We start from the raw sequence: 70365 nt of genomic DNA, 5'->3' as shown, positions 1-70365 counted from the left end.
AAACTACAATTAAAGTACGAGACATAAAAGAAATTGATAAAACCCAAGGTTGAATCTTCAATCTTCAGTCTTCTCTTGCCTGGATCTGCAAAGCTCCGCTCCAATGGAAGATGGATGAATTATGTGTGGATTATGGAATGGAAAGAGGTGTAGAGATGGAGAAGGATTGGAGGCTCTGAGATGAAGATTATGAATTAGGTTCAGAGGTATTTATAGGCTGAAAAAGGTTTATTTTTGATAATTTTCGTGCCCTACAAGAAATAGGAGAGATTTGGCTTCATAATATAATAATTTCTTTTCTTCCGTAAATTTCCGCCTAATTTCCGCCAGCTTTGACTGCAATGCGCAATGTTCGTAGAATTGTCATAACTTTCTCCACAGAACTCCGATTGAGACATGCAAGATATCCACGCGAAGCTCTTTCGAAGACGAAGAGAATGGCATATAGTAAGCACTGACTGGACTTCAAAATCGCTGGAAGAATGGGCTCGAACAGAGGCTGCTGCACTTTGGCCTTTTTTTCACCTTTTTCTATCTTTTTCTATCATTTATCAACAAACACGTCAAAAATACCAAATGTATAACATATGCAATTTAAGAACATAATTTGCATGATTGACATTTAAAACAAGTCAAATCTAGTCCTTAAAAACATGCAAAATCCGTGTTTGTCAACTCCCCCAAACTTTAATTATTTGTTTGTCCTCAAACAAAACAAGAGAAAAACTACTAAAGAAACACGGATGCTAAGAACTAGACTTCATAGTTGCCTCAAAAATTGTAACAAGAAATGAAGAGTTTGACAAGAATACAAATCAAATCAAGCAAAGCTTATTAGTGCATTTTCATTACTAGCTCGTTGATCACCTTGAAGTACATGCGCTCACAAGTGTTTAGAATGTGTTTATCACTCACTCTCAAAGTGTATAAGGTAAAGAATATATGCTCTCAGATCATGCAACATGCAAAGTTTACCATAGGCTTGCTCGATGTCTAATCCCTCCTCTACTTTATGTGATTAAAATCAAAAATCCGAAAGGTCTTTATTTTCGGTTATAATGTAGGCTTTTTGGTAAGGTGAGGAAATATGGCTAAAAAGTGACTAATCCCAAACATAGCAAAAGTGATCAATTTCTACTACATCAAACTTAGCACCCCACCAACAATTCAAATCTCAGTAAATTCCAGACTTTGTCTAAATTCCTTCTCACTTCCCAAATTCCTTTGATTTTTTTTTCTTTTCATTTTTTTCTTTGGTACATCCTTTCTTTTTTTTTTATGCACAACCAAATATCTCATTCAAACTGCAGGTGTCTATGCACTTTTCACAAGTAAGCACACTACTTTTCTTTCTACCTTATCTCTCCAACTCTTTTCACAAAATATAAACTAAAATTCACCAAAGAGCGTATGGATATTCCCCTTTATTTAGCTTCCAACGAAAAAGGCTTTAAAGGCTCAAAATGGCTAGTTAGGGAAAAATATTTTGAGTAAGGTCAATAATTTGGATATATAAAGTAGCTAAGAAGGATGGCCTAACGTCCTCTTTTATCATTTAAACACTTTGCAGACTTAAGCAGACAAGGAGCAAGTTCTAGAAACAAATACATGAATATAGATAAATCACACAAGAAAGAAATTTATGGCTCAAGTCTCACAAGGTATAAGCAAGATTCAAGGCAAACAAGCAATTCATTATTTATGCACATTTTCACTAAACCTTCAAATCAATGCATCAAGTCAACTCAATCAACACATAAACGAACTTTTAATCATAGGCAACTCAGTCTGATGTTCCTAAACATGAGTATTTCTAAATTTTCTATGTTATGGTCATGACAAGATTCACCTCGGGATTATTAAAAAAAACTAACAAAAATAAGCAAAAACAACTAAACTCACGGTCCACCACTTCATCCCCCCAAACTTATTCAAAACTACGTTAAGAATAAGTTTGCAAAGTCTGTGGAGATGTGAGTAAACTAAGAAAACAAATCAAACTTAATAAAAAAATACCAATGTTGGGTTGCCTCCCAACAAGCGCTTGGTTAACGTCTTTAGCTTGACGTTCTTTGAAGCTCATAGATTATCCCCCATTCTTGGGATTTTCTTTGGGATGCCTTATGTACCCACGCTCTACGGAGTATATCAAATGTTGTAGCAGATAATTGCATCTTCCATAGGAGCGCAGAGTAATCCATTGTTGTGCTTCGTGCTCCTTGCAAAACAAATAAAATAAAAATAATTAAAACAAAACTATACAAAATATTACACTCCAAATTAGTATTATCAACCGTTCTACAATATCAGCTTAAAGCAATAATATTCCCCGGCAACGGCGCCAAAAACTTGATGCACTATTTATTAGCACTAAAAATACTTGCAAGCATACAGGGTAGATCTAGTATAGCTAAAGGTCAGTACCGGATATCGAACACAGGGAATAAGATTGCAACTGACTACCATATACTAAGTGTCATATACTATCTAGAGACACGTGATTTTTGGGTTGATTAATTAAACTAGACTGAAAGAAATAAACAAAAAAATGGAAAACATAAAAAGAAATAATACAAAGCAGGCTTAAGAATGTAGAATTTTAGGATCCAAAAACACAATCGACTTCCTTGAATTACGGTCTCCAGAGCTACTAAGTCGATCACAATTATAGATTAAACCCCCTCCCGAGGTGAGAAACCTGTAGATTAGGTGATAGGATTGAAGTCCCCTTCTAACCCTTAAACCCCTAACTCCTAAAATCATATAAGATCAAAGACCTCACTCAAAACCTCAACTCTCCCGAATTCTATTGAATTAAGGTGTGAATTATCCCTTTTTCCAAGTCAATTATTTCGTCTCCCGAGTACTCTAATCAACTCTAACATGTATTCAAGAGGTAGCTAATCAATTGAACATAGAAAGCACCAGATAAATCAAATAACTGCAAGAGCTAACAAGGAAAATCAATCGAATATCTATACCAAAAATTCTACAAAAGATGTTCTACTCATAGACAAGTAAAAACTACAATTAAAGTACGAGACATGAAAGAAATTGATAAAACCCAAGGTTGAATCTTCAATCTTCAGTCTTCTCTTGCCTGGATCTGCAAAGCTCCGCTCCAATGGAAGATGGATGAATTATGTGTGGATTATGGAATGGAAAGAGGTGTAGAGATGGAGAATGATTGGAGGCTCTGAGATGAAGATTATGAATTAGGTTCAGAGGTATTTATAGGCTGAAAAAGGTTTATTTTTGATAATTTTCGTGCCCTACAAGAAATAGGAGAGATTTGGCTTCATAATATAATAATTTCTTTTCTTCCGTAAATTTCCGCCTAATTTCCGCCAGCTTTGACTGCAATGCGCAATGTTCGTAGAATTGTCATAACTTTCTCCACAGAACTCCGATTGAGACATGCAAGATATCCACGCGAAGCTCTTTCGAAGACGAAGAGAATGGCATATAGTAAGCACTGACTGGACTTCAAAATCGCTGGAAGAATGGGCTCGAACAGAGGCTGCTGCACTTTGGCCTTTTTTTCACCTTTTTCTATCTTTTTCTATCATTTATCAACAAACACGTCAAAAATACCAAATGTATAACATATGCAATTTAAGAACATAATTTGCATGATTGACATTTAAAACAAGTCAAATCTAGTCCTTAAAAACATGCAAAATCCGTGTTTGTCAAAGATACTTACTGTCTTGTAACCCTTGAAAATAGGAAATAAATGAGAGTACTAAAACACCTGCAATTCCGGTGATGATCGTCACAGGAAGGCTTACCCCTGCAATTATGAAAACTGAAATTTCTTTCACAAAATTAGATCTATTATTGATATATGTGATAAAATTGATGAAGAAGATAAGTGGGCACCTAGAATGGCCAGAGGAATTAGGAGATACCCTGCATATATAGATGATATATAATCATTCATTAGCTAGTTATGTAGAGAATTATAATACTCCCTCCGTCCAAGAAATTTTGTCCAAGTTTGACTCGACGCGAGTCTTAATAAATGTAAATAAAAGTTAGCGGAATGAGAGTCTCACATTTATATATTAGTTTTTTATAGTCAGTGGAAAGTGGGATCCATTTACCAAAATAGTAAAAAAAAAACAAAGTGGACAGCTTTTCACGGACGAACTAAAATGGCAAAACTGGATAATATTTCACTGACGGATGGAGTAGTATTTAGTAGTTAGTTAGAATTCATCCTTACGAGTAGGTCCGAATAAGTTATATCTGAATTTATCTGCATTTTTAAGAATCAAAAGCATTAGAATATGTAGAACTGTATAATTCTCGGTTATTTCATTCACAATGAATTGATACATCATATATAGACCTAGGGATTTTATACATGGTAAGATTTTCCTCAATCAAATCTCCCTAATTATTGTCTAAATATTTCGTTCAATCTTCTTCCTGATTTGATGCAATCTTCTCTGTTTCTTGCATGATACTCTCCAATCTCCAACACTCCCCCTCAAGTTAAGTTACGGGATTCCCGAAACTTAACTTGCCCAGAACTTCGTGAAAGTTCTTTGCAGATACGGCCTTGGTTAAGATGTCTACCAGTTGATCTTCGGACTTTACATACGGAATCTCGACGATCTTCTCTTCAAGGTTTTCCTTTATGAAATGTCGGTCAATCTCGACGTGTTTGGTTCTGTCGTGCTGTACTGGATTTTCTGAAATACTGATTGCTGCCTTATTGTCGCAGAGAAGTTTACAAGTCTTCTGTGATTTAAGGTTCAATTCTTTCATCACTCTCCTAAGCCAAAGAATTTCAGTGAGACCACTTTTTATACCTCGGAATTCGGCTTCTGCGCTTGACAGGGCCACAACCTTCTGCTTTTTACTCCTCCAAGTGACCAAATTTCCTCCTACAAAAGTGAAATATCCTCCTGTCGATCGCCTATCAATTGGATTTCCTGCCCAATCTGCGTCAGTGTATCCATGGATGTCGAGATGTCCATTCTTCCGGAACAGTAATCCGTGTCCGGTGGTTCCCTTCAGATATCGCACTACTCGGAGTGCTGCCTCCCAATGCTCCTCCTGTGGATCATGCATAAACTGACTAAGCACTCCAACTGCATATGCAATATCAGGCCGAGTGTGAGAGAGATAGATAAGCTTTCCCACTAGTCTCTGATATCTTCCCCGATCAGTCGATGCTGCTCCTTTGATTATTTGAAGGCCGTGATTCTGCACCATGGGAGTATCTGCTGGTTTGCACTCAAGCATCCCGATTTCTGTCAAGAGGTCGAGAACATACTTCCGTTGACTGATGAAGATTCCTTTTCCAGATCTAAGTACCTCGATCCCAAGAAAGTATTTGAGGTCTCCAAGGTTTTTCATCTCGAACTCTGTAGCCAAGTGCCTCTTGAGGTCGCTTATCTCTTCCATATCATCCCCTGTAATGATCATATCATCGACGTAAATGATTAGACATGTGATCTTTTCCCATCTTCGCTTGATGAACAGTGTGTGATCCGAGTTACTTTGTTGATAGCCGTATCGTTTCATCACATCTGTGAATCTCCCAAACCACGCTCTCGGAGATTGTTTCAGCCCGTATAAGGTTTTCTTTAACCTGCACACCTTGTTTTGCCCAAATTCCTGTTCAAAGCCCGGCGGGGCCTACATATAGATCGGATCTTTCAATTCACCATGAAGGAAGGCGTTGGTGACGTCATACTGATGAAGTGGCCAGTCTCTGTTTGCTGCGACTGATAACAAAACTCTTACTGTGTTCATCTTTGCGACTGGGGAGAATGTCTCTGAATAATCCACTCCTTGAGTTTGCGTATACCCTTTCGCCACTAATCGAGCCTTATATCGCTCAATACTCCCATCTGGTCTTCGTTTAATTGTAAAGACCCACCTGCACCCCACCGTATGTTTCCCATCGGGTAACGGGCTCACTTCCCAAGTTCCATTTCGCTTTAGAGCTTTCATCTCGACAAGCATTGCATCTCTCCATTCCTTGCTTTTGGAGGCTTCTTCAAAGGTTCTTGGAATTTCTTCTTCACATAGCGCTGTATGAAACGCTCTTGCCATTTTGGACATGTTGGCTTCAGCAAAGTTGGCTACCGAATATCTGTTCTTCCTCCCTATTCGTTCTGGGGAGTACCTCTTGGGCGGAATTCCTCTTGTACTTCTTGGAGGGAGTACGTACTGTCCTGTGTCCTGATCAATAGAGGTGTCTTCTTCCTCTTCTACTTCTGCACTTGGTGAGTTAGGGGTAAAATCTGAATTTTCATGATTCGGACCAGATATTACCTCGGATTCCGTTACGGTTGGATCAGAGAAGCGCGGCGGAAGTGTCGGAACTATGGCCTCAGCAGACGGGATCGGCTCAGGAACAGTGCCAGCTTGTTCTGTTGGGTCCGAATCAAGGTTACTTGGCACATACCACCGAAGGGAGTCATTTTCTTGGGTCTCCCCCTGTCTCACACTCTCCCCCTGAGTCCCAAGGTGGTAGAAGAATTCGGTTTCAAGGAAGTTACAATTCATGGTGGTAATAACTCGTTTGGTTGTGGGGTCATAACACCTATAGCCTTTCTGGTTAATCCCATACCCCATAAACACGCACTTAATTGCACACGGGGAAAATTTATTTCGTTCATGTTTGGGAATATGGACATAGACCGAACAGCCAAAGGTTTTGGGTGGTAAGGATAAGGCTGAGGGAATTTTGGTTAAGGTGGAAAGGTGATCAAGGGGAGTTTTCCGATTTAGTGTTTTTGTGGGTAGTCGATTAAGAAGGTAGACTGAGGTAGCAACTGCTTCAGGCCAAAAAGTAGGGGGAACTTTCGAGTCGAAAAGGAGGGCTCGGGTCATTTCGAGGATTATCCTATTTTTCCGTTCGGCTACCCCATTCTGCTCTGGCGTGTGAGAACACGAGGTTTGGTGAACTAACCCATTTTCGGCAAAAAAGTTTGTCATATAGTTGTTTAGGAATTCCCCCCCATTATCGGATCTTAAAATTTTAATAGACGTCTGAAACTGAGTTTGAACCATTTTATAAAACAGGACGAATTTATCATATACTTCAGATTTATGTTTCATGAAATAAACCCAAGTAGTTCTACTGCAATCATCAACCAATATCACAAAGTATTTAAAACCAAAACTAGTTCCTATAGGCGCAGGGCCCCACACATCAGAATGAATCAAGGAAAAAACAGTGTCAACACGTGTATCATTTGGTTTAAACGAGTTTCGGTGGCTCTTGGCCAAAACACATGCTTCACAAGAGAAATTCTTTGGAACAAAAAGTTTAGGAAATAGGGATTTTAAATAACCCGGAGAGGTATGACCCATCCTACGGTGCCAGAGCCAAGTATCTTGATTAGTGGTCCCGTGAGCAAGCATCGCCGCACCATCTCGTCGAGCAATCTCATCCACAAAGTACAGTCCGCGACGCTCAGTGCCACGTCCAATAATCTTCCCCGTCCGGATATCCTGTAACATACAGAAGTTTGGGTGCATTAGCAAGGAGCAATTCAAATTTCTTGTCACATGACTAATCGACATCAATTTCTGAGATAGTTCAGGCACATAGAGACAATTAGGAATAAGAACGTTGGGAAAAATTTCTATAGTTCCCGCCCCTTCTATTGGTGTTACTCCTCCACTTGCCGTTTTTATGTGTGACTTCGGAGTCTTATGAATTTCTAAAAAATCATTCCTGTCATACGACATAGTGTCGGTTGCCCCACAGTCAAAAATCCATCCCGTATCATTAACAATATCACAATCCTGGGCCTCAAATGCATATGATAAATTTTCTAGGGGGGCAAATGAGTTTCTGCAAATAATGGGGTCGATTCTGCAATTATCAATAACTTGGGGGCTGATTTGTCTACACTTATCCGGATGGGGTCTTTTTTCTGAATATCCAAAGTTGGTGGGTTTAATTGAAAGGCAAGGGTTATTAGGGTTAGGGCATTCCGTCCCCAACCCTTTACCTGTCTCGCCGCCTCCGTCGAGTCTGAGCGAAGCCACCATGGCTTCTGCCGTCTTCACCCCACTACCCCCGTCGCCTCGCCGGCCGCCGTCGGTTGAGAGACCGCCAGTAGCCGGTCCTTTCTCCTGGAACCCGGTTGTTTCTCGGCCTCCTTCGTTCTGGTTTCTTGCTCCGCTGTCGATTCCGATGGCGATCTTCGCCTTCCCGGTCTTCTCCTCCTCCCACCACTCCGGGTATCCCACCAATTGAAAGCACGTCTCCTTCGTGTGTTTGTGCATTCCACAATGTGAACACCATAGTTTGGACTTGTCTGGTTTGCCGTTTCCCCGGCGGTTGGCGGCGGAGCGCGGCGGAGGTGGATGACCTCTGTTCTGTGGTTGTGATGGACGGTATTCTCGAGCTCCAAAACCGAATCCGACTCCCCCCGATGATGGTTCATTTCCGACCGCGACGGAGGCTGAATCGGACGTCGGTGACATGACTTTAAGTCGAGCTGCCTCCCGTTTCACCCATCCGTACGCGACGTCGGCTGAGGGGTAAGGTTCTTCCTTAAGGATTTCTCGTCGGATCCAATCGTATTTCTCATTGAGCCCGGTGAGGAATTTGAATAACCTCAATTCTGCTTTAATTTCTCTGTATTGTTCCACTCCCTTATCGCAACAATTAACTGTTTTATGCGAGCACCGATCAATGTCGATCCAGAGGCCGTGTAATCGGCTCCAGTAGGCTTCCAGCGTTGAGTCCCCTTGTACTATTTTGTTCGCTTTGTCGCGCAGGTCGTATATCAAATACGAGTCCGATGAACTTGCGAATGTAACCGCGAGGGTATCCCATAGTGACTTCGCCGTCTGATGATGTGCGAAATCCGCTATGAGATTGGTCTCCATATTATCAATGATCCAGGAAAAGACGATTAAGTCTATTTCCTCCCAATCGGTGTATCCGATTTCGCCTGGTTTTGGTGGAGATGGAACTCCGGAAATGTGGCGGTAGACTCCTCGGCCGCCAATGGACACCTTCATCAGCCGTGCCCATAGTGAATAATTCGAGCCGTTCAACTTGAAGGCTATGGTAACACTCTTACTTGATCTAATCTTTTCGGCAATTTCGATTTGGGGTGGCTTGTCTTCTGCCATTTTTCCAGGTCGAGAGAGGTTTGGACAGTTGCTTTCTTCTCGCCGTTTCGGTCGAGAGAGGTATGTTTTGGGCTATGATGATATTTTTCTGAGCCTGCTCTTGATACCATGTAGAACTGTATAATTCTCGGTTATTTCATTCACAATGAATTGATACATCATATATAGACCTAGGGATTTTATACATGGTAAGATTTTCCTCAATCAAATCTCCCTAATTATTGTCTAAATATTTCGTTCAATCTTCTTCCTGATTTGATGCAATCTTCTCTGTTTCTTGCATGATACTCTCCAATCTCCAACATACAAAGAAAAGATTTGTTAATAAGTAATAAGTGCTTCTTACCCCATGCTGTGGTTATGAATCCGCAACTAGAACAGAAATTGAGATCAAGTCCATAGAAGAGAGATTGGTGGATTTGTGAGAGTGAAACATTCGACACATGCGTGAATCCCGGCCAAGTTGTCGCGATTATTAGATCTAATTTACACATATGTGGTAACTCTGAGGGCCTGAGCAGAAGCTTTGCATAACTAAATCTGGAAGGTGATGAATTATAGGCACAATATGGATTAATATCTGTGAAAAGGGTAGAATTGTTGATGGGATTGGGGTGAGAATTGTTGATGGGATTGGGGCAGCTAATCAATTTAACAAACCATACTTGAGCGGAGTAAAAGTAATCAGAATTGGAGGAAGAATAGATTTGATAGGGATATGAGGAGCGGATGGGGAAAGAGCAGATGTCATCGTTGTTTATGGAAGCATCAACCAGCCTAATGGTGTGGTGTTGGTAGTTGATTGCTTTGACATGGTATTTGATAGAGTTTTTAAGAAAGAGGAAGGTGACATTGTTTTCGCAGGTTAGTTCATATTTGGAGCTGCCGCAGTGGATGGGGTCGGTGTTGAGGCGGAAAGGGAAGCTGATATTGCGAATAGCACCACACGCAGGAGGAGGACTGCAGTTGTTTGCATCAGCGGAAGGGAAGAAATGGAGTGAGAGAATCAAAGTGGTGAGGAAGATTATGAGCTTCATCATGGCTGGATAATGTGATTCACCTACCAATAAGGCCAACTAATATTTGTAAGCTCACACTCACACACCCTTTAATTATATAACAAACCATTTACTTTTTCCAAATTTGTGATTACACAATTTTCCATTGTGGCTGTCCTTTTTAATGGGTGGAAGAATCATTCATTGTGGACACATTTAGTTGAAGTGAATGAGTGAGTCAATGGTGATAGTTGATTACGGAGAAATTACAAACTTGTTTCTAATTAAAAATAGATAACACAAATTCAAGCATTGCTAATAATTTCAATAATGCTGCTATCACTGTTATCATGCAACAATGATATGGAAGCATTTGAATTTGTAGACCAATTTTCTTCCTCATTTCTGCCCGTGTACGTTAGATAATCAAGAATCTGTAGATGTTCGACATCAAATTCTACCATCTTCTACACCTTATTCATTAATGGCCGATTGTCCAGACTCATTTGCATGCACCATAACGCAACAATGGTCATCTTCCAACCAATTTTTCTATCATTATTTTCATCAGAATTTCCAATGTCTGTCCCTACTTTGGTTCAAGTAGTCTTATATCCAGTTTGGAAATTACTTACTAGATTCATCCTTGTTTTGTGGCAAGTTTTTGTTTAAGCTTCACCATTTCCATTAACATCATCCCAAAACTATACACATCAGCTTGTAAGACACACTGCCAATACTTCGATTCAAGAGCAACATACCCTATAGTACATCTAGCCGCTTTCAGAGACATTGCCTCTTTCTTTGTGGCGCATAATTTTGCCAAACCAAAATCTGATATTTTTGGGACGAAGTTATCATCGAGAAGTATATTGTGAGATTTAATGTCAAAATGCAAGATTTGGATGTCATAACCATGGTGTAAATACTCCATCCCTTGAGCCACTCCAACTGCAATCTTAAATTTCATGTCCCAATCTCATGAAGAGTACTTTTCTCGGTGGAAGACAGAGTTGTCAACGGAACCATTTGGCATTAAATCAAAAATGAGGGCACGCTTAGATCTTTCAGCACAATATCCAACAAGCTGGACAATATTTACATTATGGATCCTTCCAATGGTTGCTATGTCATTAATGAAGTCTTGCCCATTTACTCCAGATTTTCCGAGCAATCTGACTGCAACAAAATGGTCACTTCGGAGCTTTCCTTTGTAAACAGAACCATAGCCTCCTTGGCCTAGTTTATCTTCAATGTTCTTAGTCATCTTCTTTAACTGCGAATAGGAATACCTGATTGGAGCGAGCTTGTTGTTATTTTGTAGGAATGACTCTATAAAACGCCTTCTTCGGAATTTGTATATCAAAAACCAGACTACCAAAGGACATATGAATATCCTTAGTGCCCAGATTAATTACCATGACATTGACAGTGATGACAGCTGGAAAAAGAAAGACGAATACATTTAGTATTAAGCCCAAAAAATTTGTGCTAAAACCGGACAAAGTTGAAGCAAATTCCTTCACATATTGAGAAGTGTAGTGTAATATTTCTACCAATACCAGCGAATACATATCCCAAAGGGGCATTCACACCCCGAGCGTGCACAGCATGTGAAGCTTCCTTAGACAGTGGGACCGCAGCCTACGCCGTGGCGTCTAAGTCTCCAGCCGGTGTGGCGTGGCGAAGGCGACACGCCACCTTCATACAAATTTTATGTTCCCTCCGTCTCCCATTCAGTTTCACTTTTGTCATTTTCGTTCTCATTAATAGTCATTTTTCATTTTTTATTATACTATTATAGAATTAATATTCAAGATGAAATAAATAATCTTAAAAAAATGAAAAAGTATCTCAAATAAATTAGTAAAACTTTAGTTAGGAGACCGACAGTGCAATATATTTTCCAAAATTACCACACATATACATATATAGACACAAAATTTATAGATGAACATCTCACATTCACCCGACACTAAATTTGCAGTTCACTTTAATATAGATAATCTGAATACTACAATGAGAATGACACTCATACCATAATCAGAGTGCAAGTAGTAAATTAGAGAAATATAAAGATGTAAATTATGGTAATGAGTTGTAAGTCTAAGAGCAATAAGCTTCAAAGTCTGATCATCTAAATAATTTATTCTCAAAAACAAAACGATAGTCATAGTGATGAAGAAATTCCTACAACACTGATGATTGATTACTGATAACCACAGAACAGACAACCTGTACATTATCGTTTATTTCATAAAAGCTTGGCATAATTTGCCAGCACTTAAAACACCAACAATAATACTTTCAAATTCATAAAACACTAGACCTAAAAATCCCACCTTCCCTCCAAAACCTCTATCCGTCGTTCCACGGCGTCGGTTCAGATCATCGGCGACCACTCCAAACTAACAGCTTTCTGGATATCACAAGCAGGCGGCTATGTCCTCACAGTTTGCCTCCAGTTATCCTGCTGCTGCTTTGCGAGTCCATTTCCATCAGTGCCGTCATTCTCGTCTTTGAGGAGATATTGGTCAACTCGTGCAGCTGCTTGCCTGCCTTCGTTGATAGCCCAGACCACCAGTGATTGCCCTCGCCGGCAATCCCCAGCAGCAAACACGCCTTCAACATTGGTTGAGAAGCGGCCGTAATCAGCTTTGAAGTTTGATCGGTTGTCTTTGTCCACTCCGAGTTTGTCCGCGACCGTCTGAGCAAAACCAAGAAATGTTGTTATAACAGAATTATTATAGGGGAATTTCAATACTTGGCGACATTATAAGACAATGCTAACCTCTTCAGGACCAAGGAATCCCATTGCTAGCAGGACTAGATCAGCTTCAATAATTTCTTCCGAACCTTCGACTTCCTTGAATTGGAACCTCCCACTGGCATCCTTCTCCCAACTGACGCGCACAACCTCGAGTCCTTTCAGTGTTCCATTCTCGTCTCCAATGAAACGTTTTGTCAGCACTTCATAAGACCTTGGGTCCTTACCAAACTTGGTAGCAGCTTCCTGATGCCCATAATCCACACGGAATATCCGTGGCCACTGCCAATTTTAAAGAGACGCAACTTTAATTTTGTTGTCCACAACAAATGAAGAAAGGGGAAAAAAAGCATAGATGAAGATGGAACTCAAGCCAGAACAAATGCCGGTGCAACTGTGTAAAATTGGACGACAGAACTCTTATGCAAAAGCGAAAGAAAGAGGTCCGAACCTGAGGCCAAGGGTTGCCTGGAGCTCTGGTAGCTGGTGGTTTAGGGAGAAGCTCAAGATTTACAATGTTGGTGCAACCGTGTCTGATTGATGTCCCAATACAGTCCGTGCCAGTGTCGCCTCCACCAATAACCACTACTTTCTTTCCCTTGGCAGAGATGTAGTTTCCATCCTGAAGTTTGCTATCAAGCAGGCTTTTTGTATTTGCATGAAGAAATTCCATTGCAAAATGGACTCCGGAAAGGTCTCTCCCAGGAACAGGAAGATCCCTGCAAGATTATCCAATTGGTTAAAAATATGTACTCAAGCTCTTTATATTATTGAGATACTACTCAATAAATTGCAGAAATCATTGTTCCGCACCTTGGTTTTGTGGCTCCCACAGCCAATACAATTGCATCGTGCTCTTCACGAAGCTGATCTATCGAGTATAATGGATCTTTTCCTACATTAGCATTAACTACAAACTTCACACCTTCCTTTTCCATAAGATTAACCCGTCTCTGAACTACATCTATTTTGTCAGTCTTCATGTTCGGCACGCCATACATCATTAAACCACCTATTCTGTCAGCACGCTCAAAAACTGTCACTGAGTGTCCCTTTTTATTTAACTGATCAGCAGCAGCCAAACCAGCAGGCCCACTTCCAACAATCGCAACTCTTTTTCTGAAATTGGTGAAAGACAGACAAATCAGGGTTAAATTCCAGAATTCAGAATAAAATCATCTTCATCAATGAGCTAAATATATTTTGGGCAGTATTCAAGTAACAAGATGTACCCTGTTCTCGTCTGAGGTGGCCGGGGAACCATCCACCCCTCCTCAAAAGCTTTATCTATGATAGAGCACTCAATTGATTTGATAGACACAGGATTTTCTATGATACCAAGTACACACGATCCTTCACAGGGAGCAGGGCATACACGACCTGTGAACTCCGGGAAGTTGTTAGTTTCCAAAAGCCTATCCAATGCTTCCCGCCACCGGTTCTGGTAAACCAACTCATTGAATTCTGGTATCTTATTTCCAAGAGGGCATCCAGAGTGCTCCTGCAAGATACAAACCCCATTTATAGTAGTTAGTCCTTAGCCCTCAAGATGATTCTTCTTAAAAGTACTACTGAACTTTTACTACCTGATGACAAAACGGAGTTCCACAATCCATACAGCGAGCTGACTGTGTTTTCAACAATGGTCCTGGTTTTGATTCTTCCATAACTTCATTCCAGTCATTCATCCTGACAGTCGGATCCCTGTACGAAACGCCCTCCCTCTCATAAGCAACAAAACCCCGATGTTTGACAGCATCAGGAACCCTAGTTGGCCTCTTTTCTGGTTCATCTTCCTCAACCTATCCAATGAGAAATTTGGGTCAAGTAATTGATTCAAACATTCCTTGACCAACAGCAGAAGATGAAGATTATCCTAAACAATAATCAATGAGCAGTAACTAAAAATGGATCTTCATGGTTGGTACCAAGTCTAAAGCACATAGGTTGTCAGACTAAGTCATTGCAGTTGATGATTGTACTAGTAAAAAAGTATAGGTCAACTATCAAAAGTTCTCTACAACTGTGGGGTCATTTGGGTGCGTAGAATGTAGGGCAGGATGAGGATGTTACATGTCACAAAATATACCTGGGGAGTTTCATGGATAGATGCAGCTGCCATCTTCTTAAGCTCTTCAAAAGCATCTTTCTCCTTCAACTCCACCTCTTCTTCCACCTCAGCCTCTTTGGCTGCAACTTCAGCTGTGTTCTCTGAAATTTCATCTACTTTCTTATTTGCTAGAATGCGTTTGTAGTCACGGGGGAAGACCTTGATGAACTTCGGGAGAAGGGAGTCAAAATCTGCAAGGACATCCCTAGCTAACTGGCTGCTTGTGTGACGCTGATGCTGTTGTATCATCATCCTAAGCATCAAAATATCATCCTCATCTTCCACAGGGTCAAGATCTACCAACTCTTGATTGCACCGAGATCTAAAAGTTGAATCAACATCAAGAACATAGGCAATGCCCCCACTCATGCCAGCAGCAAAATTTCTACCGGTCTTTCCTAGCACTACAACAGTGCCTCCAGTCATGTACTCACATCCATGATCACCTACACCTTCAACTACAGCTTTGACACCAGAATTACGAACAGCAAATCTTTCTGCTGCCATCCCGTTAAAATAAGCCTCCCCATTTGTGCCCCCATAAAGCGCTACGTTGCCAATGACAATATTTTCCTTCGGATCAAAGTTGCTACCTTTAGGGGGATATACAACAATTCTTCCTCCTGACAGTCCCTTCCCAACATAATCATTGCTATCTCCTTCAAGCTCCAGTGTGATGCCAGGACATAGAAAAGCTCCAAGACTCTGGCCTGCACTTCCCTTCAGTTTGATATGAATTGTATCTGAAGGAAGTCCTGCCATTTTGTAGCGTTTTGTCACTTCATGGCTTAGCATGGTTCCAACTGCTCGGTTTACATTGCATATAGGAGATTCAATGTATACGGCAACACTTTTATCCAAGGCAGGTTTTGCTAAAGCTATTAGTTTGTTATCTAAAGCCATGTCCAATCCATGGTCCTGTTTCTGCACACAATGCTGTGCAGCATCTGGTCTGATGTCAGCAGCTGGGCGAAGTAGAAGGGAAAGATCAATGTTCTTAAGCTTCTCATTGTTATTTGCCACATCTTTATCCAGTTCAAGCATGTCTGCACGTCCAACCATTTCATTCAGTGTTCGAAAACCAAGCTGAGACATAATCTCCCTTAATTCCTCTGCCAGCATGAAGAAGAAGTTGATGACATGTTCGGGTTCACCAGCAAACTTTTCCCTAAGAACTGGATCTTGAGTTGCGATACCAACAGGGCATGTGTTTTTGTGGCATTTCCGCATCATGATGCAGCCCAGTGTGATGAGGGGAGCGGTGCTGAAACCAAACTCCTCCGCACCAAGAAGTGCAGCGACAGCCACATCTCGCCCAGTCTTCAGTTGCCCATCAGTCTGAAGAACAGTTCGACCACGAAGATCATTAGCCACTAAGGTTTGGTGCGTCTCTGCTAGACCAAGTTCCCAAGGAACACCGGCACTTTTGATGCCCGTCCATCTTGAAGCCCCTGTACCTCCATCGTGACCGGAGATTAAGACATGATCAGCATGACCCTTAACAACCCCACTGGCAATCACTCCAACGCCAGCTTCAGAAACCAACTTGACACTTATGCGGGCATCAGGATTTGCATTCTACAATAAATATAACAGCAAATTTATGAGAATCAGATATAACCAATATATAAGTGGATAACCCCGATAGTCAATCATAGCTAACATATCCACTTTCAAGAAAATTATTAAAAGAGGTTGTAAAACTGATGGGGCATGGAAATATACCTTGAGGTCATGAATCAATTGTGCTAGATCTTCAATGGAGTAAATGTCATGATGGGGAGGAGGACTGATAAGTCCCACACCAGCTGTAGAATTCCTAGTTATAGCAATGTCACCAATTACCTTATGTCCTGGAAGTTCACCTCCTTCACCAGGCTTTGCTCCCTGCATCATGAAATCTCAAATGTTAAAAACTACTAATCATTTGCATATGAAACATGTGAAATGAACATTCTCACCAAATGCCAAATGCAGGTATCACTAAATGATGCAAAGACACCACAAGGTGCTTTGCTGACACGGCGTCATCTGTCCATGAACGCAAATTCATAAACAAAAGAAACCGTTGTTCCTACCCAAGCACAGGAGATAAAAGATAGGTATGACAAGGAAACAGAACAGACCATGGAAAACCCCCCTTAGATGAAAAGTATAACATATGACAGCATACCTGTGCCATTTTTATCTGTAACTCATCTGCATTTGTAAGATAATAGCTGGAAACTCCAAATCTTCCACTTGCAACCTGCTTTATGGCACTTCTCTTTGGATTCATTGAGCCATCAGCAAGAGGTTCCATACGAGATGGTTCTTCACCTCCCTCACCTGTTTGCAAAAGGTAAAAAAAATATCTTCAATGAAATTTTATGCATTGCAATACGACAATGAAAGTAATAGACGCATAAATCACCCATAGCTTACCAGTGTTCGACTTTCCCCCAATCTGGTTCATTGCTTTAGCAAGTGTTGTGTGAGCCTCCAGCGAGATAGAACCATAGCTCATTGCTCCGGTACAAAAACGTTTTACAATCTCGCTAGCTGGTTCAACTTCTTCAAGAGGAACCTTTACCTCAGCTTCCTTAAATTTCAGAAGCCCTCTCAAATTACATGACTTATTCAATTCTTGAACGCGTTTAGAGTACTCTTTATAGGCAGCTACACTGTTGGATCTAGTAGCCTCTTGTAACTTTGAAATAGCAAGGGGGTCATTTAAGTGGATCTCACCACCTTTTCTCCAGTGATAATCACCTGGATTAGGCAGTGCTACAGCCTCAGCACTACCAAGTGGTAAGGCACGTGTTGGGAAAGCCAACTCATGCAACTGAAGTGCATCAAGTGCGAGTGCTTCAAAAGTTGCACCCTCCACTCTGCTTGGAGTTCCTATAAAACAACGTTCCATGACCTCTGATGACAGGCCAACGGCCTCAAATATCTGAGCACCCTTGTATGAGGCCAGAGTTGAAATACCCATCTTGGCTAAGACCTTCATCATGCCATAGTTGCTTGCCTTAAAATATTTCTTGACAAGCTCATCCTTCGAGTGGAATTCACCAGTTGATTTGGGTGGAATTTTTCCGTCAACTTGCAATCTCCAAATGGCTTCTACAGCCAAGTAAGGACAGATTGCATCAGCACCAAATCCCACAAGTGTACAAAAATGATGCACTTCACGGGGCTCCGCAGATTCAATAATTAAAGCAACACGAGTCCGTTCAAGCTTCTTCACCAAGTGATGATGTACGGCACCGACAGCCAAGAGGGAGCTGACCGCAACACGCTTTGGTGAGAAAGCTGCATTGTACAAACAATAGAGGAAACTATAATAACTAAAACGATTATGACAGTTGAAACCACAAAATAAGACATGACTATAATCAAATCTTCCAGGTTTCAGGGTTCACTACCTCGATCAGAAAGCACCAGTGTTGTATATCCCTCCTTGATTGCATCATGTGCTTCATCACATATCCTGTCCAAGGTCTCCTCCAAACCCTTCCTACCACAATCCTTGGAGTACGTAATGTCAAGAACTTTGCTTTTCCAACCTCTGTAGTTCATTTTTTTCATTGCTTCCATTTCCTCAATGGTTAGGAGAGGACCTTTAAGCGACAGGCGATGGCATTGTTGCTCAGTGATCTCTGTAAGATCGCCTTCTGGACCAATCATGCATTCTGTAGAGGTAACAATCTTCTCCCGAATAGGATCAATTGGAGGATTAGTCACCTGAGCAAACATTTGCTTGAAGTACTCGAATGTAAGTTTCTCCCTGTTAGACATCACAGCCAATGGAGCATCATTTCCCATTGAGCCAAGGGCCTCAGTGCCATTTTTCGCCATTGGCAGTAATAGCATTTCCAGAGATTCAACTGTATAACTGCACAGGAACAACAGTCATTCTCTCATGAGCAAAAGAAGGTGAATTGTATATCAAGCGCAAATATAAATATATAGTATGTTATATATACGACATACCCAAACGTCTTCAATGGGGACAATATCCCATGCACTCCCATGTTTTCCATATCTTCATCATCAGAAGATGCCTAAAAAGTTGTGACCTGTTAGCTTGTGAAAATGAGTACAAGATCAATTATAAGAGTGACAAAATTTCTAACCGGTAAAGCACCAGCTATGGTGGGAGGAATTCGGTCTGATTCGGGCACAGATTCAACTATGTCCTTCAATTGCAGCTTTTGCCTCTTTAGCCACTCTCCATAAGGTCTTGCAAGTGAGTATTGTTGCTTCAAGGCTTCATCATCAACCACAACATGCTTCTCAAAATCAACAAGAAGCATCATACCAGGATTGAGTCTTCCTTTTCTGGCAACATCTTCTGCGGGGATGTCAACAACACCTACTTCACTTGCCATGATAACTCTGCCACTGTGTGTAACATAAAATCTACCAGGACGTAACCCATTTCTGTCTAATGTTGCTCCAAGATAGTGTCCATCAGTAACTGCAAACCATTCTATGTAAGGACCAAGCAAATATAAAGTCCAATGCAATAATATAATAGTAATTAACAAAATGGACATACATGATATAAGAGCAGGTCCATCCCATGGCTCCATCAAAGCTGAGAAATATTCATAAAGAGCCCTTCGATCAGGGTCCATATTTTTATCATTTTGCCAGGCTTCGGGGATCATCATCATCATAGCTTCAGGGAGACTTCTACCAGCTCTAACCAAAAGCTCGAGTACACCATCAAATGCACCTAAACACAATGCCATAGTAATATCGATTGTCAGAACCAGATAGGGGCATCAAACCATTGGAACTGAATATAATTAATTTATGTCACTAGTCACTTCGCCATGTTTGTGGCAATTCATGCATGCATGTGCAGTAATAATTAAGTAAATCAAGAACCTGAGTCAGAAGAGCTGGCATCTACGATTGGCAGAAGCTTCTTCATCTCAGTCTTTGACAGACCAAGCTCCTTGCATTTCAGAAGGCCCTCACGTGCCTTCATCCTATTAGGCATGCAACATCAAGTCAATAGCTTCACTGATTATCTTGATAAAAACTAAATGAAGTTGTTGGAATGATCCATTGTATCATTTATCAGACATCTTGATAAACTTCATGAAATATTTGTGTATACATAATGTAACTGATAATGTAGTGTCTGATTGAATAAGGGGATTTTGTGGGGAAAAACATCAAAATATCTGCACTAATTGACACAAAATTACATTGCAACACATTCAAAAAGAAACAAAACTTACCAATTGACATTGCCTCTAAGTGTATTGATCTCTCCATTGTGACCAAGGACACGCATCGGCTGAGCTCGATCCCAGCTAGGAAATGTGTTTGTCGAGAATCTAGAATGTACCTGCAAATCCAGAGCCAAAATATATTAAAGATGCCATTGATGAAGTTACATACTTTGTCAGGAGTGAAGTTTGTCTTCAGCACTCTTAAAGTGAACATAGAGAATGACCTAGTCTACCTTGTCCGAACATAATCTCATCTCCACAATACAACAGGTTTTATCTTAAAAGTGGATCATAGCAGAAAAACACCACATTTCTGCAAATATTATTTTAGTTCATAACGAGTTTCCTTACCAACTCACCCCAAGTATCCAATTCAGCATCCAAAATCAAATAGTGATCAAGGGTGTGGAAGAACTTAAGAGATCATTCATACGTCAATGCCTCAGAAGTCATTCCTCAACCTTGCATTGCTTCAGTTAATTGGTTGATCCCATGCTGTTCGTTGTTAAAGTATGGAGTCAGCAGAGAATAAAAGGGGAATGGATAAAATATTTACCAGGGCCATGTAGCTCGTAAACCTTTCACTGCCAAGATCTGCATAGTAATAATCCTTCAACTGATCAGGTTTCAGCTGACCTTTGTACACAACAGTCCTGTTAAAAACCATAGTAATTGTCAAACATAATCCTTCAGCAACAAATTTAATTTAACATCACGCCCCCAGTGAAACTAACCTGGAGGACAGAGAACAAATGTAGAAGTCTTTAACCCCACCGTGCTGAAGGTTCAATGCAGCTCGGATTGCTACCATAGAAACCCTTCTTAATATGTACAACTGCAATAATATAATTGCAATTATTGTGTTAAGGAAAACAGAGATGAAAAAGACCAAAATCTGCAGTGTATTTAATTGAGTTGAAGATATTATTCTCAGAACTAGTATTGGGCACCTGTTGTTCAATATTAGCCTTTGACCGTGGAGTGGCAGTAAGAAAAACTTGCTCGATGACGGGTTCTGTCTGCAAAGCAGACTTGCCCAATCCTGAGTTGTCTGTGGGGACTAGACGCCATCCAAGAACTGAGTGCCCAAGCGATTCGGCCACCTATAATTAAAGATTTGTCAGAAATTCAGGTTAATAATGAAGCACGGTAGAAAAAATGATCATATCCAAAGTTTCAGTTTTTTACCTTTGTGAAAACAATTTTACTTTGTTCTCTCCGACTGTCAGAAATAGGCAAGAAAAACATGCCGACTGCATATTCCCCAGGTGGGGGCAACTCAAATCCAGCATCTTTAGCAGCCTGAAATTATAAAAAGATATAGTAGCTTCCTCAGTACCAAGTATTTTATCTCGTCAATCAGTTTCACCATTTATTAAGAGGCCATTTTTAAACTTCGAAGAGGGAGGAGGGGCCTTAAACTTCTCAGATAAAAAAAATAGAGGCAACAAACAAATGAGAAAAGAGTCCATGACATAATTATTCCCCTGCTACGAAAATTGGCTCTTTTCAATTCAAAATACTTAACGCGTAGCTAAATCCAAGAAAAACAGAAACCTCTTTGTAGAATTCATGAGGAAGGCCGACAAGAATTCCAGCTCCATCTCCAGTGTTTGCCTCACAGCCACACGCACCTCTGTGAGTCATCCGCACCAACATCTCTATAGCATCCGTCACCTGCATAACCAAAACTCCCAATCATTTACAGACAAATACACACAAATTATTATTAATTAACCACCAAAACTGTACCGTTTTACGGCTGCCTTCACCAGAAAGCTCCGCCACAAACCCGACTCCACACGAATCCTTGTCAAACGCCGGATCGTACAGCCCGAGCGGCTTCTCCGGCACCTGCGACATGGAATTCTTCACAACAAACCGCAGCTTCGGCGCGCGCCCCGGCCCGTCCGTCTGCCAAAGCTGCACCCTCTCCATCCCCGCACCGCTCCGCACCTTCGTGCCGTGCACAAACCTGTTCTCCATGCCCACCATCCTGTGCTTCGACGCAAATGCCCGCGGCGCCTTCCCCCTCCGCGACAGAGCCGCCACAGCATTCAGCTGGTGGCCCGCCGCGCACGCCGGCGTCACCAAGCCGCCGCCGCCGCCTCTCACGTGAACAGCGGATCCCGACACCGCCGACATCGTTCCGATTCCACCAAAAACCTATTTATATTTTACAATGGTGTATAATTGAATAATATCGATTTTAATCACACAAATTTACAAGCGTCGTGAATCAGATCTGGTGAGATTGCCGGTCAATTCAACCGAAATTATAGGGAAAACAAAATCGAAGCAGCAATCAAGGCGAATCTGAAAGGGAGGAGGCGATTGGTGCACAAGGAAGAGGTGTAATGAGCATCTAGGGCTGGATGAGATATGCTCGCAGTAGAAAAAACGCCGTCGCGAGCTGGTGGTGAGTTGGATGGATATAGCCTCGGCGAGGGAGTGAGATGGTGAATTTATAGAGAGCAATCACACACAACACCTACTGTTTGCATTGCTCCCTCTGGGGCCCACGTATTCATTTTCGTTTTTTTTTCTTTTCTTTTTTTTTTAATTTTTTAGGTAACTGTGTGCTAGCTAGTCAATTCAACTGCCTAAATTTAAGAAAATGTATTTTAAATTTTTGGATAATTGTTTGCATAAAATTCAGTATTTGAGATTTGTGATATAATTCTTCTTTATTTATTGCCACATAAGTAATAAAATTTGAATTGTTAGTTTTAAATTCTTAATAATAAAGTTTTGAATAGTTATAATCAAAATAGTACAAAAAAAGGATTTAATTAATAGCAGCAGGAAGAAAAATTGAGCATACGGTGGGTCATTTTTGACATATAGTATTACAATTTACAACTACATCTTTAAATTTAGGATGGCAAAATTAGTTTGCTAATCCAAAAACAGCAATCCAAACTGTAAGCAAAAATAAAAAAATAAAAACAACAAATTGTTTTGTTGATGTGACGTATATAAATGGAAACACGTGGAGGGAAGTATTATGTGCGGCACGCGACCAGCTCTCGTGGTGGGTTAGTCGGTCGACCCGGGTTCAGGCCCGGTTGGGTGTATAACCCGGGTTATATCAGTCATTTAGCACGGTAACTTATGGTTATTTAATGTATGGAACTATAGGAAATTATCACATTTTATTAAATTTTAGTTATTTTGCTATTTTAAAATTTTATAAAATATTTATGAAATTTTAACTTGTTCTAAATTATTTTGTGACCAAAAAATTAGATGAAATTGTATCAAATGTGGCAGTCGAGAACTTATTAGTGGACGTCACCAACAGTGAGTTAAATGATATCGTTTATTTATAAATAAAATGGACTATTCAGCTAAAAAACATCATCAATCTATTACATGTGGGTGGCAGTATTTTTTGGCGTGAAAAAATGAGAACTGTTTTAAAGTCTCGGCGTAACATAATTTGACCAAATGTTATGATTTATCTGATAATTTAATATAATTGTTAATTTTTGTCAAACTTAATAAAGTGTTTATCTGGCAATAATTAGCTTCGAGCATAATGTTTAAGTGTTGGTCTTTATAACAATAACGTAATCATCTTTTTTTATATGAAACATTTGGAAATTTTAATCTACAGATCGTAAATGTGATCGACATCATGTTATGAATATGCGTGTAGAATACTAAAGAATATAGATTTTATATTTTATCGATCCGATGAAAAATAAGCATTCAATTTTCTCAATAAATATTCAGATGAGAAGAAACCACGTATAGCTAGTGTTGCCCACGGTTCACGAACCGGCGGTTCCGGTTCGGTCGAAGGCGGAACCGGAACCGAACCGTGAGGCTATTTCACGGTTCCGGTTCCGGTTCGAAAACCGGCGGTTCCGATTCCGGTTCGGAACCACCGGTTTTTCCGGCGGTTTAGGCGGTTCCGGTTCGGAACCGGCGGTTTCGCGGTTCGGTTGTATTTTTTTTTTAATTTGAAATTTGGATTTATACAACAAATTGGAACAAGACAATGTATACTTCAAATAGAAATACGGCGAATAAGGAAGAAATGATATCTATTTTATTGAGTTTGAGTTGTAACGGACAACGATACATTACAATTTACAATATGTATACAAGTATACAACATACAATAATGTAATATAAATTTGAAATTTGGACTTATACAATAAATTGGAACAAGACAATGGATAATTTAAATTGAAATAAGACGAATAAGATGAAAATGATATCAATTTTATTGAATTTGTGTTGTAACGGACAACGATACATTACAATTTACAATACATATACAAGTATACAACATACAACAATGTAATATAATTTACAAATAAAAAAACATGAAATGGAGGGAAAAATGGAAGAACTACGGGAACAAGTATAAGTGTATAACAATGCGTAATAAGAGTAGCACTTGAGTAATTAAATGGAAGCACAATAGCACAAATGAGAAATTGGAGACAAAGAGAGAGAATTGGGAGATTGAAGAGAGAAACTCTTATTAACATAAGAGTGTGGTGAATGTAAATGAGAATAGAGGGGGGTATTTATAGATTAAAATCTGGGGGGAAATGGAAGAATTTAATTTCAAATTTATATTACATTATTGTATGTTGTATACTTGTACATGTATTGTAAATTGTAATGTATCGTTGTCCGTTACAACTCAAATTCAATAAAATTGATATCATTTTCACCTTCTTCGTCTTATTTCAATTTAAATTATCCATTGTCTTGTACTCTTGTTCCAATTTATTGTATAAGTCCAAATTTCAAATTTATATTACATTATTGTATGTTGTATACTTGTATATGTATTGTAAATTGTAATGTATCGTTGTCCGTTACAACTCAAATTCAATAAAATTGATATCATTTTCATCATATTCGTCTTATTTCAATTTAAATTATCCATTATCTTGTTCCAATTTATTGTATAAGTCCAAATTTCAAATTTATATTACATTATTGTATGTTGTATACTTGTATACATATTGTAAATTGTAATGTATCGTTGTCCGTTACAACTCAAACTCAATAAAATAGATATCATTTCTTCCTTATTCGCCGTATTTCTATTTGAAGTATACATTGTCTTGTTCCAATTTGTTGTATAAATCCAAATTTCAAATTAAAAAAAAAATACAACCGAACCGCGAAACCGCCGGAAAAACCGGCGGTTTTGACGGAAAACCACCGGAACCGCCGGTTTTCACGGTTAACCGCCGGTTTCCGGTCCAAAAACCGCCGGAACCGGCCGGTTTTGCCGCTGAAAAGCTGCCGCCGTCAGCCTCATCCCTGACGCCTTGATTTACGCGCCCGAACCGGCGGTTCCGAACCGTCCCGAACCGCCGGTTCGGTGACGGTTCCGGTTCGAAAAATCATGAACCTGAACCGGACCGCGACCCGAATTGCGACGGTTCCGGTTCGGAAAAATTGCTACGGTTCCGGTTCGGAACCGGAACCGGTGGGCATCTCTACGTATAGCAAGCAATTATATGAAAATGAATATAGTACTACTTAATTAGAACAATGGTGAATGTGTATTGGATGCTAGTCCACATCTAAATTAGATACCACCACATATAGTATTTATTTTTCAAGGCAAGTACTGTAAAATATTTGGTATCCAATCAATTAAAGTTTATTTTACGACTGGGGCGAATCGTCTCCGCAAATTATAATTTGAAAATATCTTCATAAATACTATAGATTATATTTAATTCATACACCCTTGCGTATTAAAGAAATGTGATGTGGTTTATGTATTTTATATTCATCTTATCCACATTATATAAATATAGTTAGTAACAGTTGTTTAGCAGTTACAGTAAAGCAATAAATTAATAATTTGTTCATAAATGTAATACTCCTATAAAATTTCAATTCAAATTATCCTCGCCAAAAGTTTCCAATTCTTCTTTTAATTTTTCTGGTTTGTGTTTTATTGAAAACGACTGAACTGTACATACCAATCCTGATTGAGAATTTCAAATCTATAAAAATTCAAACGATACGTAAAACAATATTTATCCCAAAAATAAATAATGGAGTAATATTTGTAATTAGTCAATTCATTATTTCGGTTAACAGCACACACCAAAAAAAAGTAAACCGAAAAAACGCCAATTTTAGATTTTCTGCAGATAAATGGTAAGATAATAACTTATAATATCTAGAAATTAATCTGATGAAGCTACAAAGACATACAACAAATAATTTTGTAGCGGTTAAATATCATTTTCATTGTGTCAATTCGACAAATAATTTTGAGTTGACAATCATGGATATAGTCAGTCACATCAATGAATCTGTAGAACTAATGTATTTTAAATTTTGTTTTAAATGCATAAAATAAACATCATACGTCTATATTTCGTATGTCCATCCTTAAAAAAATAGAGTAATTTGTAGCTTAAAATTAAACTAAATCTAAATATAAAAAAAATTACTAATTATACTTCATTAATAATGTAGATTTTACAATCCATTAACACAATTTTCACTACCTTTTTATCTATTTTTCTCTTATTTTTTCATCTTTATCTTATTTTAACATTTCACATGTCATTTATAAATTTGTCTGTTTTTTAGAACGAAATGGAGTATTAAATAAAAATTAATTATTATAGTTATTATTTAATCATCCTAATTAAGATTACAAACCCGTAGTTAATGGAGAAAAAAAGGAGTATTACAATCTTAAATTGTGAATAAAAGTTAAAATTTGTGCATCTATTTTCGACGTTAATTATGCAAGATTTCAAGCAAAATAATTGACTTCAATTATGGAAGAGTGATGAAATGGATGACGAATGATGGTGGAAATACATTGTACTTAGTCATTAAAAAAAATAAAAAAAATAACAAGAAGCGGACACGGGACAACTGTAACTGCCGGCAGTTTTATGCGGCCAACAGCAACTGGTGTTAAAAATTCTTTGTTTATTTCTTCAAAAAAAAAAAGAATTCTTTGTTTATAATATTAATCCTAATCATATCTTCCAAACTGAAAATTCATCAAATAAAAGAATATTTGTCAAGAAATCAAACAAAATTACTCAGTCAAATACTGAAGATATATACCGTCCATATACGTATGTGTGTTTTATGTGGCGTCTAGATTATGAATCAAGAAACTATTTTATAGTAGTAAATATTATATGAAGTTTATTTAGCTTATTTAGTCCCATGTATTTAAAAATTATAGTACTAACAATCATGTTTATGATAAAATTGGAACCGTCGAAACTTAGTGCATTAAATATATAGTATGTGCAGTGATAAACATATGATGTGTTACTATATGATTAGCAACGAACAAAAAACACATTTAAATAAAAACTACAAATAATTTGCACCACACCGAATATGTAAAATAATACTAGCACTTAACTAATAAAGCATCTACACTTTTGGTCTGGGTCCGAATCCAAAGTGACACAATTACATGTTTATTCAAGCCAAATCATTTAGATCCACAAAATATGATTCCATGTCTATGAAAATATTATATTATGACATTTAGATACGCATGCGATTTAAAGTATTAGTATTTATTTTTCTTATTTTTAATAAGTGGACATCATAATATATAAAATCAATATTTTATTATATTAATTAAATTTTTTTATAATCAACTTTTTATCGTATTTTATAAAATTTGCATCGAGTCAAAATGAATTTTTAAATCATGGATTAAAGTAGTGAGTGAACTCTGGTACTGGTAGTTCAATTTCTCGATGACACGATAATTTCATACAATTTTATAAATGGCTAAATAAAGGGGAGAGTTGAGATGTAAGTAAATCATATACGCCAACGTGTTTGACACAATCCTAATTCCTATTCCTATATGGGAAAAGGGTGAAAACTAGATTGGAAGTAAATAATACTACCCCAACGTGTTTAACATGTTGAAAAATCCCATGAACCATAAAGATTGAATGTTTTCCAAATTCATTGATAGTAAATCTCATAATAAGATATTGTCCCAATCCCAAATCATTTATATTGTCTATAAGAAATGCCCCATATAAAGAGAAGAAGGGGTCCCATGCATGGTTAAAGATGATGGTCCATTTTGTCTAGTATCATAAAGTTGTATAGTACTATAAATAAGGAAATAGAGATGTGTCATTTTGCTTTTTTTTGACTTTTCTATTTTGGTTGAGGAACATCTTTCTCTCTTTTCGCATCAATTAAAAATAAGTTTTCCCTAAAGAAAATATTGAAACAAGAGAAATATAGTATATTACCATATGATCAACGCACTCAAATGGATTTGGAACTTTTAATGATTCCATCTCATTATATTTTTGGAAGTTGCAATTAGGTGGATTTGAATATGAACACTTGTCCACCTTAGCGTGAGCAATTAATTAATTAATGTGCCCGGTCATTTTTCATATAGTATTGGATAAGATTGACAGATAACGTCAGGATATGTGTTGTCTGTATGTTTTATTGTGTTCGCTCATTATTTTTCATATAGAGGTAAATAAGGTTGGCGGATAATGTCAGGATATGTGATGTCTATATTTGTTTATTGTGCCCGATGTTTTCATGTAGCGGTGAATAAGGTTAGCAAATAACGTTATGATATGTGTTGTCTATATGTGTTTATTGTGTTCGCCCGTTGTTTTTCATGTAACGATGAATACGGTTGGCGGATAACGTCATGATATGTGTTGTCTATATGTGTTTATTGTGTTAGCCCGCTGTTTTATGTAGGGGTAAATAAGGTTGGCGGATAACATCATGATGCGTGTTGTTTGTATATTTTATTGTGTCTGCCCATTGTTTTTTCATAAAATAAAACAACATGATTGAAAGTGCAGGTTTGTGTCAGGTGTCGTTTCGAGCAAAGGATGTATCCTACTGATCAGGATGGAAATCCCAGCTAAGCTTGAACCTGGTATCAAAAATTCCTCAACCCACTTCTACTGACTAGTATAGTGGACGTAAGGGTCGAATCCCACAGAGATGATGCGTTTTGGTATCGTGGTGATATTCTGGAAGGTTTGGTTAGCTACCACGCTTTGGGTTGAGACTTAATCTAGGCTGGAATTTAAGATGATACTCTACTGACTAAGAGGTAGGAGAGATGTTTGACAGGTGGCTGTGCACGTGAGAGTAGGGGACATTATGTCTCTGAAAATATGTGGATGGTACGGGATTACTATAAAAGGCTAAACGGAATATTAGAGAAAAAAAAGTAGTTAGGTGACTAGGCTGACAGATCTGTAGGGTACCAGCAGAAAAGTAAAGAAAAGTAAAGGACGAAAGTGAAAAGTAACTAAAAAGTAAAAGTGGTCCCAAACTTGGATGTGGACATTGTCTTCTCCAACAAGTATGAACACAAATCAAACAACTCAGATTCCATGAACGAGAAATGCAGATTAACAACTTCACAAGAACAGGTCTTCGATTAAAACTCCAAATCTAAAGATTAACTATCGGAACTGTAATTAAGCTTACTGGGTGACATGCAAGGTGGCAGAAATCACGTAAACTAAGCTTTCACACTTAACCATTTCAGATCTAAAATCTGACAGCTATCTAAACTCATGACTCGGATCTATCAATTTGGAAATGAAAACATGCTCGCAACACTTGAAAATACTAAAGCAGTTAAATCTAAGCTATCTAGGCAGAAAGAAATAGAATCAAACAAGAACCGATGCAGAAAAACAGCTTCGTATCATAAAATCGTTTGGATCGCAACTAAGACTTCAAAGTAAGCAAATATTGAACGTGCAACAGATCCAACGAAAGAAAACAAAGTGCGATTAACTAAGAAAGCAAATAAAGATTGTTTTGCCACTCCGGGCGATGGAACTGTTAACACTACGATCACACTGACTGGAACAAAGAGATGTGGAACTCCGGTGAACTGATGGTCTTCAGGTGACCATGGCTGTGGCGAGGAATGAGAACATGAAGGATAATGCTGAAGGATTGATCTACCGAAGAGAGATTTCTAACTAAGCGTAGGAGTTTGATGAACTAATTCATGATGACTCTCTCTCCAAGTGGCTTCCTTTTATAGGGAGGCCTCCCTTGATTTTTAGGGTAGATTCTCCTCATGAAATGACTCTTTTTCCCCTTGCTTGCGGCTAATTTTTCCAGCTATCCTTCTTCTCCATCTCGAGCCTTTTTGGCATGCATCCTGGTCAGTATTGCACCCTATTGACGCCCTTTTCACCTGAATTATCCTAACATTCCCATACTGGCTAGAACACTTTCCCTGCACACTTTAGCAACTGTTTTGCAGATATATTCCAATTATGCACGTTATACTGACCAGTAACCAAGGCCTAGAATACGACTTATCAATGATATGTGTTTTCTATATGTGTTTATTGTGTTCGTGTAAAAATCATGGATTAAATATGTCCGGTCAATGGATTTTGACCAAATAATAAATGTGACGAGACATTTAATTTTATGAAATTAAATGATATAGCGTCGATCTACATTTTACGTAGATAAATGTAGTATATTCACTTTCTCAAATCCGATTTCCGGTGAGTGAGAAATAGTGGATTAAAGTTGGGCATAATTAGATTTTAATTAAAGCTTGGAGTTTGAGCTTAGGGAATAATTAGTGTTAATTATCCCACATTGGAGAAGTAACACATCTTTTAATGTGTTTAAATTAAGTGACTTTATGCTACTTAATAATTATAGTGGACCAAGATGGGTGAAAGAGTCCACACGCGCGCGCCGCCGCCGCCGCCCGCCCGAGCCCGTGGTCGCGGCCGCGGCCCGCGGGCCTCGGGCCCAGTCCCGATCCCGATCTTGGACTTGGATCTTGGCAATTGGTCTTTGGATGGTCTTTGGGCTTGGTGCCGATCCCGATCTCGATCTTGGCAATTGGTCTTTGGGCTTGTCCCTAGCCCAAACTTAATCTTTTTATACCACAGCAGAGTCAGCAATCCAAGTGGCTTGACACGTCGTCAAGCGTGGCACAGTTAGAGCTGCCAAAGTCATATTACACAAGCATAAGCTCTATCCCTCTCTCTGCATTGTCTTTCTGTCGAAGCTCTGCCCTCTCCTCTATCCAGTTCGCCGGAGCTCTGTTGATTGCGGTGCTGCATCACCATAGACGTAGCCGTTTTACCTTTGGGGACGACACGCCAAACCGAGAGCACTACCGGGGCGTATCTCGTCTTGCGGGAAGAGACCTCCTCGACTCAGCTAAACTTATTCACGGTTACTGCTTCAATTTCAGTTGTAATTTTTAGTTCAGTTTCTCCTTTTGTATTCCTTCTTTGGGTTTGTATTACGCCCGGCTTTTATCTCTTGTAATCCCAGAAACCAACAATCGCAAGACGAGATAAGACTTGCTTTTGAAGGAATTTGGACACTAAACTGAACCTAAAAACTTTTGAAACATTTAACACATTTGCTGGAGATGTCGACTGAATCCAACACCGCTGCTACCACCACCACCGCCGCCATTTCCTCCACTATGGCGACCACTGAACCGGTTAACACTTCATCGATCCCCTCGATGATGCCAACCCCCGACTTCCCAGCCGCCTCTTCAACTGTACCATGGGTTTGGGACAACCCTTTCGGGGCGTCCACTGGTTCCACCTTTGGTGGTTCGGTTGGTTCCACTTTTAGTGGTTCCTTCGGATCCTTTAATGGATCGAGTGCTGGGGCCTTCGGGTCTCACACGAATGCTGGGGCCTTCGGGTCTCATGCGGGTGCTAGTCCCTTCGGGCCTGGTACGACCATGTCGGGCTCTATGCCCAACATGAATGGTGGGGGCTCTATGCCTAACCATGTTGTTGGCTCCTTCGGGGGCAACGGAATTGGTTCCTTCCATGGACCAAGTGCGGCACCTTTGGCACCAAGAATGATGCCACCTGCCGAGAAACCACAAAAGTTTGGAGGATCTGACTTCAAGCGGTGGTACCAAAAGATGTTGTTCTACTTGACAACATTGGGCGTCGCCAACTTCCTCACGGAAAACGAGCCGCCTGCGCCAAGCGACCAAACGACTAGGCTCGAAGTTATGGCGGACTATGAAGCTTGGAGAAAATGGGATTATCTATGTAAAAAATTTATTTTAATTGCATTAGATGATAGCCTCTACAATGTATACTCCAATGTAACCACATCTAAACAAACGTGGGAAAACCTAGAAAAGAAGTATAGCATAGATAATACTGCAGGGACTGAACAAGTTGTAGCTTCCAAATTTATGGACTAAAAGATGGTCGATTCTCGACCTGTCATGGAGCAAGTCCAAGAGCTCCAAATGATCATCCACGCACTAGTGGCTGAAGGGATGACCTTGCCCGATAAATTCCTAAGGTGCACGATCATGGACAAGCTTCCTCCCAGCTGGAAGGACTTCAAGAGCTATCTCAAGCACAAGCGAAAGCAGATGGCCCTTGAAGACTTGATCGTGAAGTTGCGCATTGAGGCTGATGTGCGCAAAAGCGACCAAAAGGCTAAGGGCTTCACCCCAAATGAAGTCAAAGCCAATCTGTTGGAGCGGGGCGGTCCCTCCAACAAACGCCCTTGCCCAAACCGTCCAAATGACAAAGGGAAGGGAAAGCAACCTTCAAAGAAGTTTGAAGGCGACTGCTACAAATGTGGCAAACCATGCCACTTTGCAAAGGACTTCCGCAGCAAGAAAAAGAACCCGGCTGCCCAAGTCGTTGAGAAGGAGTTCAAGGACTGGGACGAGAATGACCTTATTGCTGTGATCACTGAGGATGTTAACCTTGTTGATAACAAGGGTGGCTGGTACATCGACACCGGTGCTACTGCTCATGTCTGCTCAGATAGGAGCAAGTTTGCCTCCTACACCGCGGTTGAAGGAAGGAAGATCAACATGGGGAATCAAGCATCCTCCGAAGTCCTTGGCATTGGAAATGTGATCCTCATGATGACTCTGGCGTCACAATAACGTTGAAGGATGTGCTGCATGTCCCGGACATCCGCAAGAACCTAGTGTCAGGATCAATACTAGTTAATAAGGGGTTTAAACTTGTATTTGAGTCTGATAGGTTTACATTGTACAAGTTTGGAAAGTTACTCGGAAAAGGTTATGTAACCTATGGACTTTTCAAGCTTAGTGTAGCAACTCGGAGTGTTGCAAAACCTTTGGTTAATAATAAAGCATCTACTTCCTCTTACTTGACTGAGTGTTCAAATTTGTGGCATTGTAGATTGGGACATGTGAATTCAAAAGCCATTAAAAGATTGGTGAATTTAGATTTACTAAAGGCTAATGAATTGGATATCCAAGATAAATGTGAAATTTGTCTTGAAGCAAAAATGACTAAGTTGTCGTTTCACTCGGTGGAACGAAGCACAAAACCCCTTGAATTAATTCACACGGACGTATGTGATTTAAAGATGGTGCAAACTAGAGGTGGTAAAAAGTACTTTATCACTTTCATAGATGATTGCACAAGGTATTGCTACATTTATCTTTTAAGAAGTAAAGATGAAGCAATAGAAGCGTTCAAAAATTATAAGAACGAAGTTGAGAATCAACTTGGTTGTAAAATCAAAACGATTCGAAGTGATAGAGGAGGCGAATATGTAGCCCCGTTTGAGGAGTTATGCAACGCAAGTGGTATAATTCATCAAACCACTGCACCATATTCACCACAATCTAATGGCGTTACAGAACGCAAAAATCGAACACTAAAAGAGATGATGAATGCACTGCTTCTGACTTCAGGATTACCACATAACATGTGGGGGGAAGTTGTATTGACAGCCAACTATATTTTGAATAAGATCCCTCTCAAAGGAAAAGATGTTACTCCTTATGAGTTGTGGAAGGGAAGGAAGCCATCCTACAAACACCTCAAAGTGTGGGGGTGTTTGGCTAAGGTGATGGTTCCTCCGCCCAAAGAAGTTACAATCGGACCTAAAACGGTTGATTGCATCTTCATTGGATATGCACTTAATAGTAGTGCATATCGATTTGTTGTTCACAAGTCTGAAATATCGACTATTTCTGTAAGAGCAACAATTGAGTCAAGGAACGCTGTATTTCTCGAAAATACATTTCCTTTCAAAGACAAGGAAAAGTCTTAACCAATTCTGAGACAAGAATTGAAGAAGAAGCCACTAGTTCTAAACCAGTGGAGATTGAAGCCACTAGTTCTAAATCAGTGGATGAGGAACCTAAATCACGCAAGCGTGCAAGGCCCGATCCAAATGATACAGTACTAAGACGTGGTAGTAGGGTCAGAACACCAAAAACATTTGGTCCTGACTATATTGCTTTTATGTTAGATGAAGAACCAACATCTATAAAAGTAGCCTTCGATGGCCCAGACGGGTTGCATTGGAGAGAAGCTGTTCAAAGCGAAATTGATTCAATTTTGCTAAACCACACTTGGGTGTTGGTAGATCTACTTGAAGGTGCGAAACCTCTAGGTTGCAAATAGGTACTTAAAAGGAAATTTAAGGCCGATGGAACAGTGGATAAGTATAAAGCCCGACTAGTAGTAAAGGGTTTTAAACAAAAGGAAGGACATGCCTTCTTCGATACCTATTCACCTGTAACAAGGATTACATCTATCCGAGTGCTTCTCGCTATTGCTGCATTGCACAATCTTGAGATTCATCAAATGGATGTAAAGACCGCGTTTCTAAATGGTGAACTAGAAGATGAAATATATATGGAACAATCCGAATGGTTTGTAGTACCTGGACAAGAGAAAAAGGTATGCAAGCTCGTAAAGTCCTTATATGGATTAAAACAAGCGTCATTGCAATGGCACTTGAAGTTTGATAATGTGATGTTATCAAATGGGTTTAAAATCAACGAGTGCGACAAATGTGTCTACATCAAGAGCACTAATAACAATCATGTTATAGTGTGTCTATACGTTGATGATATGTTAATCTTGGGTAGCAACACTCAAGTAATTAACGATACAAAGGTCATGTTAAAGAGAAACTTTGACATGAAAGACATGGGTCTAGCCGATGTAATTCTTGGAATGAAGATTCTAAGAACGTCTGATGGAATCATCTTAACACAATCACATTATGATAAGAAGATATTGAATAAATTCAAAGTCTATGATGACGCGCCGGTTAAGACTCCAATTGAACTCGACGTTCACTTGAGCAAAAACAAAGGCGAGCCCGTTGCACAAGAAGAGTATGCACGGGTCATCGGATGCATCATGTACTTAACTACTTGCACTCGACCTGACATTGCTTGTGCCGTGAACAAGTTGAGTCGTTACACTAGCAATCCAAGCAAAGAGCATTGGAGAGCTCTTGTGAGGGTTTTGAGATATTTAAAACATACTCAAAATCTTGGGCTACACTTCTCGAGATACCCCCGGTACTTGAAGGGTACTGTGATGCAAATTGGATATCCGACAATAGAGACTCACTTTCAACAAGTGGATACATCTTTACTATTGGGGGTGGTGTTGTATCGTGGAAATCCACAAAACAGACATGTATAGCCCGATCAACCATGGAATCGGAGTTCATCGCCTTAGACAAGGCAGGTGAGGAAGCCGAGTGGCTTAAGAACTTCCTTGAAGATATTCCATGTTGGTCTAAGCCAATGCCACCAGTGCTGATCCACTGTGATAGCCAAGCAGCTATTGGAAGGGCAAACAATGGCTTCTATAATGGTAAGTCTCGACATATACGTCGACGACATAACACCGTGAGACATTTGATCACAACAGGGGTGATTACAATTGACTACGTGAAGTCAATAGATAATCTAGCGGATCCGCTGACCAAAGGGTTAAACCGTGATCAAACGAATAAGTTGCTGGAGGGAATGAGTTTGAAATCCACAAACTAAAGAATTATCATAGTGGTAACCCAACCATGATGACTGGAGATCCCAAGAACTTGGTTCAAAGGGACAACTAAGCTATGAGAGTTCATGAGAAACACTCAACTATATCTATTCCCTAGAGAGCAATAGAGTGTTGGAGAACTTGCCTAGTGGTAAAGGCTAAGTCTATGACTTTTAATGGTTCTTAAGGATCTCAAAGAGATGGAGTTCTCAAAGAGACCAAGTATGGCAAGGTACTTGACTAAGAATCACCTATGTAAGTGCGAAGTGTGGTCGCTTCATAAAACGCACTTATGAATCTAAAGTGATGTCCAAGACCGCAATGGACACAAAACGTGAGAACGGATGAGGTTGAGGTGTTTAAGCGTTAACACCATTGTCTCGGTGCACGTTGTGGAGGATTAGTTCAAAGCATCGCGCTACTAAGCCACTTGTGTATCCGATGGTGTCGACTATGGAGGGTTCAAAGCCAACAACTACCTATCCTTATGCTTATATATCTCTCGAGGGTTGAGCTTGTGTTTGCAAGCATATGCATTCGGCTATTTCCACTCATGTGGGGATTGTAAAAATCATGGATTAAATATGCCCGGTCAATCGATTTTGACCAAATAATAAATGTGACGAGACATTTAATTTTGTGAAATTAAATAATATAGCGTCGATCTACATTTTACGTAGATAAATGTAGTATATTCACTTTCTCAAATCCGATTTCCGGTGAGTGAGAAATAGTGGATTAAAGTTGGGCATAATTAGCTTTTAATTAAAGCTTGGAGTTTGAGCTTAGGGAATAATTACTGTTAATTATCCCACATTGGAGAAGTAACACATCTTTTAATGTGTTTAAATTAAATGACTTTATGCTACTTAATAATTATAGTGGACCAAGATGGGTGAAAGAGCCCACACGCGTGCGCCGCCGCCGCCGCCGCCCGCCCGCCCGAGCCTGATCTCGATCTTGGACTTTGACTTGGATCTTGGCAATTGGTCTTTGGGTGGTCTTTGGGCTTGGTGCTTGGGCTTGTCCCTAGCCCAAACTTAATCTTTTTATACCACCGCAGAGTCAGCAATCCAAGTGGCTAGACACGTCGTCAAGCGTGGCACAGTTAGAGCTGCCACGTGAGAAAAGCACACGCTCCGCACGCGAAAGGCACACTCCTGCCACACGCTCGTAACCGTCGGCGGTTACGAATCTGCCATGATGAACCTTCATGGCTTGGTTGACCCTGCATGGTGGCTTGGCCTATAAATAGGCTAGCCATTCCACTGCATTATGATAGAACATATTACACAAGCATAAGCTCTCTCCCTCTCTCTGCATTGTCTTTCTGTCGAAGCTCTGCCATCTCCTCTATCCAGTTCGCCGGAGCTCTGTTGATTGCGGTGCTGCATCACCAGAGACGTAGCCGTTTTACCTTTGGGGACAACACGCCAAACCGAGAGCACTACCGGGGCGTATCTCGTCTTGCGGGGAAGAGGCCTCCTCGACTCGGCTAAACTTATTCACGGTTACTGCTTCAATTTCAGTTGTAATTTTTAGTTCAGTTTCTCCTTTTGTATTCCTTCTTTGGGTTTGTATTACGCCCGACTTTTATCTCTTATAATCTCAGAAACCAACAGTTCGATCATAATGAACTCCGTGTTAACTTAACGATTCAACACTAAGAATGAGTTATGCATATATCACAATCATATATTCCATATAACGACCATTGAATTTATCGAATAACCACACTCTTTTATCCCTCAGTGCTCAACCCCATTTTGAATTTGGGGTGAATTATTTTGTTAAAACTTGAATCCATCAATACTCTTAAAAACTCAATTCAGTATAAATTCGGTATCAATTCAGAAAAAATACATTAAGTGAATCATCGTTCACCCTTACATCTGTCACAAATTCTCCACCGAGACAATAATGCTCCTAGGCCCCAATCAAAATAGAAGAAAGCCAAGTCAATTAAGAATCTTGGATTCTTGGTACAATCATCATTAAATTTAAATAAGATTAAACTCATCAACAACCATAGAGTTTTAGAAATAAAATAATGTAATCATTACTCCTACTTCTCATATAAGAAGAGAAGTAATCATTTTATAGAGTTAGGTGAGACACCTACTTCTTAACCATGGATTTTTCAACCCTACATACACCTAACACACACACACTGCACTATATTTCATACTCTAGTACTCCCTCCGTTCCATAATAGTGAAGTCATTTTTCCATTTTGGTACGTTTTATGTAATGAAGTCATTTTCTTTTTAGTAAAAGTCAACACATATCTTCTCACTTACTTTACTCTCTCTTGCTTTATTCTCTCTTCATCTATCTACCTTTTTCCTTTCCTACTTTATTCTTTATTTATTTAACTCAATTAATACAATATTTCTTAATCTCCGTATCGAAAAGAAATGCTCTCACTACTATGGAACGGATGGAGTACTTAATTAACTGAAATTGCGAAAGAAAAAAAAACAAGCCTAGGTTTGGTCAGTGGCTCGTCAAAAGCAGTCTAGGGATCTATAAAATTATTAGAAAAGAATAGGAAAGAGTAATTTATTTAAACAAAACTTTTCTGAGAAGCAGTTAAAGTATATTTATTCGTCTCATCGATTTCAAGGAGCACTATTAATTTTATAACGATAATAAATTACTAGCATAATAGAGCTTCTTAATTAATTAATTCGACAGGAAGATCCAGCTAGCAAACAAAAGCTTATTTACTACACTTTTCTCGGTGCTATAATTCATTCACATATTGTTTATGTATCCCTTTATTTTATAACTGCAATTTAAAATATAGTCACATTATTAAATACTAGAGTACTAGTTTAGTCGCAAATAAAATCTGACATTTTCCACCTGAGAAGACATATACATAAAATATCACTATTCTATATATAGAAATTAAACTCGGATTTTTCAAATAGATGCACACGGTATAATTAAGGGATTCCAAGTCTAGCTAGATCCAAGATTTCTATTTTATTTTTTTCCATCAAAATAAACCAACAATGGTATATTATTATTGTAGTAGTAGTAGTAGTATTAAATTTGTAACTACTAACGTTGTGTAATTGAAGCTGCAAGTTCAATATGAAGAATTAATTGTTTATGTATGCGTTCAAACCTATCATCATTACATTATAACATAATCATATCTATATTCTATTATTTTATGAATGTTAAGACATGATTAATAAAATAATTTAATTTAATTAAATATATGGTTTTCAAGTCCCATTGCATGATAATGGATAAATAGGCTCATATTCTAATCAAACATTTTTACATGAATACTTGTTGAGAACTCCTAGGACCCGTTTGGCATATAAGATGTGCTAACTTGATACTCTTAACTTAATCTGATTTAGTCTATTAGCATAAAAATAGATGTTAGCTCGCAGGGGCATAGCGCAGTTGGCAACGGAGGGGCAGATCATGCTGCAATAAAAATAGATGTTAGAGCCAACATGCTCACGAACTGTGCTACCAAATGGCTTTTGTGCCCGAATCATACAAATGAGTCTTGTGATGTGTCATCTTTATTTTGTCTATTATTTCATAATACTAACATAATTATTGCCACGATATACACTACACACCATATATATAGAGATTAGAGATATAATACAATACGTAAACTCAACTCCTAAAGGTGACCAATTTAGCCATACAAGATAATGGAATCGCAAAAGACTGTCCCAATTTTCTCCTTCGAACCTTCACTTGTATATCAGTTTAAAAAATAAGCAATATTCTAAATTATATTTATATCATAGAGTTAGTTTTCTTGAAAAGGAGATGTCATCAGACAAAAACAACATGCAGTCATAAACAATCGTGTAAAATTGAAATATATAGTTAAAGTGCACAAACAAACAACATATAATCTGGTTACTTCTTGTTTTGTAGCATCAATTTTGAGCATAAAGTTAGGTATCAACTTGCAATTGAATAAAACTCTTGCATCAATTTTTCCCCAGTGCGGCGATAGACAAATTAGTTAGCTTTTGTTCAAAATTTAGACGACAAAAAGTGTTGACATGGAGTGACAATGAGTTAATAACTATAAATTGCATACTACTTTATTATCAAATGCAATATAAATATACATGGAGGTAGTGGTTGGGGGTGGGGTGGAGGCTAGCAAATTCAATTAGGATTTGGCTTTTTGTTTGACACTTTACTAGTTTAGGGACCATATATCATTGTCTAATGCCATATAATGCAAGAAAGTCTCGGATAAATTGGATATAATATTTTATTTTAGAGGATTTTTGTCTGAGTGACTCTCCCGGGCGTGGGCATGGGCGTGGGCGTGGGCGCTGTGTAGCAGGTGGCGGTGTGAGAGGGGGAGACAACGACAACGGCAATGCAAGAGAGGGTGATGACGTGGGCACTGAAGGAGGCGGCAACAGGAAAGGAGAGTGTTTATGTCATAAATTGCATCTATCTTATTCCCCCGTCCCACAAAATTTGTCTTATTTTATTATTTTCCTCCGTCTCATAAAATTTATCCAATTTGAAATTTTACTAAAAATAGATATTAAATACACCTCTCAATCTCCTCAATGTGAGACCATTATTCCACTACACATCTCTATTTAATACAAAATCAAACAATTTATTGAAACTTGTGCAGGATCAAATTGAGACAAATATTGTTAAACGGAAAGCGTACTATTTTGTTGCTCGTTAATTTTAGTTTTTGAGTATTTTTTTAAAAAGAGAAAAGAGGGCCAAAGCTCATAAATTAATGAGATAAATAGAAGCAAAACTTTTAAGAGATGTGAAGCGGTGAAGAGTCAACTTGCAAAACCTAAAAAAAATGGTGATTGGCCATTGCAACAAGCGAGTGGCTATATACTTTACCTTTCTGTTTTCAAAGGGTCAATACTTTTCCAAGTCAAGACACAACATTACACACACTTATATATATATATATAGAGATATAGTGTTTGTAATACTATATAATAGACATACAGTGACAAACACAAGTTGTTGGTTACAATTTTTGCACCTTCTCATATTAAAAAATTAATATAAATTCAATGGACCAATCATTGGTTATAAAGAATTATATACAGATTCAAAGAATGATGTCTTTTTCTATTTTTCTCTGCTCAAATCATGTTTTTTTGGGGGTTTAGTAGTGTTGTGTAATTAAATTTAAGAGTGTCATGCATGTATGTGTTGGGCTGCTGAATCTTGGAACACTTCCATTTTAAAATTTTATTTACTTTTTAAATTTTTTTATATGCAAGTTGAATTTCATGATACTTAGAATCTTTGATTTGGTCCCACGAAAACTAGTTGCGGGAAATGACTTTTTCTTACCTCCCTATTTACATCGGAAGGTGGATATAGAAAAAAAATACCAGTAGTTTTAAAAGAAGAGCTACGATTTCTAAATTTTATTTTTAAGTGATTCAGATCATTGATAGAACTTTTAGATAATATAGTATAAATTTTGTAATATGTCACAATATTCAAGATATATATAAGTTGTTTTGGATCTACTGGCGCGACCTGAAAATATGTCACAATATTCCAAATATAGTATTATAAATTATAATATAATAATGTCAACTTAATTTCCAATTTTGAAATTATCTAATTTGTAACACTATATTTTTTTATTGTTTTGGGTATTGATAATAACACATCTCAATGGTATAGGCCATCTTAAATGAATTGTAAGTGGGTTGTTTAATCAAATTTTGATACTTAGTGGGTTGTTGGCTCGTCTATCATAGTACTATATGGTTCAATTATATGTTAAGCTATATGTACAAAACAAATAAGAAGTTATGTCCTAAAATGAAACAGTATAACATTCTTATTAAATTTTAATAAATCAAACGAAATTGTTGCATAAGTAAACGCCTGCCATTTTATCACACAGTAAGTCATGTGACAATATAAATTTAACTTTTATTAAATTTCTAAAATTTTGTCTTATAGCAATAGCACGGCTTATTTTATATTCCTTTATGATTTCTATGTCAACTTTGGTAAGACGTAATTATTTATATATAAATTATTAATTATTGAGTGGCAACTTTGGTTGGAAGTAATTATTAATTTATGCTTTATGCCCGCATGGGGTAGCCGCGCAGTTGATAACGGAGGGACAGATCTTGCTGCAAAGGCAAAAATTTAAATAATCATTTTCTATTAGTAAAATTAATAGTGAATCTTGATAGAATCCACTGATTTCAGATTCATGGTCGTTGGAGACCAAACTGTGGCTACCATTTCAATTTTTCAAGTTCAACAGCAAATCTAATTAATCAATACACTCTCTTTCTCTTTCTTGGACAATCAAATTATTTAATATTCTTTTAATAAAGTTAACACATTTAATGTTCTTGCAAAATTATAGTAATTCTTGGCACGCCTTGTCATTTGTATTATATCTCTAAAATTGTGCAAAGAAATCTCATGGTTTGTGCACTTATTGAATAAATGGTTTTAAAGTTTAAACGAACATTGTTTTGTGTTGACATATTAAATAAATAGGGTATATAATCATTTTGATTCTTCCAAGGCGTTGCTAGTGGGATTTAGTCTCTTGGTAGTTGAGAAAAAACAAGATTAAATAAAAATTATGCAGTCCCAAACCATTAAAGAGTATTTTAACAAATTTTTTATAAAAAGAACAATAAAAAATTAGTGATCTTATTTAATGGTAAATTTTGTTACATTATTTGCCCTTTCAATTTATTATAAAGAGGTGATGACAAGAGTTCAATGAAGAGTGGCCATGAGGAAAATTATATGTTTAGATGAATAGAAATTATGACAAGTCACATGTTGAATAATAGTATCACTCAACAAGATGCACCCAATGAGGAGCTCTTAAAACTTGTTAGGCAGCAATTTATTTTGTCTTATACTTTTGTAGTAGAGTAGAAGTAGACATGACCCTAATAACAAAGACTTGTCAATTGTTTTTCTTTATGAAGTTTATTCACATGTGAGTTTTTCCACACTTTTGTAGAGAAGGTAGTTATGATGTAAAGTTTACAAATTCTATAGTGGTTGAGGCTGATCCAGATTGGAGACCAACCAACACCATACTTTTATACATTAACATATCCAACTCATTTTCCTTGTAAATTTTCATAGCACATCACCAACAACCCACCATATGAAGAACCAACTTTAACAACAATGTCACTAAAGAAACTCCCATCAAAGAAGCTTGATATGAGGCTGCAGATAAACATGATTGTAGTACTCGAGAAACCAGATGAAGCCAGGGGACCTATAAAATCATGAAAGCATTAGTCTCCCGCGACAAACTTGCGACACGGTTGATGTTATCTGCTGGAAAAACAATAAGTAAAATGGAGTATTGCCATGATGGCCAAGGCCAGCCAAATGAGGATGCTTCAAATTTGTGAAGGCAGCAAGGAAGACGGTGGCCACATTTAGTCATCTAGATTTTAGAGTCACAGAGACGGATAGTCAGATCAGAAACCATTCTACGGGCAAATGGAATATAGCTCAAGCTGTACCTGAAACGCCCCAAATGGTCGAAATAATAAGTAAAGTAGGCTCTATCGTCGATCATGATAATTCCCAGGAAGTTCCATATGCTATACCACTCACAGTCGTTTGTTGCCAATAAATCTCAGTCTATAAATTTTGCCACTCGAACAAAGTAATTGGACTTAATAACACAACTTTGCTGTTGTCTCCTGCAGCTGATAGGTATAAAAGGAAAGATACAATCCTCAATTTGCATGAATCTTGGAATTGGCACTAAAATATAATGAGCTGAAGGAAGTTGTAATAAGAAATAGTATCAATCAGTTGAAGCTACTCAACTTCGTGGTGTGGAACCAAATAGGCTTTAACAAACATACCCGGGCGAGGAAAGTTAGAGAAAGTGGTATATATGTGAATTATGAGACAGTACAAAAAGATGTAAACTTCTTGCATTGCTACCAAAACATTAGGTTATGTTTGGTTAATTTTTGCTGAAACAGTGACCTAAAAGACTTTCAGATTCATGCATATCTTTAGAGCATTTTGATTCTGCCAAAAGAGCGCAAACAAGAGCTACGATCACACATCCACCGTAGACTGCAGTAGCATAGATGCGAACATCATCAACAACGAGGAAAGCTGTAGTTCCAAGTGCCAAATATTTTTCTCATCAGAACCCCAGGGAACATATCTACAGAAAACACATAACTTCACCAATTAGTATATATATATATACTATTCACATTGATCTTCATATAAATGTTCAGAAAACAAGTTATGGTTTTTCATTCTGGCACCAACAAGGTGGGGATGGATAGACAGACCACTATCTTTTGTCAAGAAGGAGATACCCCAATAAGTTTTTATCTACCACCATATACCTCCCAACTGCTAATACATATACCTCTCAACTCATCCCTATCCATGAAATTAGGCAATCCTTTCCCAATTAACCACAAATTTCAGCTGGATTTTAAACTGTAATGGACGATATTGCATCTTACAATTATATACTCACAATTAAAGTGAGATGATCATACCAAGAAAAGAACACACAAACAACTCCAGCTAGTAAACAAGCACCGAATCCATAAATCCTCTGCTCAATTAAGAAAACAAAAAAAGTGAAACTATAAAGTATTTTTTAAGTAAAAACATGATAGAAATCATTGAACTAATTATCAATCACAGTAGAATCATGGTTTATTTCATGGTAATACCTGCATAAGAGAGAGAGAGAGAGAGAGAGAGAGAGAGAGCAGAGATTTTCTTCAAGTTTTTTTCTTTCATCAAATCAACTGTAGTACTACCCATTCAAGTTTAGTTTTTTAAGGGAGCGGAAAATGAAATAGGAAAAGAGTTGGGGTTGCATTCGCAAAATACCATAAATGCACTTGAAACGACGTCGTTGCATTTGAATTCTCCACCGCAAAACCCCACCGAATTGAACTCGCACAGTAGCTCTGCGCAGAAGAGAGAATGTCGTCGACGCTACTGGAGGTGACGCGTGCCTCGCACGAGGAGGTGGAGCGGCTCGAGCGTCTCGTCGTCAAGGATCTCCAGACCGAGCCGCCAACCAACAAGGACCGCCTCTACCAGAGCCACCGAGTTCGCAACATGATTGAACAAATCATGGACACCTCTCACAAACTAGTAAAGTTTCTGATTCGTTTATGCGTAATTCCAGTAATTTCAGCGATTGATTCGTTGTGAATGAGATTTTTTGTGGTTATTTTGGTTCCTAGGTTGACATTTACGAGGATAAGGACAATGCGAGGAAGGATGAGATTGCTGCGCTTGGTGGACAGAGCTCGACTTCGGCGAATGTTAATGTGTTTAGTGCATTTTACGATAGATTAAAGGAGGTTTGTTACTTCTAGGGTTCTATGGTGTTTTCTGCTATTATTTTGATGAATTTTCCATGGTATGGATTGTTTTGATGCAGATACGGGAGTACCATCGGCGGCATCCAGCTTTGCGATATGTTGATACTACTGATGAGTATGAACATCTTCTTAAGGAGGAGCCCGTCATTGAGTTCACTGGAGAGGTTTGTTCTCTTGATTTTAATAGTTAATGAACAAATCAACTAATTACATACTTGAAACTGAGAAACTTAGAATCTGAACTAGTGTATGAAAATGGAAAGGGGCAATGGTTGATGGAGAAGTTCCTTGATTATCCCAATTTAAAATTGTTTCTTGAAGAGGATATTCCATCTTCTACGTTGGATGTTTTCCTCGAGAACCTTACTTGTGATCTTGTGAGCCAGCAGATTTGCAGTTTTATAATCATCAATTTTCTTGATTTCATTTCAGGAAGCCTTTGGACGGTACCTTGATTTACATGAACTATATAATGAGTACATCAACTCCAAGTTTGGGAAGCAAATTGAGTACTCTGCTTATCTTGATGTGTTTTCAGATACAAGGAAGATATCAAGCAAATTGAAGTTAACTAGGTAAAGTTGTTATGTATTATGAATTTTCATCGATTATGCAAAATATGTCTCCAAGCTCCATTCATTTTGTCAACCTTTCTACTGTCTTTGGCAAGGTGCTGCATATGCAGATTCTTAACTTTATCATGATATTAGGAAAGTATTTTCTAAAAAGTTTCAGCTTCTCCTCATGTGAACATTAAGGCAATTAGAATCCTTTTGCTGCAACCTTAATCTGACGTCCTGACCCATGGACGATGAAAAATGATGTTAGAATTAGCATTGGTGTGTAGAGTTGGGTGTATATGTTGACAGAGTAACTTGTACACAGCAACAATTAGCATATAGTCTGATGATTTATTGAATACTTCAATTCGCTATATTGTCACCTGTCAAATGATGTGTTATTAGATCTTTTTTCTCTATATGCACACACTTCAGTCTAACAATATCATATTCATATAGAAAACTGTGGGATAATATGGATGGTTTGTGTTGGAATCTTTGAGGAATCCTATCTATGGTATTCAAGATTGTTATTTAAATCTATTTGACTGCCCTGTGTTCATAGGACTGGGTTCACTTTAAATCTATTTGACTGCCCTGTGTCCTTCTTCATCAGCAGATTTATTAATTTAAATTAAACAGTCTTTGATTCTGTATTATTTTGAAACCTCCTTGCCCCCAAAATTGAAAAAGAGAAAAGTCCCAGGTTCTTTGTCACCCATTTTGGTCACTCTTCATCTCTTTACCTTGTTTTGAACAGACAATATCGGGATTATATGCAGAAACTTCTGGAATATCTTATATACTTTTTTGAGCGGACGGAGCCTTTGCAAGATCTTGGAAGAATATTTTCAAAGGTTAGCTTCCTAACTTATTGTGATTTAGTCCTATACCTTGATTGCTATTCTCTTTGCACATTAGATGCTATAACGTTCTCCTTGAAATTGATAAATTGATAATATTTGTTCCTAAACTATGTACTAGGCTAACTTTCTATCTGTTGTTATTGTATTGGTTTATATATTTGTTTCCATGAAGCAGATGCGTTATTAAATTGTTGGACCTTTTGGTTTACTTTAGTTGGCTTTAATATCCGAATGCCTTTGTCCCTGGTAGGTTGTTACTGAATTTGAAGAGCTATGGACCAGTGGACTAATTCAAGGATCTCAGAATGAGAATCATGAAAATGGGAATGATAAACAGCATGAGGCATTGATTGATCTTGATTATTACAGTACACTCGAACAGCTAATGGAAGTAGGACCTGCAAAGTTAAAGGAGGTGTGATTGCATTACATTAGATTTGTTGCATTCTTGTTTAGACAATATTTATTCTATGCTGTTCTGTCCCTAAAAGCCTACCCCTGGATCTGCTAGTGCATGTTTGCCTTCTAACTCATTCTACAACTGTATTAAAGTATTATGATCATTTTATTTCCAATTAATGATGTTATTGGCTGATATTGACCAATAAACGTTTCTAGGCATTGTCTGCTCTTGGTCTGAAGACGGGTGGTACTGTACAACAGCGTGCAGAAAGGCTTTTTCTTACAAAGGTTAGGGTGTAACAATCTGTATATATCGTCAAAATCTTGCAGTTACTATGTTTCCCAGACCTCAAAAAAATGTTTTTTGTAATTATAAGAGTAGATTTTTCTATCTTGTAGAGTTCCTTTTTTTTTGTGTTTATGCTTGTGATTTATGAGAGTGGTGACCTCTTCCTGTGAATTAACTGACTTTTTTGCATGCCATTGATCCTATCAATTTTCTTTGCTTGCAGCATACACCACTTGAGAAATTGGATCTCAAACATTTCGTCAAAGGCTCACGCAGACATGAACAAAATGGTGGTGTTACAACCCAACAACCAAGTGAAGATGCGAAAGAGATTGCCTTGATGGAAGCAAAGATGAAAAAAATGTGTGACCTGTTGCATGAGGTAAGCTCATGCTATGTCGTCTCCACTCATTACTCATACCCTTCCCGATTTACATGTCAATTGCAGACTCTCTTATGTCCACTTACATTTTCTGGACTATAATGAAGAATTCACCGGAGCAATGAACTCTACTCTTGTTTCTTGATTTTTTGCAGACAATTGTACGGACTAAAGAAAATATTGAGAAGAAACATGCTTTGACTTATGATGAAATTGTACAAGAACGCGAAGAGGTATTATTTTCAAACTCTGTAAACTTGCCCGTATAGGATTAGGAGAGCATTCTTTATATGTGTGCGTATTTATATAATAAGGGGAAATAAAAAGCAAGCCTTCATGCACAGGGAAAACATTGTAAGAGGTAAAATTGCATAACACAGTGGTTTTATGATTCATCCATTCCCAAAAGCTTTCATTCTTTATATGATTGATCATTAGATCATAATACTTGGAGTCGGCTTACGTATACAAGCAGTTCTTATTAGACAGATTGGTTCCACTAATATCCTATTCGTATATGAATTATAATGTCTTTTATTTGAACCCTATGATCAGGATGAAGTACAACCTGAGTCTGAGAGTGACGATGAAGATCAACAGATCTACAATCCCCTGAAGTTGCCCATGGGTTGGGATGGAAAGCCAATACCCTATTGGTTGTATAAGCTTCATGGGCTTGGCCAGGTAATCACATACATGCTTGCACTCTGGTGTTGATTATGTGCTTCACTTAAAAACAAACTTTATTATGTCCATGGGTTCATGTCATCAATTTAAAACAGTTATATTGAAGGGCGCTGATGTGGTTTATTGTTATATATCGATTATAATATGCAAATGATTTTGGCTGTTGAAGTATATGTTGTACTGTGCATATTCGTTTTTCTACTTGTACGATGTCTCAAGCAATTCAAAACACATTTCCTCTCACATCATGGGAATTGTACTTTGTACTTGCATGACCCAAGGAAGGTAAAAGAAAACATGGAGTCACAATTTTAGATAGATCTTATCCGTACATTTCTGATAGGAAAAACTGGTTTAATTTATAATTATAGTGTTTAAAGCAGGGGATTTGAAAGACTTGTCATATAATGAGAGAACGTTTTCCAGCGAGTGTACGTCTCAACAATTAGATGCTCATAATTCAATTAAAAAATTTTGAATGTTCAGAATAAGTACTACTTCACATGAATCATATCAGAATTCTGCTGACATGCTTATTATTTGTTACCACCTTGGATATTTGCTAATACTCAACAAGAGCTTCTGAATATTACCAGGAGTTCAAATGTGAGATATGTGGGAACCATAGTTACTGGGGCCGCAGAGCCTATGAACGCCATTTCAAGGAATGGAGGCACCAACATGGGATGCGATGTCTAGGAATTCCAAACACCAAGAACTTTAATGAGATAACATCAATTGAGGTACAATAATTATTAGAATTGCTTGTGTTTTCTCCTTTTTGATAATTGTCTTCTCATTTTCCAATGCATGTTTTTGAAAATGCTTTGGTTTGATGTTAATTGTATATCACAATGTAGGAAGCAAAATACCTTTGGGAGAAAATACAAGTAAAGCAAGGCCTTAATAAATGGCGCCCGGATCTTGAAGAAGAATATGAAGATCAAGAGGGCAACATCTACAACAAGAAGACATATACAGATCTGCAACGTCAGGGTTTGATATGAGTGAACTACCAAATGTGGCTTTTGAACATTCTCATTGGTTTCACGCAACTAAACTCAGCGGAGCCATCTAAAAATTTCTTTGGCTTCCCTTCTTTTGAAGGAAAGTTTTATCATTTTTATGAGAAGCAACCTTGTGTGGAGGCTATCTTGCTTAGCATACCAGAAAAGCAGGTTAGAAATCAACTGGATTAGAATGACTTGCCAAAGCTTGTCTTTGTGCCGGTCGGGAGAATGAAGAGCCGATAAGCACTCAAGAGATGGTGGTCACGTCGTCTAGTCTGTAGCATGTAGTTTTGTTATCACAAGCTTATAGCTACTGTGTTGTTGCATCATTTAGTGTTACAGTCCAATTTCCCTTAGTCCCAAAAATTCGTAGGTTTTTCATATTTTGGGTTATTTAACTTTACCTCATTTAAAGATGTTAGTACAAACTTGATATTTGTGGATTGATCTGAATCATATAAATTTAAAGGGTTATGATTGTAAATTTGTAATTTAATAAAAATCAACACCTCGCCTAAACAATCTAGTCATATCAAAACCAGGCCAAACACCACCAAAAAACCCACCTAATAATACAAGTCATGCACTAATATGAACAAAAAATAAGTCGTGCAATACTATTTGGCACATAAATTTTTTATAAAACCACAGAGCCACTGACCAAGAAAAACCACCGCCCAAGAAAATAGAAAAAACATTTCTTTTTCATTATGAAATATTACAACCACTGCCCAAGAATAACACAAATGATGCAATAATTTTTTTGGAACTACATGCTGTAATTTACACAAAAATGCCTAAAGCTCTACCTTCTATTGAGCAATGGCCGTTATTTGTAACCTTCTAAATTGTAAAATCTCAAAATAGGAGGAAAAAAAAATTACATTTTTCTTTGAACCAAAAAAGATAACTTTACAAAATTAGCAGACTAATTGGTGAGGTCTTCTGCAAAGGCAAACAGGTTAGAGTCCCTTGGAGGAAACAATAGCTATTTTGTGGTCACCTAGTTCATGAACTTTCGACAATTCGGAGCACCACACATGCAAGGCACTTTGAATTCTTCAGGTTCATCGGGATCAAACAAGTAGTCGTACCTGCCAAGATGCACCAAAAGCAACAGTAAAAACTCTAGTTGTATCATATGAGAGCAAAAGAGAAACGGAGGGAGGGAGGGAGGGAGATACGTCAATTCATCCCCAGCGGGCACATTCATCTTAGTAATGAGTACGATCCTGCTTTCATCGTTGCCCACACTCATTATCCGCGCATAGCAGTTGGGCATACACTGGAATGATGAGGTATCAATGATCATCAAAATCAAACAATGCAACCAAAACAGGACAAACTTTCTAATAAAACAGAACACTTACTGAGTGGTTTATCAACCGGGCGATATTTCCTGCATCTGTGGCATCGACCACAACTTCTTCACTTATTTTGAATAACTGAGCAGATTCAAATTCAATTAGTACAAGAAGGGGTGGTTGTGGGTGGGAAGGGAATACATTATGTCAGGATACAATCAAATCTAGAAAGAAAAATCTCACATAGCAGTCTTTTCCCTGTGCTCGATATCGAGCCTCTCTAAGATCTGCAACGCTGCGTCTGACCTGCTCGCCACGATATTCAACAACCTGGCCATAACCAAATGAAGTTTAGAGCCAATCCCTCATATAATACTAAGAGATATACATTGTGATCTGTGCTCCTGGAAGATGACTAGGCTCCAAAAGAGAAAAGCTTCGGCAACAGTAAACAATGCATTCTTCCCTTATCTTATCTACAGTCTTGCCTCACTATAGATGAATAACCAGTTAACAGGAATTACCATTTCTCCTTCTGGGATGTTCCTACGTGCAAACAGGCCCCATCCATGTATTTCAGATCGGCCAAAGCACACTTTATCTTTTTCCGTTTTCTGGATTCATAAACGAGCATAAATGACGTCATATGTCTAGTTCCAGTCCATCACTAGAAACAAATCAACAAATTTATATTACCTGTAGATGATGAAGCCGTTCTTTGAAAGTGGAGAAGTCCCTAGGCTTCTCTATTTTCTGTTTCAGATGGGAAAGGGTTTAGTGGATGGTTTTAAGTGAAGGAATAGACAAAAGAAATAAAACTTGCAAGGTTGATGATATTTACTCTATTTGCATTTAAACTCAATATTGCACTCATAGGATGATGACGAGGTCCCATAATTTGGTGTGCAACAGCTTCCTTTCTTGTCTGCTCACAAGCAAGAATATGAATGAAAGATCAAAACATGATACAGAAAATAAAACAGAATTTTTATTACTAATAATGTAATTCCTATTCCGCTCTTTTGCCAATATGCATAATGAAAAACATATTTGTTGTACAAACCTTTTTTGTTCTTTTGTAGATGCGACATCTGGCAGCAGAAAATGGATCAACCTCCTCAGCATCCTCTGGAGAAGGTTCCTCGAGTTTCAACCTGTTAGTTGATATTAACCTTGCTCCCATGTGTCTTTTATTTTGAAGCAAGCTTTTAGTAGAGAAAGTCCCCTTGGGGGTTTCTACAATCAAAACTGTATCAGGATTGGGAGCCCTGCACAACAAAGGTGGAATGATCAATGTTGCATCCGTACGAGGCAAGATTCACCATAATAACTAACCGCCAAAGAAATTAGACATTACAATTTACAACAAATAAACAAATAATACCTGTGATAGGCACAGTATGAAACCATCTTCTTAAGTTGTTTTCCATTCTTCTCCAGGCAATGCAACTGCATTTTGCAATACACTTGGTGAAGAATTGCATGCAAAAAATAAAATCGGTGCAAATGTGATATACACAGAAGACAACTCTAGATGACACACAAGAGACAAGGCCATTAGTCGTTTCTCACCTCCATGCGATACCCTGCCCTTGACGCACACATTGCATGGTAATAGGTGGAGCACTTGCTACATTGTGTACAGGAACCATGAATTTGTTTGCAAACCACACAGATCTGCAACATATATAAACATCCTCATTTAGTAAAAAATACTACTAGTACTAAAAATTTGGTGAAGTATATTAACAAATCAACCAACAACAGCACCTTTAAGTAACAGCAATGCATAAATAAATAAACAGAAGATCGGAAGATATTTCATTATGCCTAAGAATATAAGATTCATGAGTCGCAGAAACATTACCTTCACAAAAGAGCTTGAAGGAATTCTCAATATTCCAAGGGCAGGCTCCATCTTTTCATCACTTGCAAAAGAAACTTCAGGTTGAAACCAAGCACAAGTGACATGAACCCACAAAGGAGCAATATCTGTAGGCTTCAGAGCACCCCCTGAATTGGAAAATACATAAAAAAAAAGTTATTATGATAGAAAATTGAAGATAAGCTTAGCTTGTTTGTACTTTTCATTGGATATTATACTGCCATGCACCAATCATTTATTGAGCTATATATATTACTAGGAGACAGAATCTAATGCTAACCTCTTTCCTTCTATAAAATTTTGTTTCTAACTAAGATCAACACCAATTAGTGAATCCTACTAACCAAACACTTATGCACAAATTTTCCCCAATCAGTGGTTACACTGGATATCAATAGACAAAAACCAGCAAGCACTTCTGATATAATAATTTAATTCCTAAACCAGGGAAAACATGTAATAAGATCCACACCTTTCACAGGACAGAGGCAACACTCCCTCTCAATATCAGGAGTTTCACATGCCCTACAGACCCATGAAGTAAAGTCAGCAACATTTCTTGCTCCATAGCATTCTTGATGAACAGCAATTTGACATCTGAGAGTAACAATGAAAAATCAACATAATATTCATCACCCCAAGGAATATTTCTGATGAACAGAGATGTAGTTAACAGCAACAAATGGAGCCAAGCTGGACATATACCTAATGCAAATAATAATTTTGTTGAAGTCCCAATCTTCAACCCACCGACATACTGCACACCTTTCTGTTGTCCATTTCGCACAAACCGGTTCATAGTGCTCTATCGTGTAAAAAAACAACTAAGCTATAATTCATGCCACAGCGGATAAAGCTGCAGAGATATTCCAGCAGAACATGAACATTAACACAGAGCTTAGGGGGGAACCTTGTAGAAAATTAACCAACTTCTGCTTCCGCACTTTGATAGAAGGCCGCTTAACAGATTTAGCAGGAACAAGGCTACGTTCATGAAACTCGGCCATCTGTAACATCTACAAAAAGAAAACACCTTAAAAAACTGATGTGTTTGGTACAGTAAGCAATGGAAATTTCAATAACCATTAAATAAGTACATCTTCTTTCAGAAATCACCTAAACTGGATACCTTATACATACAGCTACAACCCTTTCAAACATGTTCCAGGAAAATAGATAAAATAATAGTAGTAATAGAAAGATTAGCTTCGTGAACACACCCATTGTTCAAGAGGTAGCAAGGAGCCCTTCACCCTGACACTTGATTTCCAGTTCTTCGTTTTCGAACCTGTGTGTCGTTCCCATTCACTAAGTGCCTGCTTCTCCATTCCACAAGCCCCACACTTGCAAACAACTCTGCAATGGGCAAAAAGATGGCAATGTTGCTTTCAAAAAATAAAAGGACATGTAAAGTATCCAGACTAGATGAAATGGAAAAGTAACTAGTACTTACAAATGAAGACTTGGAAAGTAGATTCCCTCAACAGCACAGCAAACGACAGCAACCTTGTCAGGCAATGCAACTTTACCATTCCTTTTCTTGTTTCTGGAACAAGTATCATTATTCTCAGAGGTTGAGGTGGCAAAAAGATTTTGAATTGCAGAAATACAAAACTAATACTACATTAGAAAAAACAGAGCAAGCATAACTTACTTAGACTGCAAAGTTTCTGAATCAGATAGCTCAAAATTGAACCTGGCTTTGCATTCAGGGCAGTAATAATCATTTGTTCCCAGATCCTGGAATCAATGAAAATGGGTTGATTCAGAAATCAATAAATTTGAGGTCCTACACAGGAATGTATTCAGAGTGGAATTGTGAGTGCAGTGCAGGGCATCCAAGGAGACCTTGAAATTTCTTTTCGAAAATTTGTCGCACTCTGCATGGACCCAGACTTTACAACCATTGCAACGCACCTGAAGTTGTAAGTTGAACAACGATTTAGGAGAAAATAGCAACCATGTATCTATAGGACATATCAAAATATAGAATCTACCAAAAGCTTAAACTTGACCATACCCAAGTTCCATTATCTGATTGATTCCGGATCTTTTTGCATATGCCACAATAGTGTTTCATTTTTTTCAACTGATACATGAAAGAACCAATCATCAGCAAAAACTAAAAAATGCATGTAGATGATCCTGGAGGCTGAATTAAGAATATAGCTGAGTATAGCAAGCAACGAACCCTGGTACAAGAAGTACACAGACGATTGGTACCAGCAACTATTTTCTTTGACAAGTAAGGAGGAATGCTCACTCCACATGCTTCACAAGATTGTGATTCTTTCTTTATGTGAGCATCCTGCTAGAAAAGATGAAATCTTCTCAACTTCGCGACATTCAAGCAAGCAATTTTAGTAATTGCAAGTTTACAATTTTTTTACGACAATGAAAAGCAACATGAAACTGAACAATGTTTGAAGAATGATGGAAACTGCAGCTGTCCATTTTCCACAAAAAAGTACTAAAAGGATAACGGGACCACTAACAAGCCAATCAAATCATTATATAATCAATGTACCGGTTCTGCAGAGCTGCACTGTTGATCCTGATTTAAACCAGTAGCCTCAAACACCCGTCTTCTAAGAGAGTGAAGATAATGTGACTTTCCAGCTGCGGCGCTGATTTCAACCATCAACATCTCGTTGAAGCCATTTTCAGCTAGAAAAGCCTCCTCTATTGCAGAACGAAGATCAGCGGGCTTGCTATCATTGAGTTCAGTCTGCCCCTGAAACCTAAGGCAACAAAATTTAATCGCTTCCAACTCCACATGCACCACCAATTGAGAGGGGAGAAATAAATAGGTGGAAAGGGAAGAAGAAAAACACACACAATCAAAACTAACAATTAACTACCTGTCCACATAGTCAATAAATGGAAATATCCTCCCGCTTTTGATCCATGCATAGTCCTGCTCAAAAAAGGCATGCCAAAATAAGTGCATCTGTTAGGTATTACAGTTGGAAAGCTAAAAAAGAACATAAACTAAGGACAGAAAACTTACCCTTTGTGTTCCATTGCCAGAATAGCCAAAGAACATTACACAAATTGCACCACTAATCCGATAGTTGAACACTTGCGTTGGCACCTGCAACTCTTGATTGAGCACAATTGCTGGCCAAGCAGGACAATGCTTCCCAGGTATCGCCCACACTATATCACCTTCACCAAAATCTTTGGTGCTATAGAATTTATCAATACCAGATATTTCTATACACTCATCATAGTCGTCATCATCATCAACTTCATCATCCTCATAATCATCATCATAATCATAATCATCTTCTGATTGCTGATGCAATGGCATCAAAGAATCATGCGCACGGCCATTCTTCTTACTACTTCTCAAGCTTCCATTCCTCAATTCTGCAATCTCATCAACAGACAAAGGCGAAAACTTGCTGCATTTGTATGCTTTATTCTTCTCCTCTTTCTGCTTTCTAGAAACGCTCACATCGTCGTGAATCCTAAGAGGTTTCAAGCTCGATTTACTGTCCTTCTGTTTAACAACCGGAACATAGTCCGTATCCAAAGCAGAATCTCTAACAGCATTCTTACTCTCTTTCTTCCAATTATCAAGAACTGAATCATTGAATCGCGAAGGCAATACCTGGACCCTCCCTCGCGAAGTCCTCACCAGCGGCGGCCGCGACACCTCCTTCGATTTTGATGGCTTAGGTTCCGAAGCCTCGCCGTCGCCGCCCTCCGCGGCGGACTCAGCGATAATGTTTTGAATTCCATAGCCATTGAATTGGATTATACCGGCGGCAGCTTCCCCAAGAATATGCAGAGGAAAATAAACATTGGAAACTTTTCGTTTCTTCCGATTGAGCGATGAGTCATCGTCATCACCGGCCGAGTCGCCGGCTCGGCACCGTTTCATAATCGGCATTACCGTTTTCAAGCTCTTCTTCACTATCATCCTCCTCGAAAACTCCCAAACCACTCAATTCAAAACCCTAATTGCGAATTGCAAACTCCGCCGTTTCCAAAAAGCTCTCCGCCGGCAGTCGAAGCGGATGAATTCACAGCTCAATTGGACGGAAACTCAATCCAAACGAGGCGAATTGAAGAAAAATCGGTGCTTTCCGAGGCGAAACCAGCAAATTCAGTATCGGAATAGGGATCTCTGTTTCAAGCGAGACTTTTCTCTCTCGTCGATGAGAGAGAGAGAAATATAGGTGCGACAATTTTATATGCATGTATAAGTACACGGGTATGTATGTATAATTCGCCACTTTTTTTTATTAATTTTTGCAATGTGATGTAGTAATTGAGTGAAGATAAAATTTTGCTCTCCAACAATTGTAAGTTTTCTAGAATTTCTCAATTTTTGTTTATTTAATGTATGCTTCTTCTCCTTTTATTTCTGGTTTTCTGCAAAGATATGGTGAAGAAGAGTGACTTACAAGAAACGTGGTAGTCTATTTTCTTTCATAAAAAAGAATCAAATAAAGATTCCCTTTTTACCATTTTAATGGAATGTAGTGTTTTAGTAGACACCATTGAAGTTTGATTAGTGGATTGTATTGATAAACAGTAGGCTTGATTTTACCTTTTTTCTTCTCTCTATATATACATCAAGATTTTGCAATTGGAAAGAATACTTTTCCGGTGGTGGAGAAAGGCGGTAACCGCCGTCTAATTGGCTGAGCAATTTGGAGTTTCGGTACCAAGGCGGCGGCAGTGGTGGCGGCCTTCGCCGGAAGATTGAAAATATGAATATGTTTAATGGTCTTTGTAATAAAATCCCACGTTTATTTTCCAATTGAAAAAAGTAGGCAACCAATTAAAATTTGAGCAAGATTTTTTAGACTCAAGAATTAGACAAATAGTTCATCTCCGACGGCGGTCACCGCACTTATAGATTTTGAATTTTGTTATTAATTGTTGTTTATTTATAGGTAAATACTAGTACTAGTAATTTTTATTTTAAAATTTTGTTATGAAGTAAAAAAAGATTCATTGGCCTTTTCTTCTGGGTCGAGCTTCTTGGTGACAACAGTGATTTATTAGACGATTCAAGTATTTTATTTTATGGGTGAAGGTAGTTAATTAACAGTTAACAAGAGTGTTAAATTGGGATATGATTTTTTTCTTTTTCTTTTTCTTTTTTAATTATGTAGTAGATGGTTAATTGGTTAGAGATTCAGTCATAGCTACACAATAAAATATGAAACTCGAAGAAAAGGTTTACCTACCTATTTTAACAAATGTATTGATGATTGCTTCTTCCTTTTTGCAGTGAGGGTGTTTGTGTTTGGTAATTGAGTGGAGAACTTTACACCAAAAATAAAAATATTTAGAATATCATAAATGGAAGTGTGGAGTAGATTCTGAGACACGGCGGCTGAAGTGGCGGAGCGCCGGTGGAAGGTGGTAATTATGCTCTTCCTTTTTCATTTTTTTGTTTTCTAGTATGTTTTTGGTGTAGTTCGAATATTGGTTGAGTTGAATTCTTAAATCAACTGAAGGATGAAAAACTTTTGTAAGTTTTTAGTTCTAAAAATTTTCAAATAAGAAAAAGGAAAAGTGAGATGGTGCTCAATCTCCGGCCGCCGTGAAAGGCGGTGGAATCGCCGGAAAAGCCAACAATTGAAGCTTGGTGGCTTTTCTTTTCAGAGAAATTCGAGTGCCCAAAAATCTACAGAGGTGTTTTGGATTTCTATGAAATTTACAAGGTTTGTGTAAATCGTTGACGTTGTAAAACTAAAATTCAATGATTAATTAGAATTAATTAACTAAGAGAAAAAAATGACTTTATTTCAGATCAATGTGTGTTAGTCTATTCAATCTAATGTTTATTTTAAAAGATGATTATTGCCAAAAGATAATCTTGACAGTTGACATGACATGATTTAGATCAATAACATCAATCATTTAAGTGATCTAAAGATTAATTTAGATTGATAATAGTATAACATAAACTAATATGCTAAGATTGAAAAAGGGATTCTATCAAAAAATTGAACATAGGCATAAAAAGGGGATGTATAAAAAATTGAAGATGAGAAACAGAAGTTGTTATTTATTGCAATATGAAATTATTAAACAGCATATGTACATAATAATCTAGAGAAACATTTGATTTGATCTACAAAGGTTAATTATTGTTTGAGCTACCACCAAACAAACTAAGCTTCTTATTGTTTCTTTCTTCACTGCATAAACTCTAACAATCTACTCACTCTCCTATACTTCATTGCTTCTTCCCACCTTGTCCTTCCTCAGTTTTTGCAAATCTTCCTCGAATCCTCGGCTGGCTGTCCGCGAGAGCTTTCCTGCAAGCGTACTGCAACGCAACCAAGTTACTCCGACTATCTCCAATGCAACCAAAGAATGAAAAAGGGGGCCTCAAGATTTACCTTGATTTTTCTTCCAAAGTTTCTCTTCGACTTCTTGCTCCAGTATCTCGAAAGCTTCTCCCTGCGCACCTCAGAAACGCAACTACTCATCACCCTCGCTTGCCCCAGTGGCGACTGAGCGTGGTTTATGCCACCACTGCAAAGAGCCTGTCATCAAAACTCCACTGTCAATCGAGGCCAAACAGCATCTAGTCACGACACCAGCAAGGAACGATGAGAAATCACTATTTTGCCAGTAGTCGATGGCTCGTTGTAGACATACATGCTACAAACTACTTAAACATGCATATTTGATTTCTATAAATTTGAGATTGATACCTTTATGTCTCCTTCACTGTATGCTCGTCGCATCCCATAAGCAGCTTCAAAGTCATCAACTTGGAAATCAAGAAAGCTGGGCCTCGGGAGAGCCTCATGAGCGTTGTCCATCGACCGCAGACAGCTGGAACTAACACTCTTCTGGAACGAACACTCAACACGCGACTTCTCATCCATCATCTTGTTCTCATCACTAGTCTTGACAGTTGTAGGGATGTTGATGCTGAGGACTTCAGAGAGCGGCGTCTCATTCCCTTCCTTTGCCAAGATATCCTTCCTGCACTCGTAGAAGACCTCGCTCAGGAGCTGCCCACTCTCGATTGATGACTCAACATCCGACACACTCAACGACTGAGGAGGGGAGATGACATCTTCTCCACAAGAGATCATTGTTATGGCAACCGTCATTGGATCAAGCCCCATAACAGGCTCCTCAATAACCGGTTGAGGCGCGTTAAACAGATCCCCTTCGCCCCAGAGGTTGTACTCAGCTGCAGCAGGCGCCTGCACGACGCTGCTTGGTGTGCCCTGCACCAAGTGGCATACCTTTCAATTAAGTTCAAGAAACACAAGCAATACATCTCAACCGTGTACGATTCTATCAATATAATCGAACACTTCTCCAAAATACACAACATTTCCAGTATCTCAATAACCACAAAACAGTAACATAAGATATCATATTTCAGCAGAAGACTTCCAACTTCCAATCAAACAAGAGAGATACTTCAAGTTGCCTAAGCAATATGTATGCATTACATAATACTAGTACATGAAAACCGGCTGGCAAAATCAACGCGCCTTTACATGATGGAATCGTGCAAAAGGGCCGGGGAACAATAGTGAGTCGACCACTACAAAATGTCACCTACTTTACAGTTCAAACAAAGCAACACCAAATAAAATACCAATAACTAAAAGTGTTCAACAAACACTTTTTGTAATAACCTAGCCAAGATCCCAATTCCATAAGCAGCAACTACATCAACTCAGCCATTTAGTAGATGAAAAGACAAGAACAGTTAGATCAGCCCTTTTTCAAAAAGACAAAGAAGATGCTTGTAATTTCTTTACATCCTCAAATCCAAATCCCACAGAAAAAAGAGCACAATTTTGTTGAAAAAAATCCAACCTTTTCATTACTAATCAGCATAAGTTTATTCAGAAAGGGGAATCCTCAGCCACAAGTTGGCATGAAAAAGATAAAATTTTCACAAAAATGGACTTGTTTTTGTCAAATGATATTCGAGTTCCATTTATGTCATGTGTACTGGAAGAGGAATTGACAAGTTAGTGAAGAACACGGAACTAATGATTGTGGTATTGATTATGCTCCAATTCTTATTTCTTAACCCCAAATGCTTTCCATATATGCTTAGTGGAAAAAAATAGGTAGTTATCTTCAAATTGTTCAAGTTTCGCAGCAGCCAAATGGGATTCTTGTCCCCTGCAAATTCTTGAAAATGTCAATTAACCTAATTTTTGGGACACCCAAAATAGTGAAAATAGAAACCCACAAAAACAGATCAAACAAAACGAAGGCAAAAAGCACAAAGATGGAAAACTGAAAAAAGATCAGATTTTTACACCCAAATAATCAAACACTCACACGCAAGAACACACAAAAGGGGAAAAGATCAAATTTTTACACTAAAAACACAATGGGAAGATTGTTTACCGATGAAGCATTGGGCTTCTGAGAGCAGGCAAAGTCTTCAAATTGGTGAACTTCTTGAGGGAAGTTATGGAAGTAAGGGTACATTAGCTCTGCATACATTTACTTCACTTCTCTTTTTACCTTTTCACGTAAAGATGAGAGAGAGAGAGAGTCTATCTTAGTGTACGTACGAATATAAGAGAAGAGCTTTAATGGAGGGAGGTGGGCTTTTATAGGTGTCGACAAAGGTGAAAACAGAGCAGCAGCAGCCGTGTTTCAGAGAGAGAGAGGGGAATCTGATTTTGGTGTGATGTTTGTCTTCTTTCATTTAGGACAGCGAATTTTGCAACAGTGAAAAAAAGGTCAATTTTTAATTACTCAGTTGAAAGAAAAAGCAGTGATGCAATGCAAGAAGCCAAAGTAATATGGGGGGTCACTATCGAATTTAGCCCAACTTGGAGGGTTTAATTATAAAATATAGAGTTAGGAATATTTGCATAAGAAATAATTTAAAAATTCATATACTATAAAATAATCAATTTGTCACATGAAATTGCTTTTTTGTTGTCGGCTCATTTTTTAATGGAGTATATATTTGAGAGAATTCACAACTGCTAAGCACAGAATAAATCATAATTTCTGTTAAATCAGGGTTTGTATTTATATTATTTATTGAGAATTTGAGAAACTGTTAAAAGTCAACTAACTGATATATTTAAAAAAGGTTGGGAGTGTAAATTGGTTTTAGAAAAAGTGAGACAGAAGCTCAACAAATTAATTAGATTCAAAGAAAACAAGATTGAAAATGAAGATTTATAGTGTTATTATTATTATATTCTCAACTTGGGGGAGTGCTTTTTTTTCCTATATCAAGATGACAAAATATGAGAGTGACAACTGAATAACGACAAATAAGGTTTAAAACTCATAATGCAAAATGAGCATTAATATAATTAAGATCTAATATTGTACCTAATTTTAATATCAAATGAAGCCAATTGTGTGCGTGCATAATTATATGTTAAATATATGCTTTCAAATTCAATATTGTCAAGTTTAACATAATATTTTCTAAATTTTAGTCATTCATCCTTACAAATATCACCAATTTAGCCCATTTTTTTCAACTATAACAGCCCTAATTTCGCCATAGAGTATTTACAATGATTTTTGCTATTGTAAATTGATTGTGTATTGAAAGAATTATGAGTATCGTAATTAAAGAAAATATTTTAAAATTATTACTTTTATACACTCTTACAGACAGGGATTTGTACTTTTGTACTAATGCAATCTATTTCTATATTACATGTTATTTTTAGAAAATGAAAATGACTCTTAAGTATGTTCCAGTCCACGAAATTAATATCATTAGTTTTTCATTCGAGAAAGTCTTAGAAGTAGTGACGACCACAAGTAAGAGGAACTATGAGCTTAAGCCTATCAAAGTTTTTTTTTCCCATCGTTATCAAAATTATCTGAAGTCACTTATAGCAGTTAATAAGTTGATGCAAATGAAAACCAAATTGTATTTTGAAGGATTACATAGGCTTGAAATTAGATAAAGAAATGAAGAAAAAATGACTCCAAAATATATGTTTGAAAACAAGAAGAAAATTATTCAAATAAGAAATAGAAAATAAAATAAAAGATCAAAAAGCATCTTCCATCAATATAATATTAAGTTGGTTTTAGATATATAATCAGTGGCGGATCCAGGGAGGGGAGGAGGGGGCGATCATCCCTCCCTGACGACCTACTATCATGGACCCAGACGTAAATTTTCCATAGACGCCCCCTCCGATAGCTTCCGACGTCGCCCCTTCTCCCTCCGTTAGCTTCTGTTAAATTTTATTTCGCCCCTTCCTTTTAATTAAGATCCCGGATCCATTTGTGGTGATTAATAATCTTTATATAATATTATATTCAACAATAAGAAAATAAATATAATAACAATATTTTTTTCTACGCTCATCTTACTTTGGAATGCATAAGATAAAAAATAACTTTTTACAATTTAATTTTTCATTAAAACAAAGCTCAAAGGTCTCTTATACTAGTAGCATAGTGAATTCATTTGTGAATGTAAATTATGCTTTACATATTTAGAAGATGTACATTTGGACAAAATAAGAAAGGCAAAATTGGGTGACAATAATCAGGATATCAACTAAAAACTCGTTTTGCAACTATTGCTAACTTTTTTATACATTATCCAATTTCCTAAACACTTGAACTCTTAAAATGACGAAAGTCATATACGTGTCGATTTTCAATAAAATTTAATAAACGATCATGTGCTAAAATTATACTACTATGTTTAGACACGTGTGACAAACACATGCCAGCTAAAACCACACTAGAATTGTTACTTACCAAATCTAATTTAGACAATCCTAGTGTACAACAACTTATCTTAACCCTTAAAATGGAAAATTTGGTGGCCAAAATTAAGTGAATTGTATCAACATGTTATTTAGTGATAATATTACTACAAATAACTTGGTAGACTTTATTAGTGTCCAATGATAGACCCCACAAAAACAGGACAAAAGTATAATAATGGCATTGGAGAGAGGTGGTGGGCCATATCCTAAGTACAAAACAACTTATTAAAATGATATGGCTTCTTTTGAGAGACTCTTTTCAATAATTCCATACCAATTCTACTTCATTTTTATCATTGTAAGTTTGTAACACAAATAATCTAACGACATATATTGCATGAGTCGCGCGACAATATTACCACACAACATAAAAACACATCAAAAGATACACAAACAAGCATAATAAGTTCAAACAAAATTAGATCGAAAATTCACCTGCTATCAAACGTACATATGCAATTCACGATCAACAAGCAGACTCAAAAAAGATCTTTAACTCACGTAATAATAAAAATTATTGATCCCCTGAATTTGTCACTAAATCAACTCATAATACTATAATAAACTAATCAAAATTGATGCATCTTCTTATTGTATGAATACTTTCAAATGGATTCAAACTCTATCAAAAATGAAAATTTTAAATTTGTTCGTTCACATCTAGTATATGGGATTCTATATGCATGTTCGTAGATGTTATGTGCTTGTTCATTAATCTCTGTCCCAATGTTTAGTTCAAGAATGAAGATAAACGTACATAAATTGTGCGTAAATAATGTAAATATTTTAAAACTAACTGAACAGATTCTATTTAAAACCGATTAAGTTAAAAAATTGTAAGTTCCTTACTAAATTGCCTCTAATATTAAATTGGTTTGATTTGAAACATTCATGCTAAATTCACAAATAATTTTCAATTTGATTAGATATAATTATGTCAATATGTAACCCAAAAATAATGTTTGCCTAAATTATTGCATAAAGTAAACATATATATAATGCATATTTATTTTAAGTTAATTAATTTTCACGAATTGATTCTAATGTAAACTCCATGTAAAAATCCAGTTATATATACAATTTATGTAGTTTCAATTAGACAAATCAAATCAACCAAATTATCTTTCAATTGGACAAATTAAATCAACCAAATTATGAGCACATATTTGATGTTAATATCTTGTCTTGAAAGCGTCCAGCTTCTGTTTATTTTTGTAATTGAAATCATTACAGATATTTCTGAAAGTAGGTAAACATTCAAACCATGAGAAAATATAACATGATTGTTGATGCTGACTACGAAGGATTAAGATAACATTAAACAGCAATCTTAGCTTATCATCTCAAAAAAATTAATTATATTCACATGTAGTTTGCTAATTGTTAATTAGGAGGTTAGCTACTAGTTAATTATATGTACAAGTACAACTTGGTACTCTAATTGGTAACAATCTTATCTTATCTTATCACAATCTCAAAGAAAAATAATTGCTACATACCAAATCCCCCCCCCCCCAAAGCTTCTAATTTCGAACTAGGTTGTTTTTTTATATATTTAAAATATCAATATTATTTCTATCACATTAATTAGTTGGCCGAAAAATTATGTCATCATATTATATATGTATGTGTGTATATATGTTGAATTTTACATTATGTAATTATATATTTTATCACGAAAATTAAATTAATTTATGACCAACATAACAATGATGATGAAATACAACTTAATTGGTAAGATGTTTTCTCCCCAATCAACAAATAAAATGTTCGAGTTAATAGCATATGGTAAATAGGAATCATTATCGATTTTATTGAAAGGAAAAACATTACAAGTATGACACTAGTAAATCATAAAAATAATCTGAATTGAGATATATAGAGAGATGAACTGAATTTGGACTAGAAAATGAGTTTTATCTACACCTTAATCAATAATTTGTTTGAGTTGAGTAATTCCGAGCACTAACTACTGAATTAGGAGTAATAAATTAGTATCGTCACAAAACAATGGACCTAATTTTGGCCCAACATTGTTATCTTTATTAGTACACATTAATATAATGTGTACAATAAGGATTATTAATGAAGATTTTGTTTAATTTCAAATTTCATTTGTTAATTTTAGCTATAAGAAGGAAAGGGAAATGAGAAAATATATAGAAACCAAGTAATGACTTTGTTCGTTCATCCAAATGAGCATCTCTCAATAGTTAAACACCAATAAAATTTTTCCTTAAAAAACAATACTAATTTGACTTTCATCTTCAATAGTAGAAGCCACCAATGAAATGATTCTACCTAGGGGAATTAAATTATTCAAAATTTCCTAGGTCAACTATTTTTTTTATCTCGAAATAGATTTTCTATTTTATGAAATTTTTACATAATTTTAATCTCATTTTGTATCATCCTTACGTTAATCTAATAACTCAGTCAAACAATTAATAGGAACCTTTGAAACTGATTAGTAACTTAATGAGTAAGAATTGATACAGATCATAATCAATCCATTCATACGAGTCAATAATCAATTTTAAATATTGTTATACACTATTTTTTAATAATTGAAATAATACTCTTTTTATCCACAAAATGTATACATGCTTGACTGTTATAGATTTTAACAAAATAGTTGATGTATATTTTTAGTGTATAAACGGTATTATCACACTACAATTTTAAATAAAAGATATTCGTAAAGTTGAGAAATCGAGTAAATATGAGATCATGTTCTAATGAGAAAAATGTTACAGTACTACCAAATAAATAAAACTATTGTATACTTTTGGATTTTTCTCTTAATATTTTATGATATTTTCTATAAAACATTCTCAAATATCTTTAAACAGAAAAAAAAGAAGATAAAAAGATGGAATATATTTCATCTAAACTTTAATGCAACAAAGTTAGGTATATACCCACTTTTGTATGTGATGTTGGTACGTGTATGGCGTGTGAGAAAATGTACTTAAAACCTCTGAATTCCTAAATTAGGAAATCAGAGAAAAATGGAAACATATTTTTTATTAAATTGAATACAGCTCATGTGGTCACGTGATTGCACTTTGTCCTTTACACATCATATAAGATTCCTACATGAATAATTAAGTAGCTGACACGTGGAAGCGAATTTCATCTTTTGTAATGAGCTGGACATTTTAGGGTTCCCACTAATAAACGAGAAAATATAAATTAAAACAAAAAAATTTGCTTCCATAATTCAATTTTGTGATTATACTAAATTATGTTTTGAAATGTTAGTACTCCTTATAACTACAAAAAAATTTGCTTCCATAATTCAATTTTGTGATTATACTAAATTATGTTTTGAAATGTTAGTACTCCTTATAACTAACTCTCACTATAGTTGAGTCATACTCTTTTATTTTTGTCGTCCTACTATAATTGACTCATTTATTTGTACTCCATACGACAAAAACTAGCGTCGAACCACAAATCAGCAGTTTCAATTAAAAAATTAAACAAAAAATAACCGAAAATCAGAAGGTGGTTTGGAATCAGATTCAGAACCATCAGTTTCGATTAAATATTGGAAACGTCTCAAACCTTGGCGGACCAATTCCGATTACACCTTATATGGAACTGAAACCGACTACAACACTAGGTGAAAATAAAAAAAAAAACAAAATGAAGAACAACATGGCGTGGATTGTTTGATAGTGTATTTTTTTTTGTCTTTGATGTGTTTGACAGTGTATTTTTTTTGTCTTTGATGCGTTTGGAGAATGACACCAACTCTTTGAGAATGACAAATGTGACTACTGCTTTTAATTAAAAAATTATCATAAAATCTGAAAAATAGCATGTATGAGTACATAGAAAAAAACTAAGAAAAACCATTTATAACTTCCCTTCACTATATTAGTACTACTTCTCAAATTAAAGTTAATTATTTTAGAAAGATTATTTTTAATAACTGCTGTATATATGCCGGTGCAATTTTGGTATCCATTCGTGGACATCAATCCATGCAAGTTTCTGTCAATATGCTGCAAATTCTACGATATAAATTTTTCACTACATATAAATTACTCTTTACTAGATATAGTAGTGCAAATTTATAAGACATTATTTTTTATGACATACATATATATTTTCATATAGACAATTGATAAATGAAAATTTTAGAGAAGCAGAATCTTATGGGAAAAAGAAGGATTCTTTTTAATGGGTGTTGAAGCAAATCAGTAACGCCGCAAAAATAACTGTTTTCTAGAATCTAAATTTTGGAGAGTTGGGGTTGAATTATGTAAAATGTCAACCATGAGTATAAATATATAGTACTACTACTATATTTAAATCAATAAAATTCTTTGGTACATACATCGTCATCAAGCCAGTTCGCTAAAAAAGGAACCCAATTCTAGAAATTCTTGTTTTACACGTATATATTATGTAATAAAATAATACTAATTGATTAAAAGGTTCTTATTTTTCACTTTTAATTTTTTTGAAAATTTCTTACAACTCAAGTATGTGATTAGTGGAGAATACTCGCATACCTTTAAGAATAAAGTGGATCCGTGCACTATGAATTTCTATTTTTACCGACATGTGTTTTTTTAGTCTCATTATCTTAACTTTTAAATTATGGATTACTCTCTCCGTCCTAACTAAGTCGAGTTACTACTTTTGATCACAGAGATTAAGAAATTGTGAAAAGTAAGAGAGAAGAATAAAGTAGGAAAGATAAAGAGAGAGAAATGTATGTGATGAAATAAAATAGGAGTTATTGGACGTTTTGTTTTTTTTTTGTCAAAAAAAGAAATAACTCAACTTAGTTGTGATATCACAAAAAGGAATATGACTAACTTGGTTAGGACAGAGGGAATACAACTTTCAAACTGGATTACAGCTTTATCCAAACTCAAAATTGATTAAGGGCTTTAGAAGCATACTGTTTGGATCGGCTTATTATGTTGTTGATTCTATTTTGAGTGTTTAGGTTAAGTTATTGAATATCGACAATCAATTTCGAGTTTTAACATGAGATTAGATGTCAATATCTCAAGTTCAGATCCACACAGATCACTTGCTATGATTCGAAAATTTAAATATTGTTAAAACATTTAAAGAGTTGGATATACTAGTTTGCAACAAGTTCGAAAATATTATATGCATGTGAGCTATAATATATCTCTATTAGAGAAATGCATCAAATCTTATGAAAAAATAAATTTAATTCATTTTTTTCACGTAGGATGACACGAAATAAAATATGATTCAGCAATTGGGAGCGTATAAATTTATAAGGAATTATTTATAAAATCATAATGAATGAGTTAGTTGGTAGTTAAGGCTATGATGTTTGGTGCGGTTTCTTTGTCAAATTTTGTAGAATTCAGTTTTTCATTAGATTGAAGAATGAAACTAACATTTTTGAGAAAAGATTGATGCGATATTACTCTTAGAAGCACTTCAACAGCCAATGTTTTATCATTGTTTTTATTTGTTGTTGTGTCCAAGCAAAAATTTCAATTCTAGCCGTCAATATTATTTTATTGTAGTATAATTTTATAGAGAAAATTATTTGGTTATAATTATAATTGGTGGAATATAATGCCTTCACATAAAGTGTCGAGCGACTTTTACAAGAATATGTAAAAGCTTCGACGTGATGCATTATTGGAGTTTCGATACATGAATGAATTGATTTTGAAAGACTAATTATTTGATGTGAGAAACCCATGATAATTGATAATAGTCCAAAAATAAAGAATTGGTTAACAAAATCATTCTATGGTTACGAATAAATAGCTACTCCTTCTCGGTCCGCCATTAAATAGTACATATAGTTATTTAAAATGTTTATCATTAAATACTAAGATTTCATTTTATTATTTGTAGTAAATAACATTTAATTTGTTTTCTGATTTTACTTATATTTTATCATGAAATTAATATAAATATGATCGATATTCCATTAATTTTTGTTCAATTTTGTGAAATCCATATCAAATTAAAATGGGATATTTCAATTAATATTAACAATCATATTGCGGTGAAATTATGAGGTTTCCACTTTGATTGTGTGTGTGGGAGTGTGGTGTGATGTGATGAAACACACACTCACACACTTTGAGGAGACCAAGACATGAAATTGGAATGATCTAAGGTCACTTTTGTCTCGTGGGATATCACCACTCCCTTAGCATTTCACAATTATTATTGTCTTTTTTTGATCGAGATAAGACGTCACTCCCAATTTTAGCAATTCCTATAATAATTGGAACCCGACAAAACTTTGTTATCTCATTATATTGGAAGTTTGGAACAACAACAATTATATTGCAACAACATAAATTTCTTGGAAATAATAAAAAAAAAGTTCTTGTTTGTGAGGTGAAAATAACACATAATTATGCTCCCACTTTTCTAGAACTTCCCATGCAAAAATTTGCTTAATTAAATTCGGTTCTTTAATCTCAAATAGTATTTTTTTTAGGACCGTTACTTCATTACTACGACGGGTTTGAGGTTGCAAAATCGATTTTCTTCTCTCCGTGCAATAAAATAATTGAAAGTTGGGGCGATTCACTTATGTAGGCCACACATATTATTGAATTAAATTCAACGAATACAAAAATGAAGAAAATAATTAAACCTAACCATCTCACACACGAGCTCAAATTCCATATATGGAATGAAAGATAGAGAAAAAACAATTATAAATCCATAGCCATTATAGCTATTTCATATTTTCCTATATGTTTTAGGTCCCAAAAATAAACAAAATTCATGTTAATTAATATCCTATAAAGAGCATAAGAGTCCACAAATTGTGTTC

General features: G+C 37.0%; 4 protein-coding genes and 1 long non-coding RNA gene across 11 annotated transcripts; 1 reads left to right on the top strand and 4 right to left on the bottom strand.

The window, feature by feature from the left end:
- Nucleotides 1–12234: 12234 nt before the first annotated feature.
- On the bottom strand, nt 12235–22667 carry LOC121779747 (glutamate synthase 1 [NADH], chloroplastic-like). Of its 3 annotated transcripts, XM_042177141.1 has the most exons (22): nt 21979–22667; nt 21784–21903; nt 21415–21528; nt 21177–21329; nt 20961–21061; nt 20783–20879; nt 20233–20342; nt 19874–19977; nt 19539–19718; nt 19114–19457; nt 18971–19041; nt 18403–18872; nt 17420–18289; nt 17169–17323; nt 16721–16882; nt 14975–16573; nt 14472–14687; nt 14118–14386; nt 13699–14004; nt 13337–13604; nt 12910–13167; nt 12235–12825 (listed from the first exon to the last, which is right to left on the bottom strand). In XM_042177141.1, the coding sequence occupies exons 1-22, from the start codon at nt 22369–22371 to the stop codon at nt 12559–12561; spliced, it is 6627 nt and encodes a 2208-aa protein (XP_042033075.1). In that variant the 5' UTR covers nt 22372–22667; the 3' UTR covers nt 12235–12558. The 3 variants fall into 3 exon arrangements, with proteins under 3 accessions (XP_042033075.1, XP_042033076.1, XP_042033077.1); XM_042177142.1 differs by lacking the exons at nt 20961–21061; nt 21177–21329; nt 21415–21528; nt 21784–21903; nt 21979–22667 and adding an exon at nt 20586–20721 and having other exon boundaries at nt 20805–20879; XM_042177143.1 differs by lacking the exons at nt 20783–20879; nt 20961–21061; nt 21177–21329; ... (1 more) ...; nt 21784–21903; nt 21979–22667 and adding an exon at nt 20578–20718.
- Nucleotides 22668–42983: 20316 nt separating this feature from the next.
- Nucleotides 42984–44879, bottom strand: LOC121779871. 2 transcript variants are annotated; one of them, XR_006045946.1, is made up of 4 exons: nt 44771–44850; nt 44591–44649; nt 43577–44241; nt 42984–43497 (listed from the first exon to the last, which is right to left on the bottom strand). It is a non-coding gene; the product is annotated as an uncharacterized LOC121779871 (long non-coding RNA). The 2 variants fall into 2 exon arrangements; XR_006045947.1 differs by lacking the exon at nt 44591–44649 and having other exon boundaries at nt 44771–44879.
- A 79-nt stretch (nt 44880–44958) lies between these two features.
- LOC121779870 (splicing factor SF3a60 homolog) lies at nt 44959–50075 on the top strand. The gene is made up of 12 exons (XM_042177325.1): nt 44959–45203; nt 45296–45415; nt 45496–45600; nt 45869–46011; nt 46757–46853; nt 47113–47277; nt 47481–47552; nt 47777–47935; nt 48091–48168; nt 48491–48619; nt 49219–49365; nt 49483–50075. Exons 1-12 carry the CDS (start codon nt 45030–45032, stop codon nt 49627–49629), a joined length of 1536 nt encoding a protein of 511 aa, XP_042033259.1. The 5' UTR covers nt 44959–45029; the 3' UTR covers nt 49630–50075.
- Nucleotides 50076–50315: 240 nt separating this feature from the next.
- On the bottom strand, nt 50316–57130 carry LOC121779983 (histone-lysine N-methyltransferase ATX5-like). Of its 3 annotated transcripts, none has more exons than XM_042177487.1 (23): nt 55832–57130; nt 55683–55738; nt 55349–55562; nt 55013–55132; nt 54842–54910; nt 54670–54738; nt 54476–54561; nt 54275–54367; nt 54042–54177; nt 53732–53828; nt 53527–53626; nt 53294–53418; nt 52804–52949; nt 52509–52613; nt 52321–52385; nt 52000–52204; nt 51778–51861; nt 51633–51689; nt 51461–51550; nt 51180–51266; nt 51003–51077; nt 50817–50917; nt 50316–50726 (listed from the first exon to the last, which is right to left on the bottom strand). In XM_042177487.1, exons 1-23 carry the CDS (start codon nt 56747–56749, stop codon nt 50636–50638), a joined length of 3189 nt encoding a protein of 1062 aa, XP_042033421.1. In that variant the 5' UTR covers nt 56750–57130; the 3' UTR covers nt 50316–50635. The 3 variants fall into 3 exon arrangements, with proteins under 3 accessions (XP_042033421.1, XP_042033419.1, XP_042033420.1); XM_042177485.1 differs by having other exon boundaries at nt 53732–53837; nt 55832–57128; XM_042177486.1 differs by having other exon boundaries at nt 53732–53837; nt 55013–55129; nt 55832–57128.
- A 1705-nt stretch (nt 57131–58835) lies between these two features.
- LOC121780284 lies at nt 58836–61500 on the bottom strand. Of its 2 annotated transcripts, none has more exons than XM_042177828.1 (4): nt 61189–61500; nt 59511–60038; nt 59193–59339; nt 58836–59119 (listed from the first exon to the last, which is right to left on the bottom strand). In XM_042177828.1, the coding sequence occupies exons 1-4, from the start codon at nt 61285–61287 to the stop codon at nt 59027–59029; spliced, it is 867 nt and encodes a 288-aa protein (XP_042033762.1). In that variant the 5' UTR covers nt 61288–61500; the 3' UTR covers nt 58836–59026. The 2 variants fall into 2 exon arrangements, with proteins under 2 accessions (XP_042033762.1, XP_042033764.1); XM_042177830.1 differs by lacking the exon at nt 61189–61500 and adding an exon at nt 60643–61115.
- Between the last annotated feature and the right edge of the window lie 8865 nt (nt 61501–70365).

The sequence above is a fragment of the Salvia splendens genome, chromosome 19 (genome assembly GCF_004379255.2).
Source record: "Salvia splendens isolate huo1 chromosome 19, SspV2, whole genome shotgun sequence".
Lineage (NCBI taxonomy): Eukaryota > Viridiplantae > Streptophyta > Magnoliopsida > Lamiales > Lamiaceae > Salvia > Salvia splendens.
Note: the sequence above shows the minus strand (reverse complement) of the source record. Positions and strands in the feature narration are given on the sequence as shown.

Bases quoted from the DNA above. Each gene is read 5' to 3' on its own strand.
- LOC121779747 (XM_042177141.1), bottom strand. From the start codon at position 22,371: ATGTCGGCGGTGTCGGGATCCGCTGTTCACGTGAGAGGCGGCGGCGGC. The intron at 19,978-20,232 runs GTAAGTTTTGTT...CATGCCTAATAG, and splicing joins CTTAGAGGCAATGTCAATTG to GATGAAGGCACGTGAGGGCC. The intron at 13,605-13,698 runs GTGCGGAACAAT...ATAATCTTGCAG, and splicing joins GTGGGAGCCACAAAACCAAG to GGATCTTCCTGTTCCTGGGA.
- LOC121779870 (XM_042177325.1), top strand. From the start codon at position 45,030: ATGTCGTCGACGCTACTGGAGGTGACGCGTGCCTCGCACGAGGAGGTG. The intron at 46,012-46,756 runs GTAAAGTTGTTA...TGTTTTGAACAG, and splicing joins AGCAAATTGAAGTTAACTAG to ACAATATCGGGATTATATGC. The intron at 48,169-48,490 runs GTATTATTTTCA...CCCTATGATCAG, and splicing joins TTGTACAAGAACGCGAAGAG to GATGAAGTACAACCTGAGTC.
- LOC121779983 (XM_042177485.1), bottom strand. From the start codon at position 56,749: ATGATAGTGAAGAAGAGCTTGAAAACGGTAATGCCGATTATGAAACGG. The intron at 53,419-53,526 runs GTATATGTCCAG...TGTTACTCTCAG, and splicing joins AAAATTATTATTTGCATTAG to ATGTCAAATTGCTGTTCATC. The intron at 51,078-51,179 runs GTGAGATTTTTC...GAATCTGCTCAG, and splicing joins CACAGGGAAAAGACTGCTAT to TTATTCAAAATAAGTGAAGA.
- LOC121780284 (XM_042177828.1), bottom strand. From the start codon at position 61,287: ATGTATGCAGAGCTAATGTACCCTTACTTCCATAACTTCCCTCAAGAA. The intron at 59,340-59,510 runs GTATCAATCTCA...TTTTGATGACAG, and splicing joins ACAGTGAAGGAGACATAAAG to GCTCTTTGCAGTGGTGGCAT. The intron at 59,120-59,192 runs GTAAATCTTGAG...GTTGCGTTGCAG, and splicing joins ACTTTGGAAGAAAAATCAAG to TACGCTTGCAGGAAAGCTCT.